Source organism: Culex quinquefasciatus, chromosome 2, assembly GCF_015732765.1.
Source record: "Culex quinquefasciatus strain JHB chromosome 2, VPISU_Cqui_1.0_pri_paternal, whole genome shotgun sequence".
In the NCBI taxonomy this organism is placed as follows: Eukaryota; Metazoa; Arthropoda; class Insecta; order Diptera; family Culicidae; genus Culex; species Culex quinquefasciatus.
The window spans coordinates 45,121,959-45,194,047 of NC_051862.1; the positions used below are offsets into that span (position 1 = coordinate 45,121,959).

At 38.9% G+C, this 72,089-nt stretch overlaps 1 protein-coding gene across 1 annotated transcript; it reads left to right on the top strand.

Moving 5' to 3' along the window:
* Positions 1-5,544: 5,544 nt before the first annotated feature.
* Positions 5,545-46,337, top strand: LOC6047243 (MOXD1 homolog 2). Its single transcript, XM_001864291.2, has 7 exons — positions 5,545-6,138; positions 19,779-20,238; positions 39,431-39,586; positions 40,790-41,068; positions 42,328-42,513; positions 43,981-44,808; positions 45,463-46,337. Exons 2-7 carry the CDS (start codon positions 19,975-19,977, stop codon positions 45,778-45,780), a joined length of 2,031 nt encoding a protein of 676 aa, XP_001864326.2. The 5' UTR covers positions 5,545-6,138; positions 19,779-19,974; the 3' UTR covers positions 45,781-46,337.
* The last annotated feature ends 25,752 nt before the right edge of the window (positions 46,338-72,089 follow it).

The window sequence follows — 72,089 nt, forward strand, 5'->3', positions numbered from 1 at the left end:
ACGCGAAATTTGAATCACTTTTGCTATCCGCAGACTAATACAAGAATGAATAAACAAACTAAAATACACACACGCACACACATCCTCGGACGTGTCCCGTGCAAGTGAGGACCTGGGCCAAAAGGGGGCTTTCTGTGTGCGAGGAGAGCGATTGGACTGGAATGCTTTATTGGGGAATTAATTTGCGATGCCATTTGGCAATCAGTGGCGTATTATCGGTGGAACATGATACTGGACTTAGCAGCAGCAGCCAGCTCAAGTGGTCAGCAGAGTGGCCCAAGCTGCTGGTGCTGTCTGGATAGCGGAGCAGGAATTTATTTAGGTTAGTTGTTATTGGTTTGGTTTATATGCCGCGTTAATTTGTGTTATTGTTATTATTAATCCAAGTAGTTTGGCTTAGTGAGAGAAGTGGACGACCACCAACGATCAAGCATGTGCGTTTGGTTTTGTTTAATTTTGAATGATTTTTTATATAGAAAGGAGCAATATTACAGACTCGATTATTCGAAGTCCTTAGAAAAATTTCACTTCATTTCTCTTGAATGATCTGGGAATTTTCAATCCAAGATGAACTCCAATTGGGCACTGATTGAATATTGTGAAAAAACAATTCAGCAGTTCTTTACAAAAGCCGGAAATTTTATCAAGATTTTATTTCTATTTTTTAAATTGGCTCAATTTTTTGAGGGCTCTCCCTGTGAATAAAGAAACCATTTTGTGTAATTGGTTCACCCATATAAGGGTAATATTGACAGCTGTTCTTAAAAAAGTGATATGTAAATATGTAAATATTCGGAAATCTGTAACTGATGAAGGAATTTTCTGATCGATTTGGTGTCTTCAGCAAAGTTGTAAGTATTGATAAGGACTGTTCCGAAAAAAGTACACGGGATATGTTTTTGCCGCTTTTTTGATTACCATTTTGCAGTAAAATTCAATTTCTAAAAATCCATGTTTCACTTTTTTATTGTTTGATATGTTTTAGGAGACAAAAAAACGCGACTTTTGAGCCATATGGACAAAAATGATGCCACCAAGTTATGATTTTTTGAAAAAATGTGTATTTTAGAAAAAATAGAAATTTCACCCATAATTTCGTCTGACTTCAGTTTGTAATGTAAAATTTGTTTCGAAAAGTACTTTGCATATTTTTGTGATAAAGTGCACCGGTTTCAAGAAATAGCCACTTAAAAATTAATTTTAAAGGAAAAAATCCAGTTTTTTAAATATTGTCCATAATTGTCCTTCTCGAAAATATTTTTTTTTTTTTTGAAAAGTTATCAAAGGACATTTCTTATTAAATCGCCCAATATATATTGAAGATTGGACCTCTGATTGCTGAAATTCAGCGAATATTCATAATTTGATCATTAAGAAATGTTAGTATTTTTTCGTCAATATTATTTTACCCATTTTTACCCAAACATAAAAAACTTGTAATATATTTGCAATGGCCAGGGTCAAACAAAATTAGATTCATGTTATTGTTTTAGCTTCGTATTGATTTTTTGTTGTATTTAAATGAATCTTAATTATCAATTTAATTTTTACGTTTCTTGATAAATGATTGTAAAAATTGCAAGCAATAAGTAGCTTTTTGTTACAATTTAAATTGTGAATTGATAGCTTGCCTACCCAAAACACAAGGTTGTACTGTGAATTTTGTAGGAGTGACATTGGTCGCCTTAAGATTTTTTAAAATGAATAATGAGTAATCATAACTTAAAACTTCAATTAATGTTGTAATATACAAATAATTTTTACTTTTCAGAATTAAAAAAAAACATTTGATATAACAATATTAATTTTCCAACCTTATAACCATATGACCATTATCACATATACTCCCAAGCTCGAGCAAAAGAGTGGATTTACACAAAAAAAGTCCCCCCTTTGTGTCAACCTTGGGAGGTCAGGTGTTATAGTAAGGTAAATCTTTTCCTGTTCCTGGCATTTATAATGCGGATTCAGAGACAGTTTATAAATCAACTCAATGTTAACATGTTAAGGTTTATGTTAACATTCCATATGTTGTCTTTGATAAGGTCCAGTTTGTGACGATACACTACCTTCCCTTTACTAAGCAATCGAATCCGGAAGAGAAAAGATCACCAGTTGTGTTGGTCCGAGCCGGGATTTGAACCCCGATCTACAGCTTACGAGGTGGAAGCGTTACCACTGGGCTACGTGGCTCGGACGGGTCTAGCTCATTTCCCCGAATGACATTTCCCCGAATGCCATTTCCCCGAATGCCATTTCCCCGAATATCATTTCCCCTAATTGGCCATTTCCCCGAATGCCATTTCCCATAATCGGCCATTTCCCCGAAGTGACACATAAGCCAATTGCCGTTTATTTAAATTTAAATTTTCCCGAATTTTCATATCCCCTAATCATCATTTTCGCTAGAGCCTTTTTCCATGACTAACAGTTATTTTCTTTCCCAATTTTACCGAACAAACAGCTTTTTCGGGTATGCTGTTGATTAAATGTGGTAAATTGGGTAGTAACGCCCTGTGTCAATTTTTATGAACAACGGTAAAAAACACGATTAAAAACCATTTCAGATAACGTTTCTTTTTTTTCATTTTGATGCAAAAAAAAAGTTATTGACAAGACAAAATTTTTTCGTTTTTTTTTTCTTTTTCTTGTTTTAAACATCAAATTTGAGTTCTGCAACCCCATTTTAGTCAAATTTGATTGGTTGATTGTCTATTAAATAATAAAAAAAAATGCATTTTTTCAATATTTCAACACCGCCATATTGGCCGCCATCATGGATTCAAAAGTTTTAAATCACTTTAACATAGTTTAGGGGTCATACTTAAGCGTGACAATAAAAAAATTGGCATCGAAAAAAAATTTTTTTTCTTGATTCGAGTATCCGAAATTTCGATTATCCGAAGTGAAATTTTTCCGAGGCCTTCGGATAATCGTGTCTGGACTGTACTAGATTTTTTTTTCTTCAATTAACATTTGTATTCAACCGCATAATTAGATGTTGTTTTTGAGAAATTTGTATTTTTTCGAATTTTGTTCAAGAACCTAAAAATCGAACAAATAGGTACAAAATGCTGGTACAAATTTTATTTAAAGTTTTTGTTGATTATACTTTTTGCCAAATCTCAAACCAGCAATGTGAATAAAATGCTCAGTGTGAACGGGGTTCTGTACTACGAAAATCGCAAGGTAGGTTTTTTGAATCATAAAAAAACAAAACTTCTATTGCATTATTATTATCATGTCTATAAGAAAAAAAGTATTTGTTTAGGGAAAATATAAAAAATAAGTCTGTAATGAATATCTGTATTTGACTGAAAAGTACCAAACATTTCAACACCTGTTCAACCTGTTCTGAATTAAGCCAAAAAGAAAGTTGATCAACCCGAACCCTTCAAGAAATATTAGGGGAACTATACCCTTTCTCACCCTATTTCTAATATCGGCCTATCAGCAATTTGATCATGAATTGCAGCTTTTATAAAGTGTTTTTGACTGTTCCAAAGTAATAAATAGCTCAAATAAAAGTGAGCAAGCAACTCTCCATTGTTGATACATCTGAAAATGTTGATTTAATAGCGGGAAACGGCAAAAGTGATGAGAATCGGTCGAATGGCTTAGAGTGATTAAAATGGGTATATTTCCCCTATATGTAGTTTGATGTGATAAAAATTGCCATCAAAATGTTTCTTATAAAATGCTTTTTCCCCGCGCGCGCTCCTGGGCACCGGGCATTTCCGCTTGACCGCGTTCGGGGAAATGGCATTCAGGGAAATGACTATTCAGGGATATGGCATTCGGGATTGTGGCCCATTCGGGAAAATGGCATTCGGGGATGTGGACGATTAGGGAAAATGGAAAATTCGGGTAAATGGAATTCGGAGAAATGACTATTAGGGGTAGTGTCTTTTTTAGGGGTAGTTGCATTCGGGGAAATGTCCCTTCGGTAATATGAGTTTCGGGGAAATGTCAAAGATTCAAAATTCCAAAATTATGACATGAGCAAAAACAGAACTTGTCATGACAAACATTTTACCAAATAATATAATTTTGATGTATATACAAAAAGAGTTTGCTTATAAACACCACGAATTATCGCGATTTTACAAAAAAAGTTTTGAAATAAATACTTTTTGTGTTTCTCTTTGCTTCGTCGTCCATGTCTGTCGCGGGTGACCATGAACGGCCATGATCGACGACGACCAACTTTTTCAAAACTTTTTTTTCGTAAAATCGCGATAACTCGTGATGTTTGTAAGCATACCCCTTATGTTTGCATATCATTTTTTTTTTTTGTAATTGTCTGATCTACAACTTTGTAGATTATTATTACACTCTAAAAAATAACCCTGCAAAGTTAGAAAAAACACGAAATTTTAAATTGAAAAATTTTGTTCTAATTGAAAAAATGACCTTTCTGGGTCAACGAAGATTCGAAAAGTACATTAAATTTCCCATAAAATGACATGTTCCAAATTTTTTTACAGTCAAGTAACGGAAAATGGGAGAATTTTTAAAACTTTTTTAGTGTTTTTTTCGATGAAAAATTCGTTTTTTAGAGACACGCACTTTAAAGGAATATTTAAAACAGCCTTCTTGTCCCGATACTCTTTAAGAGTGAACCAAACATTGAAAACAGACAAAAATCTTTCACTCCAACCCTGTTCTTTTTGTTCGCCAACTCATAAAATGCTCCCAAAACATTCTACCGCTACAATTTATTCCATGTTCTCAGAACCCCCCAAACACTGCACGACATCTTTCTCAAAGTCCAAAATCATGTCCAAAAAACACCTTCCCAGCCACCAGCACCACTCATTCCACTCCAACGAACCCCCAACAACCTTGAGAGAAACCCATCCGCGCACTTGTTCACCAACCCTCTCCCCTTTTCTTCACGACGATCGTCATCTCTGCACTCCCTGCTGCGAGTCGCAGCCGCGATCAGCCCTCCTGCGCGCCCGACGACAGCCCAAGAATGGCCGACGAAAGCAGCGCTCAACTCGAGAGGACACGATCGCGCTGGCGCGCGATCTCACCAATACCACTTTGATCGAGTTCGGGTTGCCTTCGGCAACGATCGGCTTCCAAAAATTTGGGAGTGGGGGAAGCCGACACGGCGCAGCTCAAGCAGCTTGGCAGGTCGGTTACCCCCTCCACCCAAAAGGAAAAGTGGTGGGAGAACCCACTTCGGCCAGGTTCGTTCCCTTTCGGGCTGTCGAAGTCGTGCGATTTCAGCAGGAATTAAGCCCGGGAAGGGTGGTGTGAGTGAATGGTGACGACGACGGTCCAAGAGGGTTCTTCAGCAGCATGCATGTTGAGTGCGCGATGAAGAGGGTGCAGAAAGTGGTGTGAGTGCAAGACTCGTTTTGTTTATCGACGTGTACCAGGCTTAGCAGCAATTCCATGCACCGATGCGTTCTCGTGTTGTTCTGTTGATATTGATGTGTGTGTGTGGTAGCAGCGTTATGATGATGGAATAATAGTGTGTTTTTTTTCTGTTGCTTTCTCCCCCTCTTTGAACACGGTGTCGGGGTCGTTCGGCCAAATGAGTTTTAGTTTCGTCGTGACATTGCTAGAGTTAAGTCGAGGTTTTGCTGCCGCTCGTCGTTCCGTTTTTTTTTGTGTCTGTGTCTGCCTCTTGTTATTGTACGTTCGCTTTGCGGTGCTGGTTCGCGGTTCGACGGTTGGAATCGCGTGTGCAAGACGTGTTCGTGCATGATCTGTTTGAAGCTGTGGGGCGGTAATTGCGATACTACGGTGTGGATCGAAGTTTGGTGTACGCGCTGCGGAACGCGGAGCTTTCCCGGGCCTGGATGATTGATGGATTTTGGAGCCGGTGGGCCGGTGCCCAGGTGGTGTGACTAAACCGATTACGGATTACGACTACGCAACGGGTGATAAGCAGTGGTTGCACGGGGAAGAAAGATGTGATATCAGTGTTCTGCAAGCCGCAGTGAAGACGAGCTTATCAAAGCAAATAGTTCAAGTGTACCCAGAGTTCGAGTGTTCCAGCTTAGCGAAGAAAGCTTATCAGTGCGCTGGCAAATATTGGCTCAAGACCACGTCGTGCTGAGTTCTGTTGTGTTTACTGGGAAAAAACTTCCCCTCACTACTTTGTTCCAGTCTCTTATCAAGGTTGGTGTTCCAGAAAGTGCCTTTTATGCTAATTCCGTTTTCACGGCAGTGAAAAGAACACATCAAACAAAAAAAAACGAGATCGGAAACAATTTACGGACGTCATAAAAAGAGTCCACTGTGGCGGTGTTGTCTGGTTGGCATTTCCTGTTAGTGTGTAACGTGACGTGATGATGGCCCCGAATCCATAAAAGCGGGGTTGTGGTTTTATGACCCCTTCCTCGACAAACTAGTGTGTTCGTTCGCAGAGGGAACTCTGGAGAGTGCTACTTGAAAAACTGTGAGGAATGCTGCTGACCAGCAGCAGCCCAAGTGTTCGGAAACAATTGAAAGGTTGAGCTGCTCCAACTCCATGTGGGAGCGTAATTGTACTCAATTTTGGTGGAATTCAATTAGATTACGAAGAAATGGGAACCGCCGCGGCCGAAGAATTCCACGGTAAAGCTGTGGAGTTGGAAAAGATGATGAATCATATGAAAATTAGCTGGATGATTCAAGGAGGGGGGGAGCCGTACGAAGCAAACAAACAAAAGTAATAACACAGTTCAATCGCTCGCGAAGCAGCGCGTTGAAGATCTTCAGCTCATCGCGCAGCGATGGAGAGAGATCTAGGAAATCAATTTCGAGTTAACGTTATGAATAATTGTGCTGAGGTTGGGAAACGCACATTCCACAGAAAAAAAGGTTTGGAATGTTCCCCGAAACGTTGGAGGTTAATCGAGGTCCTCCGAAGGTGGTAATTTATGGACATCGAGATCGCTAATTTGCCCGTGGGTGGACCGCGCTGGCTACGCCAGCAGCTGTCGGAGTATAAATTTCGCGCAGCTTCAGACTGTCAGACGGTCTGTCCCGCGCGGTTAAAAATAGAGATATGTATGTTTTCATAATCGCCAAGTGGTCCGCGCGAAGCGCGTAGAGATTTGTTCCAGTTGTCGGCATGTGGTGACACCTTCAGGGAGAAACTGTAAACAAACGGCGCGCGTTAGCGGCCCGCCGACTCCACGCACGTGTTGATAGCTTGATCAGCTACCGCGGTTGAGCCTAATGGACCGATCGACCGTACCTTGAAACCATCAAGGTAGAACATTTCCATTAGCCGTCGTAACGTCCGCGTTGCAAGATTAATTTGAACATCTTCGTTGGTGGCACCGCCATCAACTCGAAATGTGATGTTCCGGGATGAGATATGGATTATAACACCGAGTCGAGCCAAGCTGTTGCGGCAACACCGGAGACGGGCGTCGTAAATATCCGTCGATAATCGTCAGGCCTACGCGCTTTTCGGCGTCGAGCTGACCCCACCGGGAAACAGCTGCAAGCCATTTTTTCCTGGGCCTGGGGAGTAGGTGTCGACCTCGCCACTTAGCTCCAACTAATATCGATCATTAAAAATAGAACGTGGTCCAGCGCACGCGTGTGACAAATCAACATCATCATCTTCATTACGCCCTCTCTCTCGCAGAGTCATCTGCGCTGAAATGAGTTTTGAAGACCGACCTGACAACCCCCCGTTGTGCGAGCTCTCAATTAATTCCGCACGGCGACGTTCGTCCATTCAATTTCGCGTCCAATCTAGGGACGCACGTCCGTCTACCGAAGACGACTTCACAATTTTTTATGGCAATCGTAAAATTCTATAAATTATTCTAGTTGAAGTGCGCCCGCACCCTCCTGCATCCATAATTACGTGCGCGTCATACGGAAAGCGCCCAAACTGTTTTACGAGCCCCGATTGTTTTAGAAACAAACAGTGACCCGCGAAGCCCTAAGGTTCAACTCCGCCGGAAATTGGATTAACTTCGTCACACGGCTAGAAGTTTGGGGCGTTGCCGTGCGGCGATCGCCGGATCTTCAGCGCAGCGTAAATATTTATCTGTTCAAGAAAGTTGAAACCTCCTCACGTGCTCGGTGATCTCATGCCATATGGTTTTCTCAGAGCGCAGCACACAGCTTAAGTTATGATTGTTATTCTAAGCGACCTCCGAACGATGATCGTGCTGTTTGGCAAACCACGCAGGGATATCTGGAGGCCGTAAAGATAATGAAGCACTTCCTTTTGTCGTTGCTGTGCACCACCGACTTAAGCCTCAAGTGGATTCGGATGATGGAAACCAGCAGGCAGAAGCCGGTGCAGCTTCAAAGTGACTCAGTGCGGGGGCTGCCGATGACTGTGTCCTTGATGTTCCCTGCGGACTAATTGAGCGGTTTGGTTGCTCGAGTGGTTCGGGGCCGCACGCAGTCGGTCCAATTTGCTTGCCGCTTTCTTGAGTGTTAGTAATTTACGGACAGCTGACAGATTTGACAATTGACAGTGGTTAGCGCGGTTTGAACATGTGTACTTACCCCGGTCGGTTCTTTGAAGATACTGCAGCAGCTGCGACACTTTTCACGTACTTACCTGAGACTGATCAGTATCGGAACATCGTTGCAGCTTGAGCTGCAACTTGAAGTCCGTACTTGAAGGCTCGGTTTCACAAACTTACCTTAAATCAAAAAGTTGCGTCAACACGATGGCCATTAGCTGCCACTTGAAGTCCGCAATCGAAATCTCAGTTTTGGCTGATTACTCTACTCCGTCCAGCCGTCTACTGCATCATTTTTCAAGCTTCCCAAGCCCACCAAGCTCGCGTATCGCATTACACAACTTCTCACAACAAGTGTCCGCGTCGCGCCGAGATCAGAACGTCAGATTGCGAGGCTTTCGTAATACGCTGCGTTCCAGTTTTTTTCCTCGCTCTCTCGAGCGATCGAGTTCAACAAATCCGGTTCAACGCGATAAATCGCAGTCACTGTGTATAATTTGACTTCAATTCGATTAGACGCCCTTTCGGGGCGCTATAATTAGCACCTTCGAGGTGCTGCCAAGATCGCAAGGTCGTCCTGCTGGCCGCAGCTATTAACTAAATTGACCGGCTGCCGCAGATAGTCTGCGGTTTGGCAACCTCCAGCCGCGGATCGTATTACCGGACAAGTCTCTAATTATCGTCGTTCGCACTTTTTGCTGTGTGATTGATTTCTCGCGCGAGCCGTTCTCACGTCTTGAAAACCCCGCTCGCAAAAACGTCGTACTCAATTAATGAAAACATTTCAACATGCTCTGCCAGGCTATGCAAATGTGAGTGCTGTTAATCGGAACATTTTTGACACCTCGCCTTTCGGCGAAACGGGTTTAATTATTCGCTTCACCACGGCTCTCAGGTGTCGGAAGCTGAGTCGGTTGAGATCGAGATCGTCGGCAACCGCGGTCCTTGTTTGGTATAAATATTTACGTACAGAAAGGAAAGCATGCAAGTGGCACGTCAAACATCATACGCCACGCTGCTGATGGCGAGGACCATTTTTAAGGCTGACAGCTTCTTGCCACCGCAGACACTTGCCCAGAACGGCGGTAATCCAATACCTCCGCAGAACGGGGACTTATAGAAAATTAATGTGTATACCCGGGAGCTTTCCACGCGGATTAACCTTGAAACTTCTAGCAGGCTCTCGTTGAACCTTACGCCATATTTTATTTACCACATTTTTTCGCCCAATTTCTCTCGAGCATCTCAAGCCGGTCCAAAAAACGTATCATATTTCAAAGCACAGCCTCGACCTTCCGAGGCTGCTGCTACCTCTTCTGACCGTCTTTAAACCGACCAGAATAGAGAGCCGGAGAAATCTCGTGAACGTGATCCGGACTTGAGTGCTTTCTCGTCTCGTCGCTTCTTCCCAGTGGATTCTTTCGAGCCGATCGTCTTCTTCGCTTCGGATGCTGTGGGATAGAAGGAATTCGGCATGGAACTGGCGTGGAAGGGAAAAAAAGTTAAAAACTTTACTAATGTAGATCGATGCCGGATAGAGAGAGAGCGAACAAACAAAACTGGTTTTTTGGACGGCCGAAAGGCAGCCCGGAGAGATATTCAGAAAAAGCCTCAAATATTTCCTGATAAATCACCATTTAGTGTCAGCGGGTACAAGAGACGGAAATGTTTTCTGGTTCGGTGACTCACGGCGGCGGCAACATGTGGTTCACGCAGTGAGAGATGGTTCCCTGTTGCAAATGAGTCTTGGGTTACGTGACTAGGACGGGCTGGTCGAGATTAGCTGGGAACATGTGGGTATATGGCTAATGGAAATCGATTTCCTGTTTTCTGGTTTAATTGTTAGTACGTTGACAGTTGACAGCTGACAGTTGACAGAGTGTTAGTGTTAGAAGGTGGAATGTACTTACCCTTGAAGATTCCGGAACCGTTGGAAGTCGCAACCTTACCTGCATGACTTCTACTTACCCGATGATATCCAAAAAGTTACTGATAGTCACTTCCTTACCAGCAACCTGAAGTCCGTATTAGAAAGCCAATTTGTCTCAACCAAAAATTTCACTCCCTCACCTCCCACTTGAAGTCCGTAATCGAAGTGGCGTCACCGACCAGTTTGCGCTATCTCAATCTGTCCAGACGGAACGTTCATGAATGGACGGACCCCGACCGTTGATAAGTGCGACGCCATCGGAAAAATTCTACGCACGCGCAGCTCAATTATCTCGTTCACACCGTCGTCGAAGAAGTGACTCAGCGCACCATGCACTCTTTCTCCGCTAGATAATTATTGAAACCAGTCGTAAATTCTTTATTGCGTCTATTTTCGACGACTGCGTCGTCGCCGTCGCGTTGGCTTTTAAGCCGGTGAATTATTTAATCGCTCTAATAGGATAATTTTGAGGAGACCCCAAAAATAAGCCTAAAGGGGTTTCACGCCAGCGCTCAGGTGCCCCGGCCCGAGATCGGTCGAAACTAATTTAACGATCTGGGATAATTGCTTTTACAATTAAAAAGTGGCTCGCCTCCACCCAGCCAGAGATGAGTTTTCGTGCATTTAATTACCCCACACAAAACATCATCACACGTAAAAAAGAAGAGGGCCCACTGTCTAAACACAACAAAGTCTCGACTTGGAGTTTGGACAGACGAAAAAAAAAACCCAAAAATTAGTTACACCCATTAACGAGGAGGTTGCCGAGTCCGAAAGATAATTAAACTACACACATACCAGAAATCATTTAATCAACGTTCAGTTTTTGGGAGTTCCTCATAACTTCATAAATTTCGAACTCGTTTCGGGGTAAGAAAAAAGACGGTTGGGCTCGGCCCCGATAAATCATCCCGAAGCCCAGGTTACCGCCCAGCAAATTTCCGTGGAAGTCAAATGAAGTTCTCGAGCGTGCAACAGCTCTGACGTTCTTTATGGGATTCTGGTCGTTCGCTCTTCTTCGATTCATTAATATAAATATTTTGGGCTTGGGTGTCTCCTGTCTGATGCCTTCAGGATTTATGGCACCGAGGTCCATTGTGTCTGGTGAGCGTCTAGGGGTCTTACCTAAATTTCTCGGAACGAAACTCAATTTCTGAATGAAACTGCCAACGAGTGACAGAGGGTACATGATTTTTGGCACTCTTTCTGAAATGTTTGTTTGATTTATCATTCTTGCACTTCTCCGCCCTCAATCCCCTGTAAGCCCTCGGACCAAAAAGGACAGCTTTTACTGGGCCCCGGAAAAGAGCAAGAAACGGCGAACGCCTTTGTCTAGCAGATGACAATATTTTGAGGCAGGGCTGGCAGGACTTGGACAACAAAACAAGATCCGTGCGAAATGACACCGAAGGAAATGAGAAAAGGTGTGAAGTTTTATGATCATCTTTGCTTTCATAAGACTTTTTTTGCTAGCGGGACAATGTGTGCAAACAGAAATTTATATTTTACATAAACAAACAGGACGACGAGTCGGGGCTGACATGTTGAGGTTTTTCCCTTGGACCGAACCAAAGTTGGTTCGTCAGCATCCTGCATTCCGCCACTTCGAAGAAGGAAACAATCTCTTCTTCCCGACGTCGTGTTGCTCTCTATAAATAATAGAATGAACGCTGTCAAAACACACAAAAGAATTATGAATACAAAAGGGGCCCCGGAATATTGATGTAAAAAATATTTTATTTCTTGTTTTATTATCCTGGTTCTGCCAAACCCGGTCATTCTTCCAACGCACAAGCTGACCAGATTTTGTGTTTGCGTAGCGCGCCGGGGTCCTCGTTATTCCGGAGTTAATTTTGGTCAAATACCTGAACGCAGGAGAAACTCAATATCCAGAGAGAAAGACGAAGCGCGGAATAAAGCGGGACGGCCACATTTACTAGTTCATTTATGGTCACGCAGATTGGACTCGGTTCCACGCAGAACAAAGGCCTCCTCGCACTGTGTTATCTGCGAGAAGTGATCACCTCTCCGAGGTCCGTCGAAGACGATGCTTTGAATGGGGAATCGATTCCAGCGAATCGATTAGACCTGCCGGCAGCAACGGCAGGTACAGTTTTCGAGAAATTGGACCGACCAAAAGTATCCGTTACATAATTAGGGGCACTGGCCGGCGACGACGACGACCTGCGGTCGTCTCTGCAGTTGACAGGCTGACAGAACTTGACAGATTTGGGATTGAATCCAATTAACATAGCCCGCGCGACGCGGTTGTCACCGCAACAATGTGGGCCGTCCACGTTGAACTAATTGATGGCTAGGCATGGCTCGGTAGAACTTCGGGGTTCTAGTGCTGGTAGCAAACGGATCGATTAAGCGAGCGCTAATGGTCACTGGTCGATTAACGTTTGCGGTCAGCACCTTGGCCATGGGTTGACAAGATTCTATCTGTGACAGAGTTGACAGAACTTACTCCTAATTTGTACTTACCTCATATAGCTGCTTCATACACCTTACACTCTAACTTGTACTTACCAAAAAAGGGCTGCTTCACACATCATTTTTCACGGGGAATTCAACCGGGTATACGAATTCTTACGTCCATAATTGAACGCTCACCGTAATTAATACTTACCACATCAACATTGGAGTCAATGTCCTCAACTGCTCAGCGAATACCAATCAACTCTGAAGTCCGTACTTGAAAGACCCTTCCAAGAAAGTAATTTCTTAACTAATGAAGTCTAGACCGCCTGATTAAACATGCCCAGAATCCCAACGCACACCGTCCACTGACCTGGCACGTGAAGCGCCACTGAACCTGACCACCGCGAGCCTTGTGGCTCAATCAATTTCTCCTCAAGAACCACTGCGTAGGCGTCAGCAACCAGAAAAAATCCGAAAAGGATTTTCCAAAGAGGCATTTCATTACCATTTCAGCGGGTGCGAATCATTCGAGATCTACTTAAGTGGTTTTGCCAACCCCCTAACCGGTAGCGCGTACCTGCCGGCACGTACCAGCTCTTCAACCATTGTTTGAAGCAGCGGTACTGTGAGTCTCACCCGGGGGAGAAATTTGAACCCTTATCGTTCGGTTTTATTGCCTTTCAGGCGCCGGAAACCAGAAACCTCGATCAATACTTTATCGGGGCATCCCCGGCCATTTCAGCCTTGTGGTGTGTGCGGAAATATTTCCTCGTTAATAAGAACGGAGCGTATGTCGGGGTGGCCAGACCACGTGGAAATCTATGTTCGCACATATTTACGCATTCCGGAGTTTCACCGACACGGAATGTGCCGTTTACTGCTGGAGGCCACACCGGAAACCGGGTGCGAGGATTTTGCGTAGATTCAACCGATACCACCCGGCATTACGAGGATTAGCATTGCAAATTCCGACTAAATGGCGGGAAAACGGGAAAGATATGTAATCACTTGATATCCACCTCGCTTTTGAAGTGGTGAAGACTCCCCACAAGGTGTTCGCGAAGGATACACGCGGTAGATAATGGAAATTCAATATCTACGGGAATCTGAGCAATCCCGCGTCAAAGACGCGCCCGATAGCACATACCACACGAAGCAATTACCGGGGCTGCAAATTTATGGCTGGAATTTCGCTAATCTATTTCCCATCAGAGCCCTGATCCGGGAAGCCGGAACGACGAAATGAATTTGCCGGAGCAAACTTTTTAATCCAACTCTCGGCAGACAAAATCTTTTCTTAATTCGGTTCCATTAATTCGACATCCTCGACGACGCGTCACGCGTTCTGCCAAAAAGACCAACTTTGCTCGTTCCAGTCTTGCCCGAAAGCTTCCTCTTATGTGTAGCGCTCGGAAATTTTACAACACACTCACCCAAAAAAAGCACATCAACTTTTGACTCAACAAAATGTACAAATTATCTTTTGGCACCTCTCTGCCTCTGAGAAGCTTTAAAATTTCCACCCCCCTCGAAAAAAAAGCAGCAGCCAGGACGCGTAAAAGTTACGTGAGATTGTAAAATTTTTGATGCGGAAGAAAAGAGTTTCGTGTGTTATTCTTGTGCGCGAAAAAGTTGCTGCTTTTGAAAAGAAACTTTGCTTTTCCGTCCCTCTACAATGAAACGCATGTAACGACGGTGCTGATCACCGTGCGTCATCGCATCCCCGCGGGTTGTTTGTCAGCACCATGGGGATAAGCACATTGTCGCTGTCGTCTTTCGCGTAATCCGGAGTTTTTTGGGGAACGAGTTGAACTTGGGAAGACGTAGCTTAGAGTAACATTAAACTGATTTGAGGCTAAAACTTTCAGAGCGATGCAAACAGGTATCGTTCTGAAGTTTTAGGGGTTGACAGATTTGACAGTTTTTTGACTGATTTAAATAAAGTGTACTTACCGGTTTATTTCTAACACTAAACTACCTGCGATCAAAATTCATCAGTTTAAATATTTTGTTCTTTAACCTTGAAGTCCAAAATAGAAACCTAACAATAACCTAACTTACCTGCAATCAAATTATAACTAGACTCAAAGAAGGTTCTACAATTTTGAAGTCCGTAATTGAGATCAGTTTTTTTTTCTTGTAACCCTGGAAACGAGTTGGGTTTACACTAAACTGATTTAACTTTCAGAGCGATTCAAACAGGTATCATTCTGAAGTTTTAGAGGTTGACAGATTTGACAGACTTCAATTAAGTGTACTTACCGGTTTATTCTAAACACACACTTACCTGCTATCAAAGTAAAACCTTTCAAAAAATTGCTTCCTGAACCTTGAAGTCCGTTACAGAAACTTAACACTATCCTAACACAGTGTCTTGCGAACCTTCGTGGTGAACGGACACTAGAGCTGCGGTATTTTTTACTACCTAAGCTCAGAGTTATTTCAAAACAAAATTCACAGTCTTTTTAAAGACTACCTGAGTTATTTTCCAAAATTCTAAACAGTCTTTTCAAGACTAACCCCGCCTGAAATTTTGTTGTATTTTACAAACGAAGCCATCTTTTTAAGAGAACTTTGCTTGCAAAATGCGTCAAAACAAAGGTAAACGCAAATCTTCTGAAGATTTGGTCGTTACGTCGGTGAAGCGTTTGAACGCTAAACCGGCTAACGGAAGCAGAAAAAGAAAACAGCCTCTTCTGAGGTCTGATTCTGATTCTGAATGTGAGGTCAATCCTCCAATTCCATTGACAAACAGTTTCGGTGTTTTATCCGAAACTGATGACAAGGAACCTTCTCCTCGTACTGAGCCTTCTGCCGTCGAGAAACGAGTAAAGGCTCCGCCAATTGTAGTGACTTCCGTCTCCGATTTGGCCAGCTTTCGAACGCAACTGAAGAATTGCAAGGAAACTTGCAATTTGAAAGTTTCGTTCCAGCTTGGTCGAAGAGGAGAATGTCGCTTGTTGACGGAATCTTTACAAGATCACCAAACTTTTGTTGGTTATTTGAAAAACCACAAACACAATTTCTACACGTATGAGACCAAGAATGCTCGGCCATTCAAGGCGGTCTTGAAAGGTCTCTCCAACGACTTGTCGGTGGATGAGATCAAAAACGAACTTAAGGTGTTGCTTGGCTTTGCCCCATCCCAAGTAATACCGATGAAGAAAAAATCAAACGGGAATATTTCTCGCTTTGGTTTGACTTCACAATTTTATCTGATTCATTTCAACAGAAATGAAATCAACAATTTGAAACTTTTGGACAAAGTTCAGTTTTTGTTCCATGTACGGGTAAAGTGGGAGCATTTTAAGAAACATGGCGGTAATGGCCAGAATCTGACCCAGTGCCGGCGTTGCCAGGCATTCGGTCACGGTACTGATCATTGCGCCATGGTTCCAAAATGCATGGTTTGCGGGGATTCTTCTCACGACAAGGACAATTGTCCCGTGAAAGAAGTCACCCAATTTAAATGTGCAAATTGTGGTGGAAATCACAAATCAAATTTTGGGATTGCCCCATCAGAAAAAGGTTTTGGATTCTCGTGCTAAGCATCAGCCGAAATCCAAACCGAAATTTTCTCAAAGTCAGGTTGTACCTGAAACTTTAAACCAAACGTTTTTGCTATCTCCTCTAATGAGAGAGCTAGAAAAATACTTCTACCATTGAAACAGGCAACGGTATTTCCTATGCTGCCGCTGTTTCAGGTACATCCAAAAATTTCAAATCCTCTGCAATTCTTCCTGAAATTGGCCAGGTACCTCAAATTTCATTTGAAAATTTTTCTGCTGGCAACGCTTTGGGATCTTCTGATCTCGGCGATGTTACGTTTGAAAAAATGACTTTTTTGCAAAACTCACTGTTTGGTTTGATTCAAACAATGAGTAATGCTACATCCATGATGGAAGCAATCCAGATTGGATTAAAATTTGCGAATGATGTTGTTCTTACCCTGAAGTTTAATCATGGATCTAAGTAATTCCATCAATATTATGAATTTTAATGCTCGCTCTTTAAAAGCGAAAGAAAATGAATTTTTCAACTTTTTACGAGTTCATAACGTGCATGTTGCTGTTATAACCGAAACATTTTTAAAAACTGCCACTTATTTGAAAAGTGATCCAGATTATAAAGTTATAACTAATAACCGAATGAATCGAAATGGCGGTGGAGTTGCAATAGTTATCCACCGTAGTATGACTTATAGCACGTTACGTGACTTTAAGTTAAAAGTTATTGAAAGTTTGGGCATTGAACTTGAAACTTCCTTTGGGAAAATTATGATTGCAGCTGCATATTTGCCATTCCAATGCACTGGGGAAAATAAAAATTATTTCAAAGGGGATTTGAATAAACTTACTCGGCATAGATCTCGATTTTTGATCATCGGTGATTTTAATGCCAAACACCAATCTTGGAATAATTCAAAAGTAAATTCCAATGGTAAAATTCTGTTCAGAGATTGCACTTCTGGTCTTTATTCGGTTTTATACCCGAATGGGCCAACTTGCTTCTCTTCTGTTAGAAATCCATCAACAATTGATTTGGTTTTGACAAATCAAAGTCAGTATTGTGGTCCTTTAGTGACTCATGCTGATTTTGATTCTGATCATCTTCCAGTAACTTTTTCACTTTCTCATGAAGCAGTTACCAGACCCAATAGTTCTGTGTTTAATTACCACAAAGCTAATTGGGACAGGTATCAGCATCATATTGAGAATAATTTAAATCATGATTTTGTTTTAGAAACCAAAGCTGATATTGATTCAGCCTTGGAATCTTTAACTAATGCAATTTTGAATGCTAGGAATATTGCTATTCCAAAAGTCCAAGTCAAATTTGATTCTCCCATTATTGATGACGATCTTCAGCTTCTGATTCGTCTGAAAATGTTCGCCGAAGACAGTATCAACGTTCTCGTGATCCTGCACTGAAGCGAATTCAAAAGATTTGCAAAAGGTTATTGACCACAGATTCACTCTCCTGCGAAATGAAAAGTTCGCAAGAGATGTCGAACAAATTAAACCTTATTCCAAACCTTTTTGGAAACTTTCAAAGGTTCTTAAGAAACCTCAAAAACCCATCCCTTCTTTAAAAGATGGTGATAATATTCTATTAACTAATGGGGAAAAAGCTCAAAAACTTGCTCAGCAGTTTGAGAGTGCTCATAATTTCAACTTTAATGTTTTGAGTCCTATTGAAAATCAAATTTCAATAGAATTTCAGAATATTGTTGAACAAGAATTTTCATCAGATGAAGTTTTTAATACGGATCTGAATGAAATAAAATCTATTATCAAAAAATTTAAAAATATGAAAGCCCCTGGTGAGGATGGCATTTTTACATTTTAATTAAAAATTACCAGAAGCAACTTTAAGTTGCTTGGTCAAAATTTTCAACAAATGTTTTGATTTGGCATATTTTCCCAGTAGTTGGAAAAATGCCAAAGTAATTCCGATTTTGAAACCGGATAAAAATCCTGCTGAAGCCTCAAGCTATCGGCCCATTAGTTTGCTTTCATCTATTAGTAAATTATTCGAAAGAATAATTCTTAATAGAATGATGACGCACATTAATGAAAATTCAATTTTCGCTGATGAGCAGTTTGGATTTCGCCTTGGGCATTCAACTACTCATCAGTTGTTGAGAGTTTCAAATTTAATTCGAAGCAACAAATCTGAGGGCTATTCTACTGGCGCTGCTCTTCTAGACATAGAAAAAGCATTTGACAGTGTTTGGCATAAAGGTTTGATTGCGAAATTGAAAAGGTTTAATTTTCCGATTTATATCGTGAAAATTATTCAAAATTATTTGACGGATCGTACTCTGCAGGTATGTTATCAGAATAGCAAATCTGATCAACTACCTGTACGTGCTGGCGTCCCTCAAGGAAGCATTTTGGGTCCAATTTTATACAATATTTTTACTTCTGACTTGCCTGATTTGCCCCCAGGATGTCAGAAATCACTTTTTGCTGATGACACAAGCATCTCCGCCAAAGGCAGAAGCCTTCGTGTCATCACAAGAAGATTACAAAAGCTTGGATATTTTCAATTCTTATTTGAAAGAATGGAAAATTACTCCAAATGCTGCAAAACTCAACTTATTATTTTCCCTCACAAACCAAGGGCTGATTTTCTTAAACCAAAAGTCATCACATTATAAAGATGAATGAGGTAAATTTAAAGTGGGAGGATCAAGTGAAATATCTTGGACTTGGTTTTGACAAAAACCTTACCTACAAGGATCACATTGAAAGTATCCAGGTTAAATGTAACAAATATATTAAATGTTTGTATCCACTTATAAACAGGAATTCTAGACATTGTCTCAAGAATAAACTGTTAATTTATAAACAAATTTTCAGACCTGCCATGCTTTATGCTGTGCCGATCTGGACAAGCTGTTGCTTAACCAGGAAGAAAAAACTTCAGAGGATTCAGAACAAAATTCTGAAAATGATTCTGAAACTTCCTCCCTGGTTCAGCACCAGTGAACTTCATCAATTAGCCGAAGTTGACACTTTGGACGTTATGTCCAATAAGATAATTGATGCATTTCGACAAAAATCATTGCAGTCTTCAGCTGCATTGATCCGCTCTTTATATAGTTTATAAGTTAGTTTTAAGGTATCCCTTTTCCTTTTGTACATGTAGGACCTCCTACATTTGAAATCACTGAATTGCGAAAGCTACAATATTTCATGAATAAATGAAAGTTGCTAGTATTTAAAATTGAGGTGAAAAGTCATCGTTTGTGATTGGACACTCAATAATATTTTAACTGAATGAATGTACATGGAAAAAAAAAAATTTGAATAAATATAAATTAAAAAAAAAAAAAAAAAAAAAAAAAAAAACACTATCCTAACTTACCTGCAATCAAATTATAACTAGACTCATGAAGGTTCTTTAACTTTGAAGTCCGTAATTGAAGTCACTTTTTTAGACAGCTTTTCCTAACGCCAATTTTTCTCTTTTTCCAGCTAACCAGTGCAAACAACAGTGCCTAAATGCCACCGTCAGTATGAGTGCTAAACGGTGAGACCAACCCAATTGGTTCTCCAAAAATTGAGTTATTTCGACGGAGTGAATAGAGAAGGAAAACAAAAAAAATCAAGTGTGATATCAGAAGATCTCGATCTATCAATCAGTGACGAAGTGAAACAAAAAAGTTCTAAAATGAGCTCAACCAAAGTGCCGGCGGCCATTCTGGCCGCAATCCTGCTGCTGGTGGCCACCACCGTCGACGGGGCCCACTGGGACCACGCGGTCGACCTGGACGAAAACTACCGGCTGCTGTGGAGCATCAACAACCAGGACATCACTTTCGAGGTGCAGGCCCGAACGCTCGGCTACGTCGGGCTAGGTTTCTCCACCGACGGGTCGATCTACGGCGCCGACGTCGTGATCGGCTGGGTCGATAACGGACAGGTTCACTTTCAGGTGAGTGACGAGCTAAGACTAACCATTTTTCGGGGGGTGGAGAACCCTAGATAATTATCGGGTTTAGAAAGTTTCTCCCTCGGAGGAAAAAAACAAATGACGACGAGTGGATCGCTAAAGGGGATCCACCCCGAAAATTTGAGGGAGACCGCGTGATGTCGGCGACCCCCCCGTTTACCCAGAGATTGCTCGATCGCGCGCGATCTCGTGGAGATAATTTAGACGTGAAGATTGTTATCGAAATCCCTTAAGGAGACCTCGTTCGCGGTCGCGCTTGTTGGTTGAAGCTAATTCAGACGAGACCCGCCCTCTCTGTGCGTGCACAGCGCAAAACGTGACTTGGGATCAACGTTCTGACAAAGTGGTTCAAGGCTGCTTATGAGCCCATTATGAGTGGCGAGCAAGGGCCAAGATTGCGGTCTCGTTTGGCGCTCTGTTTATAATTTAATTAATGCCTCTCTAACGAAGATTCATAAGCACTCGGCTGATCTGCCCAGATATAAGTGACTTTATTTTGCTCCCGCAATTTCAACGTTTGCTCAGCGGTCTTGATTGGATGTTTGCGATAAAAGTTGGGGTTGGAACTTTTTGTTTTTTGTTTTTTTTTTCGGCAAACATCGCATCTTGATGGCTTTTGACGGTTTACACTGACTAGTTTGACAGAGTTGACAGAAATTGACAGGATGAACTTACCAGAAATCCTCCAAACTTGCTCGAACTTCACATTAAATTTTCAGTACTTACCCCTCAGGAACACCTCAAACTTTGCCCCGATATGCCAGAGGTACCTCAACTTTGAAGTCCGTAATTGAAAGCGCGCCGGCAATCCAGTGTTGATATTGAACACCGTTTGGCACCCCCCTCTGGAGGTACAACATGGTTGTCGCGAATGTGTCGGCAGAAACATGAAATAAATTAGCTCCGACGATCTCCGGATAGCGTACGCCCACGCTAAAATGTCTTCGAACACGTTGTAGCTTGCAAAATGAAGGAATTTTCTCGTTGGGAGATTCGAAAGCGATGGGGAGGGGAAAAGTCAACACTTGTAACGTAACATGGCTTAGATATTTCTTGGTGATGGCGGGGGTTGGAGGAACTCTCCGATGATCGATCCCAAGTTCCACGCGAGGACTGTGGGAGTTTGTCGAACAGCGTGTACCTCGCGTAGATTAGCCATGCATGTTTGTTGCTTTGGCTCGTGTTAATATCGTGTAGAAATGGTGCTGGATTGGCACCGCCACTAATTGCCGACTTTGGAATGTTCGACTACCATCGCTAATGCCAAGTGCAAACATTTGCTGGAACAATAAAAATGCTCCAAAGGAAAACTTCCTGATTGTTGCCTGATGCCTGCTTGGAAAGTTTGTCGAGGTCGAACTTTTATTTACTTTTGCTGATTTCGGTTGTTTCGGGGCAATCGCTTAGTAATGCTGATTTGATTCGTTTTCAAAGTTGCTCTCCATTGCAGGACACAAAGAGAAACCGTCCCAAATCGACTCAAGTGTGTCCCCCAGCTCTGAAAAGAAGGGTCATTTCATGGGTCGGATCATCGATTCGTCGCGCACACACCGCCTTCGTACGCTGCAATTATCGAAAGGAAAAATAAAGAACTGCGACGACTATCATTATAGAGGTCCCCGGTAGCTGCCGGAGGGCCTTCCGAAAAAATTTCGCATTTATTGCTCTGGCCATAAATCAAACAAATTAGAGCCAGAGCAGAATTTGCATTCACTCTCAAGGTCTTCGAGAAAAAAAAATCGAAAGACACACATTTTCGAGTCCATCGCTCTACCTGGAGGCAAGGTTCGCCGAAAAATTTCCGTTTTCCCTACTTTATGATTACCGATGTCGGTAGGCAGGTCAGCCCGACCGAAAAACCCCGAAAACCCTCCTCCCAAATTAGTGCCTCTTCGGATCTCTGTTTATCGGCTTCCTGCTGGATGTGTTTTGGGCTCGCACTCACACAGATCATAAATCGGAAGACCTCGGTAATGTTTGTGCTGGGGATCCGCTTTTCCTCCTTCTTTTTTGCAATAATGTGCATTTCGGGATCTTCCTGGAAGCGTAGGTCTGACCACGGACCGGACTCCCTGAAGAGGAATTTGAATTTTAGAGCTCGGTTGGCAGTAAATTTCAATATTTGCCGCCGTAAATCACCGGGCGGGTCATACGCTGGGAAAGGTAGTGACTCTTCTCTAGTTCTGGGAGGGGGTCATAAATCATTCCCGGTTTGAGTGGCTTTTTGGAGTTAAATTGAGCTGAATGGTTTTTGGAATTGCGAGTTTGTTGCGAGAAATGATTGTCGGAAGACAGTATTTCCTTGAACATTGAGGTATTTGTTCAAAACTCGACATTGAATAATCAATTGAGTTTTGAGCAAAATCTCGAAGATTTGACAGATTGACAGAGTTGACTGAAACACTTACCTATTCGATATTTAGCTGGAACTGCTGCACCGTGAAATTTACTAAACACTGAAACACTTACCTGATATTTACAGAAATTTTAAGCAAGCTTTCTTCTTAAGTACTTCTTGAAGTCCGTAATAGTAATCACAATATACGCTGAAATACTTACCTGAAAATGAACGCAACCACAAGTGGATGCCTTAGCTACTGCTTGAAGTCCGTAATAGTAGCGTCAGCATAAAACCCTCCTTATATCGAGTTGAAGTCCGTATTAGTAATCTCAACTGGTGACACTCGATCAAACCAGTAAGCAGCACCCGATGACAGGAGTAAAATAAGTCAATAAACCTTTCTCCACGGCTTCCGAAAGCCCTCATGTGATTGAAGTCCACGGAGCCCAGTTGCATCTTGATCTGCTCATCACGACAGCCAGCCCACTCACGCTCATAACTCCGGACTTCAACACACGACTTCTTGGTGATGGTGAAACCTCGCGTGCATCTGCAGAATTATGCCAACATTAACACGCTCACCAATCAAACCTGCTCCAGCTCGTAAAGTTTGTGCAGAGGCATTAAAAGCAAACTTACAAATCGCTTTCCCATTAAAACAGAGCCTTCCCAGGGTGAACCATTTCTCATTTATTATTTACCTTTCTCATCAGCTTTTCAACAGTCCCACATGACCGTGAAATGCCCGCCCCTCCCTCATCCAGAACTGCATTTATGATTGCACTCTGCGCTCGCGCAAAAAAAAAGAAGAAGGATGACGCCCGGTAGCCGGAATGTTACCGGCTTTTACGACCAACTCCGCGGTCGTTTTCTTCATATTTATTTTTGCCCAGGCTAATGGTTCCGCGGTCCGATAAGCGCCCAGCTCCGGGACTGAACTAATAAAAACCGGCCAACCGGCTCCGTCCAAAGCGGATTAAGTTTGCGTTTCGCGCTCTCTTTTTCAAGTTTCCGGGAGGCTCAAATAGGACGTCGTGGAAATGTTAAATTCCCCTATTCAAAATAATAATGTTAATGGCAATCATAACCATCGCGAAGCGATGATGACGATAATGCTCCGGTTCGCGAGCGTAGTTTGGGTCACGAAATTCGCAATAACCCCCGGCCGAAATTGCTGGAGGCACTACCGAATTAATTAGAGCGGTCGCGAGAAGTGTCCATCAGTTAGGGGGGCCCACCAACGGCGGCATAATCCTTAAGCTGCCGCCCATTTCTGGTTTGTTTTACACATACGTCAGCCGTAAATCTCCTCCGGATGTGGTGCAATTTCCGGCTCCGACAACTCGGAAGTGGTCCGAGGGGTTTATCGTTGCTGCACACAGTATTTTCATGTAAATTCATTTGAGACACGCTTATCCCCGCTGGATGAGCGGTGTTTTTCGTAGGGCTATCCCTGCGGGAAAGCGAAAAAGATGGAGCCATTTTAGAGATTAAAATATATTAAATTTACGGCGAGAGGAGCCGGGTTGGAGTACCAGGTGGTGCATGATGTAATGGGCAGCTTGTTGGGTTACATGCAAGACTTTGTAAGTCCTGTATGCAACTTACAATTTGCAAGGTGACTGAATTGACAGATTGACAGAACACTTTGAAACACTTACCTCAGTTGGAGTTTCACGCCGATTGTCACTTTGCATACTAAACACTTAAATTTCCCACATGTACTTACCTGAAATTCACTCAAAATTCTTAACTAAGCGTCCCGTACAAGTACCACTTGAAGTCCGTAATTGAGGCATCACTGCATACCCCCCGGAAACCACTTGCTAAAACAATTTAATATCGCCGACACTTACCCCAGAAATGGATAAACAAATCTTGAAGCTCACAGCCCTGCCACCTTTCGGTGGCTCCCCGAACCTCCTGCCGGAAACGGAAAACCAGAGAAACCATCGTCAGACTGCTTAAAAATTCCGTCGTACCGAGAGAGCGTCCTTTGTGTACATTCCGGACAACGTAACGCAGCAAAAAAGCTTGCTATCACAACACACTACCATGTGTACGTGTGTCGTTCTACGGAAGAACACACCTGGCGAATCTCTGCGCGAGGATTTCAGAACTTGCACGACGAAGCGTTCTTCATTGTAAATTCGTCCAAGTCTGGCAGTCATGGCCAGACACCCATCAGAGTGTACGTACTTTCACCCTCTCCCCATAGCCAACGGGGAGGTATTAAAATGAGAAAGGGGTTTTCATATCTCGAGAGCAGACGGTTTATTCCTCGTCGGACGAGATGAACGGTGTACTATGCAAATTGTGGCCAGCCCGCACTCGTTTTGGCTTCTTCCGGCCCGGACGTTCCGTGTGCGGTTTGACTTTTATGACGGTCCTCGGCTCTGTGTGCAGTCTGATTGGCGTTGATCCGCGCGAACTTTTGGTCAGCAAGAAGAAGTCCGAGTCCACACAATCGGGTCCCCGGGAATAATGGACGAAATTCGATTTGCACCTTTTCTGGTCCGGATTGCTACAGGTCTTGCCGAACGATGTGCTACGCTACTCACATGTCGATGTCAATTGAGATCGTCCTCAGTCAGGGGGCATGGTGAGCCATTGTTTTGAAAGAAAACAGGAAGGCAATGCTTATTCTTGCACGTTTCGAAGAATTTTCCAATTTTCACTCGGGAGGGGTCGGAAAAACCGTCCGGACCGATATATCCTCGTTCAGCTCGGCAGACAGACACATATCGTCCGGTTGGCAGCCGGAACGGATCAGCAGCACCAACCCCCACCTGACATTCTGTTGCTGTCAAATTATGATGTCGGAAAACTGTGAACAATGAAGTTTTTCCGGAACCCTTCAGGCTCCGAAAGGATACTCGTTTCGTAACTTTCCAACGTGACGCGCAGCGTCGAAAAACTTGTTGCTTAAGTTATTTCCACTTTGAATGGCTTTCCAATTGAATTCCTTTGTTTCACAGTCCGGACCCCACACACTTTTTGCGTTCACTTGGCGAACTCAATCTAAATGCAAATGGCGCCACCAAAACCATAGAGTTTTTCGACCTTAACGATTATTTGTCTCCAGGGGGAGTTTCGCTCAACCGGGGGGAGGACACTTTTAATTTCTGAAATGCTCTCAGGTGTTGGCGAAAAAATCTAGGTCACGACGCCGTTTACGACGCTCGTCCTTATTAAAAATTCCCCCGGAAAACTCTCAGGTCTGATGGTCGCGCGAAAAACAAAACCGAAAGGCTTAGGACGTGACAGCTGGTGCGCGACAGGATCGTGAAGGATTTTCATAAATATTTGAGAAGCGCGATGTTTGCGACTTTTTATTTCCGAGTCGTTATTGTTTTCATTCTCCGCTGTTTTTTGGCGTCGTTCCGGGGAAGATTATGGTGACGTTAAAGGTGTGTCGTCGCGCGGAAAAATCGGGAATGAGTTGGGTGCGGGAAACGATTTTTTGGTTGACAGATTGACAAAATGACAGGGTTGACAGAATTTACTAAAATGTACTTACCACATTTTATCCGCATCTTCTGCACTTACCTTTACGAAAAAAAATGTCAACACTTACCTTTTTACACTGTTCGAAATCTACTAGTGTCTAACAAGGTACTTCAAATTTGAAGTCCGTACTAGAAAGCTCCATCCATGAATCTGGGTTGTGTGCCGCCTCGCGGAAAAATCATGCATGAGTTGGGTGCGAGAAACGCTGTCAAGGTTGACAGATTGACAAAATGACAGGCTTGACAGAACTTACTAAAATGTACTTACCAGATTTCATCAGCATCTTCACACCAGCACGACTTACCTTTTTGAGCAAAACAAAACTTCAACACTTACCTGAACGCTTTAAACACTGCCTAAAATCTACCAGTTTTTCACAAGGTGCTTCAAACTTTAAGTCCGTACTAGAAATCTTCAACTCGCGTTTCACGCGCCAGCCGGTTGCCTGCTTTCGGGCGTAAGAAAAACAATAAAAATCAAACACTCAGCAAAATCACAAAGAAAAACAAAAAAAAAAAACGCTGCGTCTGGGAAGCCCACAACTCTCTTTTGGGGGATGGTGAAAGGAAAACACAGGCGAAATGGAATAACAAGTTATGCAAATTATAACTCAAACGATGGCGCGTTGTTTACGGGAGTGTCTGTCTCTTTCTGTCGCACACGTGGCGCGGCGCGAAGCGCTCATGACTCCTCCCCATTTTGGCGGCAAACTTCTTGGTCTTAAGGGAGGGGTAAGAACAAGCATTTCGAAAAACACGCGTTTATCCCTCTCACCGGGGACTAACGATCTTGTTAGCATGATTTTCGGCACAAGTTTGACGAAAGCGTTTATCATAATTGATTAAACACACGACCTTCGGGCGCGGAGTCCCTTCGGCCGAGGCGTCCCCATTTCCGAGCAAGGGGTTTAAATTGAATCGAATCGACCGAAATTCAACTCAATTGCCGTTTACGACCGTTGCGTTGGAGTCGCACTCTCGTGGGGTGTGTCAGCGGCATAGGTTTTTGTCCGTGAAGCGAAGAAGCTTGATTGCCGTAATCATGATTTTTATTAGAAGCGATTTAACTTGGGGCACCCCGAACCCCGAAAAAAAAACAAACGCACTCACTGGAAACAATGGATCTTGAAGGGGGACGGTATTTCGAAATAAAACCAGAACACCAGCAAAAGAGTAAATAAATTGAGCCAGATAAGCGCGCGCGCTCCGGTTACATCAATTCTCCGGGGAGAGCGATTCCAGCGCTGTCATCCAACGGTTTTCGCTGGCTGAATTGATTCCAAACACGAGACTAATTTCGGTCCATTTGTCTTGATTTTCCGCGCTAGCAAACACACTCGATGTGCCCTTAATGGTCCATTTTGTAATTGCAGTCGAAGGCGGAATCAGTTAGTCTTCGTCGTCGTCGGAACCAATTGAACAGATCGAACTCGTGTAGGAGCACCAACTTGAAGACGACTTTAACTTTGTCGTGTAGACACACTCTCTCGCAAGAACCGCAGCGTCCCTCAGGTAAACAACAATAGAAGTCGGTTTCGTGTGTCCATAAATTAGACACGAAATCTGATTCCGGGACTAAGCCCGCCGACGTCTGGCCAAGACTTCAGAGTTTGGGAGGGGGAAACACTCAAATAATCCCGAGCTGCTTTCGTTGTAGTCCCGCGCGACATTGTTCAAGACACGTCTTTTCCCGTCTAATGAAGGGATCTAGAGTGGACGCGCAGGGGTTTAGGGATTTCAATTAGGAAATGGATATTTTCGGCGCAGTTGGAGTCAAAAGATTTGAATCGTAATTAATTTACAACTTTTTCCACGCACACGAAACTTACTTCACGGGACAGACGCAATTACGACGGGGGGGGGGGGGTAATAATAATTTGCCACTCACTAGAATGCTCCGACAACAAAGATCTGCGGAAAAGTTCGTCGTCCTGGGGAGCAACTTCTCGTGATTTCCCATTTGTTGACTTGCTCGTCGTACACGACGCCATAATAATCATAACCGGAGCGCGTCTTGTGTGTTACTCTGGTATTCTTCCGAGTAGTTTCTTGCACAGATGAGCAGATGTGAGTTTCTTTTTTTGTGGGGGAAGAAACGCCATTGGGTTAATGTTTCTGTTATGCTGATCCAAGCTGAGTCGCCAAATGGTGATGGCGCTCGTTTGATTCGGCAGTTTTTTTCAATTACACAATCCTTTAGGGATTTGTAAATTGGACAGCGTGGATGTGAGGAGGTCGGAAATCAACCTCATTTTGACAGAGTTGACAAAAATGACAAAAGTTACACGCTAAATTTGTACTTACCAGAATTTCACAGCAACACGTAGCTTACTTACTAAACTTGTACTTACCAAAATTTAACAGCTTGCATTTTCGAAAAACTCACCTTATCTTGCTAGGTATATTATATCCTACGTCCGTAATAGAAAGCATATAAACTAATTTTACTCACCTTGTTCAGAACGTCCATAGACTTTACCAAGTAAAGCAATTCTTACGTCCGTATTTGAAATGTCGTTTTCGTCAGTTACACAATCCTCTAGAGATGTAATTTGGACAGTGAAGATGTGCCGATAGGACTTCTACCTTACCTTGACAGAGTTGACAAAATTGACAGAACTTACACGCTAAATTTGTACTTACCAGAATTTTGCAGCACCACACAACTTACATGCTAAATTTGAACTTACCAGAATTTGACAGCTCACGTGATCGAAAAACTCGTTTCATCTTACTAGGTATAAGAAATCCTACGTTCGTAATAGGAAGCTTATAACCTAATTTTACTTACCATGTCAGAACGTCCATAGACTAAGCGAAGTATACCAATTCTAACGTCCGTACTTGAAAGCTCCATTCACAGTGTATCTCCAAATGGGCCTTCTTATCAGTGCCATTTCCCGCATTCAACCGGCTAGATTACGCTTCCTGTGGCACCTCAACACTTGAGCTTCACCCCATTGCAGCCGTTAAATCTCGTTTAACGCCACACACTAGAGTAAAAAAGTGCCAGCATTCTGTGTCAAGTGCGTTTCACGTGTGTCCGTTGAGCGCTGCTTCACATAAACAGTGGCATTAAAATTAAATGGATAAATTGAAAAATTGAAGAAGAGGATGAATAACGACTGGACTGGAGTTCTCTCTCTTTTGAGTCATCGTGAAAAGGCCACTTGGAGGAAGCTTCAAGTGAGCATCCTCCGCGCAGGGCGTACCTGAGATTTCAATTAAAACAATTTTATTATTAGATTAAGTGGATGTGCGCCTCCAGATGGCTTGGCTTTGCGGTGGGGTTCACACATACCAGCAAAGGCGCCCCTCTTGGCACTCATACACCTGCTGCTGCTGCTGCTCGGGGTGCCCGAAGAATAATTACCTTTAATTAAGATTACTGTATCCGCTTCTTTCGACGGGGATTCCAGTGCCGGCTGCTGCTTCTTCAGAGGTTGGGAAACCGATCAGCACATAGCTCGCATTGCGAGGTACTCGCAGGAACATTAAAGTCAAATACTTACGGAGTCGTGAATCGAAAATTACCTTAAAGCATTCAGGCACCCATCAAGCGATACTTAAATTGATTTCGAAGCCTCGGACGCTTCTCGCAGGATTAAGCTCAACGTACCGATAACTCAACGCCCAAACCACGTTCTCGTTTTCCGAATGAAGTATGTCCCTTTCTCCAGCTTTTTGTCTCCTTCGCTGGTGTGACTCAGAAGACGATGGCACAAGAAAAGGATTAAAGTGTAATTAAGCTTGGAAATACTTTAAATAGCTTTGGACTTTAAAATCCCAACCCGCTGGATATCTCGCTCTCTCCCTTGTGGCACGTGAATTGTTAGGAGCAGGCGGTGATAAAAGAAATCTAACCAGTTCGACTTCCAGTTTTAGAATGCCTCTTTATTTTTGTCATGGACTTAAACTACCCTGCTTAAGTCTAGTTACATAATCATAATGTACTCACGTTACATCTACATAACGTACAGAAAGAGATGGCGAGAGTCAGTCATACAAGTTATTTACCTCGAAGCACTCTTCGGGTGGTAACTTGTAAACAGCCGAATGCTCGGTGCCTGTTTGTTCAACATCTGGTACCCATAAAGAGGGTCAGTGTTAAATATCAACAAGGAAACGAGTATTCTGCTGATGATCGTGTTACTGAATTTGGGTGACAAGTAGGTCGCCCAAGAAGTAGAACATAAATAATTGTTCTGCCTCAACTTTGTAATATGAGTCAGTAAAAACTGGCACAAAACTTGTGTTGACCCACTACACGCCTCTTCTGGGAAAAATTAAAAATTATTCTATAGTGATAATTTTTAATACTATTTGAAAATTAATCTAAGTACTATATGTAAGTATGTGTTGATGTTATAATATATGTAAGTGTAGTGTATTATGTTATAATGGTGTATTGTGGTTTTATATATTTTCTTTTGTTCTGCTTGTTCCTTCAAAAATTTTTTTAGATGAATTTTCGTATTCGATTCTTATGAATAATATCTATTTTATCTTTAATTTTTATTCTTAGATTACTTCCTAAATCTTCTAGAACTTCATATGGTCCTTCAAATTTCTGTTCCAACTTGGAACCAGTTTCATTTTTAATGAGTACTAGATCTTTAGATTTATATAGATTTTTATCGTCATGTCCGGTATTTTTAGCAATTCTCATTTCTTTAAATTTTAACAGACTTTCTCTAGCTTGCTTTTGAGCTGTCTGTAATTTAAATTTAAGAATAGCGGAATAGTCGTCTATGTTGTAGACTGGACTGATTTCCGTTTCATCTTGTATGCTTGAGGGTAAATTGCATAATTTCCCGTATATTAATTCGAATGGAGTTTTTCCAGTTGCGCTGTGTACCGTAGTATTATAAGCGAACTTATAATACGGCACCCAAGCAGACCAATATCCATAAGAATTATTTGTTTGGATTCGTAGAAAATTCCCAAGCACTTTATGCGAATTTTCTAACGCTCCAATTGTTTCATGGTGATATGCTGTTGAATTGAGTTTCTCAATTTTCAGCATATCACAAATTTTTGTGAAAACAGAGGACATGAATTCTGTACCTCTGTCCGTCAATATTTGGTCGGGAACGCCATAATTTAAAATTATTGCTTCAACAAATGCTTTGGCCACTGCATTTGTTGACTTGTCAATAATTGGCGTTGCAGTTATGAATTTTGACAGATCGCACTGGGTAGTCAGTATGTACTGATTCCCGTAGGCGTCTGGTAATAATGGACCAACAATGTCCAAAAATATTTTTCAAAAGCAGTTTTTGCTGTGCTTGTCATTGTCATAGGTACTTTTGTGCGGAAAGACTTATTTTGTTGGCATTTCACACACTTTTTAATAAAATTTGAGATATCCTGGTCCATGGATTTCCAGTAATATCTTTGTTTGATGGTATTTTGTGTTCGTTTTATACCAGCATGCCCTGCAGTTGGCAATATGTGGTAATTATTAATGATGAGTTGTTGCTCATCTTTATTTTCAACATGTTTTATTTCATTTCCTATTACAATGATAGGTGGCATGCCATTTATTTTTAGAGCTTCTATTTGCTCTTTTATTTTTTTATATGTCTGCATATTTTGCACGACTAGGCCTTTTATCGGATTCTTTTCTGTAAACACCACTAGTCGTTTCAATACTCCCCGTAGGTGAGATATTGACGTTTTAGGGTTAATAATCAGAGTTCCATCCTCAATCTTAAATTCATTTTCATTATTTCCAATTTGGATTTGTATGTAATCTGTTGCAACCTCACTTTTATCTTCATTTTTCTCAGCTGATTTAATTTTATTTTTATTTTGTGCTCTTGTACACACAAAATTTATTTGAGGCGTAAGTGCCTGGAGATCTTCAATAGAAATACGTGACAACGCGTCCGCTATCACGTTTTCTGATCCCTTTTGTATATGACATCAAATTTATATTCTTCGAGTGCTAACCGAAATTTGGTTAATCTACTCGAAGGGTCAGTTAATGTGAATAAATAAACTAAAGGACGGTGGTCTGAATAAACATCAAATCTTCTCCCATACAAATATGGTCTGAAATGTCTGATTGCCCAAACCACTCCAAGTAGTTCTTTTCAATTGTGCTGTAATTTATCTCAGCTTTATTCAATGCTTTACTCGCAAATGCAATAGGTCTACCATTTTGGTTGCTTAAAACAGCACCAATAGCTTTTCCTGATGCATCTGTGTGTAAAGTAAATGTGTTTTTATCCGAAAAATCTGGATAATCTAATATTGGTGGAGTAATAAAACAATTTTTCAAATGCTGGAAACTGTTTTCACATTCTTCCGACCACTCAAAATCTACACCCTTTCTTGTTAGTCTATTTAAAGGACTGCAAAGTTTGGCAAAGTTTTGATGTGCTTTCTATAGTAATTAGAAAAAGCTACAAATCTCTTTACTTCATCAGCCGTTTTAGGGCTGCTCCATTTTAATTATTTCAATTTTTGAAGGATCTGGTTTGATACCTTCTTCAGAAACAGTATGACCCAAATAGATCAACTCCTTCTTCAAAAAGTTACATTTCAATGGGTTTAATTTCAAATTAGTTTGTCGTAATCGTTCGAAAACATCAAAAAGATTTCGATTGTGATCTTCAAGTGTTTTGCCAAAGACAATTATATCATCAAGATAAACTAAACACCTTTCCATATTGAGACCAGCCATTGCAACGGTCATCAATCTAGAGAAAATTGAAGGACTATTTTTTAAACCCATAGGTAGACGAGTCATTTGGTACTGTCCCCTATTAGTACAAAATGAAGTACAGGATCTGTCTTCCGGTCTTATCTCACATTGATAATAACCTTGAGTTAGATCCAAATGCGAAAAATATTTTGCTCCTGCTAAAGATTCTATAACTTCCTCAATATTTGGAAGTGGAAATTTATCATCCTGTAAAACGTTGTTTAACTTACGATAATCTATGACTAACCGCCATTTTTACTATCGTCAGTTGATTTCTTAGGAACTAATAACAAAGGACTATTCCATTCTGATACAGTCTCTTCGATTATATTGTCGTTTAGCATCTTATCAACTTGTCTCTGTACCTCATCACGCTGAGATTGAGGTAACTTATATGGACAGGTATACACTGGTTGTGTATCCGGTTTTACTTTCAAAGATGGCTGATAAATTTTTGTAACAGTTATTTTGTCATCTGTTAAACAAAATATATCACTAAATTTCAAACAAAGTTTAGTAATTTCAACTTTATCTTTTTCATTAATTCCATCAAAATTTAATTCTGATAAAAGTTTGTTTGCTCTGTCCACATTATGAGGATAAGCACTACCTATTTTTATCAAATCATAATTTTTAAAAGGTTTGGCCAAAAGTTTCAAGTCATTTACCTTTACGGCTTTATTTTTCAAATTCATCAGTCTAACCGGAATCTTTCCGTTGACTGGAGAAACTAACGCATTAGCTATAAAAACTAAAGGTTCTATTTCTTGATTTAAAATAACTAAATCCTCCTTAAAACTTGTTTCAATAAATGTTACTACTTCCGTTCTTGCGGGTATAACGAAGTTTTCATGGAACAATGGTTCCCGTAAAATCATAGTAGAATTTTCAAAATCTATTACTGCTCCGAACTTTCTTAAAAAAATTCATTCCAACCAATCCTACTATAGAAGGTGATAGGTTTTCAACAATATGAAATGTTATGGGGTATTCATAACCATTATATTCTATAAACAATGATACAGTGCCAAGAGTGTGCGTGACTCCGTTTAAACCACGAACCTTTATGGACTGCGTAGCATTGATTTTTTTCACGAAATTTTTGGGGTAAATAATTTATGTCTAGTAGACAACAAGATGCTCCACTGTCTACTATTAACGAAATTTCCGAGTTATTAATTTTAAATTTTAGGCGTAGGGCTCTTTCGGCATTTGAACTATGCACGAAAAAACTCGCCTACATTAACCTCTTCACGTGGTTGCTGAGGTTGTTGTTGTTGCTGCTGTTGGGGTCGCGGATCTTCCTGAACCACGTTAGCAACTCCTCGATTACCACCTCCTCGGTTATGTTGGTAACCTCGATTTCCTCTGTGGCCTCGATTCGAATTATAACCCTGCTGCGGCTGGTTATAACCTTGCTGGTTGTAACCTTGCTGGTTATAATCGTTTTGATTTTCAAAATTTCTATTATTTTGGAAACCACGGTTCCCTCTAAATTTGCCTTTCTTTCCACGACCACGGCCTCTGAAGCCTGGGTTACTATAACTGGCATAGGTCCACATGACTTCCTCGGGCATGGGCTGCGCATGTATCTCCAGAGCATCCGACAATGCTTTGGTTAAGGTTTCCGGATTTCTTGACCGCATTTGCAATACTCTCGATTGATCCTTAAGACCATTTATAAAAGCTTCTACAGCAATTGGTTCGACTATGGGCCGCGTGGCTGCCTCAGTTGGGAAAAGTTGTGGTTGTTTCGATACCCACGCTGCGGCTAACCTAGCTGCCACTTTTTCGATTTCATTCCCGAAATCGACTAAAGATTTGCCTTTTTGTTTCAACCCCCGTAACTCAGCTGTCACGGCAACTGGGGTTAATTTAATCCCAAATCGGGATCTTAGAGTATTCCGTGCCTCTATAATGGTAGCTATTCCCGTTAACTCACCGCGGGCGGCACCAGTTAAACGGTTGTTCATAAATTGAACAAACACCGCTTCATCGACCGTTGGTTGCCCCGCTCGGAGAACCGTCACGTCGTTGAGCCAGTTTTCCAACTCGGCTGCGTCGCCATCGTATTTACCCACGACGCGAATAGCTAATGACAAATCTAAAGCAGTCGCCATTTTCACTTTTTTATATAAATCATTCAAGGCTATAATAACTTTTACCAAATTCTTAAAAGAAAGTGGTTCAATATTTTTATCGAGCCTCGCTGTTAATTTTGTATATACTTCTCCATATATGTATCGTAAATTTTTTAATAATTTCTCTTGGTCTGACTCTTTACAGAGTTCGATCTCAGTTACTGCTAAATCATATATTTGCTTCGCTTTTTCCAATTTTTCAATTAGCGTTTTATTTTTATATCTCCTTGTCGGAGCCTTTGACAAATTTTTTATAATTTTGGTCAGACTTTCAAAGTACTGATCCATATGATGTGCTTACGTGCTTAGTCGATCCGGGGTATTTTCATTTAGGGCCTGCTTCTCGGGTTGTGATGGAACCGACCGTTCCCACAACCGACGCTTCCCGACGCTTCGATGATTTCTCCTTAGGGTCTGCTTCCGGGCTGTGTCGGTACCGTCCATACCCACAACCAACGCTCCCCTTGCTGATGTGATATTTCGCGGATGATTTCTCCTTAGGGTCTGCTTCCGGGCTGTGACGGTACTGTCCGTACCCACAACCAACGCTCCCCTTCTAGATGATCTGCATCTGCTGCTGATACTGCTGCTGCTGTCGGAGCTGTTGCTGGTGCTGGTTCTGCTGCTGAATCTTTGATCCTGGACGATCGGCCTCGCGCACGATGAGGGTCAGTTCACTGATCAATTTTCCGTCAAGATGTTTGATAACGATACAACCTTTTTTATTCTGTTTTCGGTTTTCAATCGTTCATAGCGAATGACTAACTTGCATAAAATATACAGTAGTCCTAACACGATGATCGTTATACCAGCGTAGGCTAGTATTGAAGTTGCGTTCGCGGTTTTTTCTAGGTGCGCCGTTTGCGCCACGTTCGCATTTACGATGCGAATTATGTCTTCGTGCACCGGGGGTTTTGGAGTTGTGTTCTCATTACCCATTATGCAGAGGAAAAAAATTAAAAAAAAACTCGTTTCACTTGCGGTGTTTTAACTGTGTACTACTACGCGGCGCGAAAACTTCCAGGCACGCATCGATTCACTACGGCGTGGCGTGCAAAATTCTAACTCGGGCTCCTGGCATCTTCTGATCCGCGGCTCCTGGCAGCTTCTGATCCGCGGCTCCTGGCATCTTCTGATCCGCGGCTCCTGGTAGCTTCTGATCCGCGGCTCCTGGCAGGATCGCCATGAATTGTTAGGAGCAGGCGGTGATAAAAGAAATCTAACCAGTTCGACTTCCAGTTTTAGAATGCCTCTTTATTTTTGTCATGGACTTAAACTACCCTGCTTAAGTCTAGTTACATAATCATAATGTACTCACGTTACATCTACATAACGTACAGAAAGAGATGGCGAGAGTCAGTCATACAAGTTATTTACCTCGAAGCACTCTTCGGGTGGTAACTTGTAAACAGCCGAATGCTCGGTGCCTGTTTGTTCAACATCTGGTACCCATAAAGAGGGTCAGTGTTAAATATCAACAAGGAAACGAGTATTCTGCTGATGATCGTGTTACTGAATTTGGGTGACAAGTAGGTCGCCCAAGAAGTAGAACATAAATAATTGTTCTGCCTCAACTTTGTAATATGAGTCAGTAAAAACTGGCACAAAACTTGTGTTGACCCACTACACACGGAATGCGATACCCACTACAGCGGGGACCTAAACAAGACTACGGCTCCACGGAATGTCACCCCGATCATCCAGTCGAGCGTCCAGATGACGGGGAGATAATAAAAATTCTTTCCGAAAAGGGTCGTCTCGGGTCATCGCCGCCACAGCAGCCAACAAGCCGGAAGTTTCTGACTCTAAGCCACAAGGAGAAGCAAACTGTCACTTTTGAGAGCTAAATTTGCCCGACTGATCCGCCGCTTGGCGGCGCTTTTCAAGCGTCCTGGCGGAAGCCACCTTGCTCAAGCTAGACGCGCGCGAGAGATTAATTGGCCAAGTTTGGCCTGCCGCGCACACGGTCATTATCATTATCCGTGGCCGCGGCTGCCGCCGCCGGGTTGTGCTTGCTTATTTGTAGTGGCCGTTGATGAGTGTGGCACTTACGCGAAGCTTTTGCGGTTTTTTGTCGGTAGAGAGAGGGGAGGTGTTTGCGAGCGCAAGTTTTGTGATTAATTTTAGAGTTTCGCTGCCGCAGGCGGGAAGCGATTTGCGAGCGAGCTTTAAGATGATGGTTCGTGGAAATGGGCCGTTAATGGCTTGGTTAGCGGGTCCTGGGTGATTAGCTACCATGGGCAGCGTCTTCAGAACACTGCGAACAGGTAGTGTTCTGGAGAAGCGCTGTTTGACAGGTTGACAGATTGACTGAGCTTTGAGTACTTACCTGGAACTGCACTGTTTCACGACTTCTGCTACACTAACACTAAGGGTACTTACCTGGAGATTGTCGTCAGAGCCCATGAAAGTTAAGGGTTACCTTCAATTTGAAGTCCGTAATAGAAGAGAAGTTCAAAAAATCACTGGTTACATCCACGTTGAAGTCCGCACTAGAAGCGTCAGTCATATTTCACCACAGTCGGTGGAAAAAGCCCAGCTGCGAGTGAAAGCAGCCCGTATTAGCCCCAAAACTCAATTTAATATTTGATTATTAGCTGTAAACACAGTGTGGTGGCCGTAAACACGGCATCTCCCTCAGGGAAAGAAAGAAGTTCAATTTACGACTATCTGCCGGGGCGCCCCTTGCGTGTCGACGGTACCCTGATGGTCACGTAATGGACATCGTCCATCATCGCCTGGCCGACCCAAATCGAAATCCTCCCCACAAGATTTCTGGAGTGAGATTAGCGCCGATGGGGCCACCGATGTGCAAACATCGCCGCCACCACCGCCAGAAAATTGAGAACTCACACTTCCCGACCAGCTATCACGGAGGCAAACAGCCAAAGTTGATAGCCTTGATTGAGCCAAAGCCAATCAATTTCGTGTAGAACCAATTTGCGCTGGGTGCAATAGTGCAAGATTCTCCCCGAAGGGGAGCGGATCCCTTTCTCGATTAGCGAAAATGTGGGAGAAAACAATCGCCATGATTGAAATCAATTTCCTCTTCATTACAAGCTGGACCAATATCCGCCAACGGGGTTGCATCTTGCGCGCGCCAGAGATTGCTTCATAATTGTCCGCCGCAAAGACAATGGGCACTACTTCTTCGAAACCCGCGCGACACCCGGGAATCGATATTTTTCCAATCAATCACCTCGTTTTTTTCTGACGCGAGTCGTCAGCGGTGACATGACTGCTGTCGACGACCCGGCGATGAATAATAAGCGGTTTGTTGAACGGATATCGGTTCGATTTTGTGGACGGGACGGCGGGCCGATGATGGATCGATGGAAATTTAAGGCCCGCGATTACGGGGCGATGGTTTAGGAGGGGGATTAATCATTACAGAACGATACAAACAGGTATTGTTCTGTAAATGAGATGCTCGTTCGGAGAAATGTGAACAGACATTTTTCTGAATGAGTGATTTGACAGAATTGACAGCTTAAACACTACAATTGTACTTACCACTTAAGGGATATCGGCTAACCTGCAACTTGGACTTACCTGCGTCAATAAGTTTGTTGTGACTTGCTGGGAACCTCTATTTTGAAGTCCGTACTAGAAAGGTCAGCCGTAATTAAACTCATACGTTCAAACTGAAGTCCGCATTTGAAATGTCCATCGTAACCTGGTTGACCTTTCGCAGCAGATGCATCATCGTCCGTGTTGAAAACGCACAATTCTCACCCAGTGAAAGGTCTAACCTCAATCAGGCCAACTTTACGACCTGTTCGCAACCGCCGGGGTATTTTTATCGCCCTGCTCCTTCTCCATACTAATTATTAGCATGTGTCACTGTCAGTGCCCCAGCAGTGTGCAAAATCAGAAGCTGCAATCGATCGCGCTGCGCGTGCAAATTAAGCGCGCCAATTTATTATCATTGAGGCAGCTTTTAATTATGTGCATATTTTTTGCTGTCCCAACGACGACGGCCATTCCCTCTCGTTAGCCATCTTCGCTGCCTGAAACAAAGTCGTCGTCTCTCGAGGCAAAAAGCTATAAACTCGAACGTCTAATTAAGACACCATCGATAAAGTGATCGATTTATGTTTCACCAGAAGCCATCAATAGACGAAAAACCGCGTGTTGCGAGCTTGCCAAGCTGCAGCAAAAAGTGTCCAATTTCAACCGGGAATCAAGATTACAGCCGGGGTCTTTGCCATGTTCACGCATATAATTATTTGGCGAACCTCCCACGCTACCGCGCGCCTTTTCGGCAACGACTTCGGTATCTTGATCGGGCTTCCCACAGGTTGGTCGTTGCGTCGGCAAGGTGCGAATTAATTAGCATCCGTAGCTCCGCCCCCTTCCGAAGTGAAGTTGCTGCGTCAACTAATAACTTGCTACCGCTTGACACCGACACTAGTTTAGAAAGTTGAGGGACGTACCAACTAACCATGTTTTTTTTCTCTTTCAATTTCAGGACCGCCACTTCAAGATGAACAGCAACGGGGAACCGCACGTGGACCCGTCACAGGACTACGTCCTCCTTCTCGGCTACGAGAACGCCACGCACACGGTGCTGCGGTTCCGGCGCAAGCTGGACACCTGCGACACCAATCAGGACGTTCCCATCACGGTAAGGCTCACGACTTGCGGTCGTAATTAGGTCTGTGTGTTTCAGCGGTGGGAGATATCTATATCGGTCCGACTAACTTTGGTCAGCGCTTCGCGCGCTGACGACCAAGTTCTGCGAAGAAGTCTCCTCCGGGACTCCTCGCGCACAGCTGGAGTCGGAGTGATGAATTTATGCAAATATCAAAATTGCGCTGTTATGAATGCAAATTTAAATTATAAAACCCCTTGTAGCGCCGAGCAGGCCTCCAGAGATATCGCTCGCTCAAGTGCTTGATTTCGAGCGTGTTCCCTCAGTAAATCGCGCGGTTTCCTGGCTCGGGAGGGGGGAAGATGATAAATCTCTCCAGTGTAAGCAGAGATCAACGGTGGTGGGAGTCCGGACGATGTAAAACGGAAAAGTTTTGAGCAGTTCGAGTGTGCAGGTCATCCGGATAGGGTAGGGTGGTTCCAAGAATATCTCTTCTGTGTTCAGGGCAATACAAACAGGAATTGTTCTGAAAACAAGAAGTTCATTCAGAGAAATGCAAACAGACATTTATCTGAACATTTTTTTGACAGTTTGACAGATTAACAACTAATTTGTACTTACCAGAAGATGAACATCAGCAAACCTGATTTTGTACTTACCTTAGATATCAGATTCCTTCTGCTGACCAGTTTTGGACCTCGATTTTGAAGTCTGTACTTGTGATGTCAATAATAAATCTGACTGAAATTAACTAGAACCACAACCTGCTACTTGTACTTACTTAGTTTCTTTTAACTGACCATGTTTTGGACCTCAATTTTGAAGTCCGTACTTGAAATGTCAAAAAGTAAATCTGTCTCAAGTAAACCAGAACCACCCCGACCAACCTGCAGAACACGAACCAGAGTGTAGAATAAACGCTTCATTGAGCACTCGTCGGTGCTCCGGAAGGATGATGGCCTGTCTATCATCTACTATTTATAGCCTAGTTGTGCCAGCAGTCGTCGTGTCGGCAGCATGCCGATGCTGCAGGAAGGGAGAAGAGATTTAAATAAATTTACATTTGAATAAGCTGATAATTGGAAAGGAATAAGTGCCGACTAGGGAAAAAGCGCCGGAACACACAGACCGTCATCGGATAATGTATTCTAGCACCGCCGCCGCCGCCTAGAACTCCGAACTCACTTGACAATGTATACTCAATTTTCCCATTTTTTTCCCCCAATCACTTTGCAGAACGACACCATCCGGATCATCTACATGTACCACAACCGGGACCCGAAGAACGGCGCCCAGGCCATCGGCACGCTGCCCGACCCGGCCGAGGCGTTCAAGGACTCGGTGCCGATCTTCCTGACGCAGCGCGTCAACCAGGTCCCGATCGAGCTGGACTCGCGGACGCGCACGCTGGAGCTGCGCAATAAAGACGTCGAGATCCCGATGGGCGACGACAACCTGCGGTGGTGCAAGATGTTCAAGCTGGACCAGTTCGTGCGGAAGCAGCACATGATACGGGTAGGTTGGCTTGGCCGCCACAATAAGAGCGGGTTTTTATTTATTCAAATCAGAACACGACGGTCTGGGGGAAGACACGTTACTTCCCCCTGCGGGGGACCGTTTGAAATTCAAACACAATTGTCTGGAAGACTGCTAGCCTCCACCTCGAAGCGTCTTGAACGGTGGGGTTCAAAGTACGAAAACAATAAATTTTATGATCTATCATCAACGACAATGGCGACGAAAGGAGAAAGAGAGCTTGGGTCGTGTTTTTCATTGCACAGTAGTCTGATGCAGCAGAAGCTGAATCAGCATGTTTTTGCACACAGAAAGAGCGTCTCAGTGTGGAGAAAGTCGCCGTAAGGGTGACCCTAGCCCGACTGGGTTGACAGAGTTGAATTCAGCAAACTCAAAGGTTTGTGGTTGACAGATTTGTACTTACCTGATATTGTTTGAAGAATCACCGGCAACCTTTTTCACTTTGTACTTACCTCTTATCAATTTGACCCAGTTAGGATCCAGAAGTACTTTAAAGTTGAAACTCCGTAATTGGAGTGACAAGTTTCAGCTTATATTGAAGTTCAAAATTCAATGTCGTAGACCTTATAAACTATTCACTTAGTACTTACCCCTTTTTCAATTTGGCCCACTTAAGATCCAGAGGTACTTAAAAGTTGAAGTCCGTAATTGAAGTGACGACTTTAAACTCTTCTTAAAATCAAAAATCCAATGCTGAAAACCTTATTTGGAGTGATTCCTCAAACAATTCTTGCCTGGAAGTATCCCAACTCCGCATCCATCAAACGATTAACGATCCGGAAGCACACCCACTCAGCGGTCAATGTGGGGGTCCAACGCTGTTTAAAAATTTAATTTTTACAACTTCATAAAACCAACTCCACATTGGGAAAACTGGCTTCCCTCCGAACCTTTTCCCACCATCAAACCGAACGGGGAGGGCATTTTTCACTGCCCAGCTGGGTGCGTCAAGAAGTGGGGGAAAACTTCCGAACCCCCAAAAACATAAACCTTAATCGTTTTTATTATGTGTTTTTTCTCCAACTTCTTCGAGGTTTAGAAGTTTACGCTACTGCAGCAGCAGCCTTTCTTCACCGTGTTTCACCCTTTCGCGCCATTAATTAAGTCGATTCTCACGAATCTCGAAACAATTAAAAACAATCTTTATTTCCCAGCTCTCCCCGAGTCTTGGCTGGGAGATTCGAACCGAAATTTTTGCATCAACCTCTAACCGATTGTTTCTTTCCTCTTTCTTCCAGTACGAGCCCGTGATCGAGTCCCGCTCGAATCTCCCCTTCATGAAGCACATCATCCTGTACGAGTGCCAAGGATCGACGCCGGAGCTGGAGATCATGTCGCGCGAGTTTGGCCGGTCCTGCATGAAGGCGGAGAAGGAGCTGCTCACCTGCAACTCGATTGTGGCCGCCTGGTCACGTGGATCGGAGGTAAGTGTCGAGAGTGTACTTAACGCGGGGAGGGAGGGAAGACAAATCACGTGTCACCTGACGAATGGTTCGAGACAATGTCCCATTTTTTGTTGCGAGTCGCTGAAGAGATTACCTACTCAGAATTCCAAATAACGCGCAAATGTGCGCGCACCGTTTGAAGAATTTATCATTGTTTTCATCCAGCGCGAGCGGTCGCTTTTTTCACGATTATGAATTCTTCATTATAATGCTTTTATTTCATCTGTGTGTGTGTCGCTTTTTTTCGCGGCATTCGCAGTAGAAAGCATCAATCTGTCAGCCGTCGTCGTCGACGACGACGACCAGTTTGAAGGAATGTGCTACCGGCAGAGCTACTGGAGCGGGACGCGATGGCCGCGGGGCACATACATTCACGAATTTACACAAACACACAGCAAACCTGCGGAGCTTGGGGCGTTCGGCTGTAAAAATATAATGGGCGTCGATGTCGTCGGGCAAAACGCCCCGCAGAAGATGACAGACGTGCGCTGCTTAAAACTGTTTTGGAATAATAATTTTTCTGTTTTGATGCCCATTATGCCCATTGTGTCTGTGCCGGGGTAGAACTCGCGGTATTCAGCTTTTTTTGTGTTGTCACTAGAGTTTGTGGGGTTTCTGTTGCACCATGAAATATAAATGGATTATTCCGATACAGTTTTTCCCGTTGCCGCGGAGCGGCTCCCGAAATGGGTTTTCATTTGGAGACCGCCGCCGGTGACCACGGCCGAAATTAATAATTCACCTGGAGGAGGATTTAATTATTTGGACGCGCGAGCGAGCGCAGCGGAAATCCTTTTAAAATATGAATTCCGGCGACCGCGCACCGCATACCAAATACGTGGGATGGGCTTTTTTCGGTAGCGCAGATCAACGGATCTACAGCGTTCTTTGTTCGGGAGGAGAAAACATCCGTAACATGTGTTGAGCATGGTTTCTCGACTGAATTGGTAAACAGTTGACAGGGTTGACAGTTGACAGAATTGTACTTACCAAACTTGTTGTAATCATCACTGGAACTATCACTTCAGAACCTCAACTTAAACCTAGTTTGTACTTACCTTTTTAAATTCCATTCATGAAATTACCTTCTCTACCATGAATTTGAAGTTCGTAATCGAGATTACCATTACACTATACTTCAGCTCAACAAGTGTTTTGTTCCAGATAGCTCAAATTTGAAGTCCGTTATTGAAATCTCATGTTTTCAAGAGTCATCGTTATTTTGACGTCCGTGATTGTAATCAAAACTTATGATTAAAATCAATTACCATCAAATTTTCTTAAAACATGAATTTTTGGTTACCTTATCATGTTGTCACCATTTTTCCTCATAATTATTGAGAAAGCATTCTTGTTAAGTTCTGGATGAAACTAAGTGATTCGTCTTCCATTACAGTTCTTTTATTTGTACAGTTCTAACATCAAATTCTCTCTTCCCTCAAACAGGGCTTCACCTTCCCGCTGGAAGCCGGCTACCCGCTGGACTCGTACCAGGCCCGTTTCTACATGATGGAAACGCACTACATGGGCTTCCAGAGCAACGCCATCGAAACCCGGCCGCGCATGGACAACTCCGGCCTCCGTCTGTACTACACGACCACGCTGCGAAAGCACGACGCCGGAGTCCTGTCGGTGGGCATCCAACCCAACTGGCGCCACATCATCGCACCGGGCCAGGAGCGGGTCGTTTCCGAAGGGCACTGCATCGAAGAGTGCACCCAGCGAGCCTTCCCCCGTCCGGGAATTAACATCTTTGCCGTTATGATGCAGACCAGTCACATGGGCAAGCAGGTCCGCCTGCGGCAGATCCGGTATCGGGAGGAGCTTCCGCCGGTGGCGCACGACCTGAACGTGGACTCGAACTACCAGGAGTTCCGCCGGTTGCACAGTCCGGTCAAGGCACTGCCCGGCGATCGGTTGATCGCGGAATGCACGTACGACAGTACCTCGCGGAAGACCATCGCACTGGGAGGTTACACCTCCAGGGACGAAACATGCCTGGTCCTCAGCCTGTACTACCCGCGCCAGAAGGAGCTCACCTCGTGCCACTCGATTCCTAGTCTACCGACGGTGCTGCACGCCGTCGGGATCAACGAGCTGGCCCAGGGCGCGAACCCCATCCGGATCGCGTCCCCACCGGAAATCGCCGGCATGACGCTGGAGGAGCGCCTCCTGTCCTACGACTGGCGGGTCAACTTCAACGCGTTCCAGTACGTGATACGGAAGGGCGCCTTCAAGCCACTCTGCTGGAGCGCCCGGAACACCCCCATCCCGGTAGGTATCCAATCTGTTCGACAGATCAAACATGAATAAATTAGTCCGGAAACTTTCCGGAAGCACATTGACCTAATTCGGGGGTTGACCCCTCTCTATCTCACATTGTGTCGGTAACTTTCAACCCCTCATTTTGTTCAATCTCATCGGAAATCGCACAAAATCGCTTCAAGGGGGGCGGATTCAAACTTTTCCTTTTGTTCCCCGAGCTGCCTGCGCTGGAACAGCGCAAAAAACTTGGCCAAAGAGGATTATTTATTATACAATAGTTTGCCAAAGTACTTTATAAATCAATTTTATGCAAATATTGAGGTTTGCTCGTCCCCTCGATCCGACGAGAAACGGGCAATAGTTTTTCCGATGGTAGCGCTTTCCAGGAAAGTTTCTGACGTATGTAAGTCTCTTCAATCAAAGAAGAAGAGAATTGATTAAATTTGACAGAGTTGTACTTACCATAATTACTGGATTTGCAGGAATTTTCCCAAAACACTTACTTTCAATTATTCTTCAAAAATCACAACAAGTTTCACTACACTTCACTTCACCTTATTAAGATAATTGCCTCAGCTACCTCAAACTTCAAGTCCGTAATTGAGATCAACAACCTTTCACAGCATAACTAACCCATCCCTCCCCTCTCTTCCTCCCTTCCAGGGTACCGACAACATGGACGCGTACGCCCCGAACCTCACCCGGATCTGGCGGCCGACGCCAACCTGCGGCGCCCCCGGCCTGCCGGCGTCCAACAGCGTGAACCGGTTCGTCGGCGGAACGGGCTCGCCGGAGTCGAACGTCCCGAGCTGGACGCTGCTGGAGGACCCCGAGAGCAACAACGTCATCGAGGGCGCCGCACGGAGCAAATCGATCCGGAGCTCGTCCGGCGTTGCCGCACCTGGGTCGTCCATCTCGCGGGTGGCCCTGTTCGTGATCTTCATCAACACGGTCAGGTTAGGGTGGTTCCGGCGGCTGTAAGGGCGGAGTGGTTGAACGGAGCAAAGTGTTGTGATATATGTCGGGACGGAGAGACCATAGAAAATACAAGACTGTGCGTGTGTGAGCGTGAAAACGAAGTGAAAGAGAATGAGAGAAAGGTAGCAAAAAGAGGAACGGAGGTTATGTTGTACAGAGAGACGCAGGTAGTTTTGTTCGATTTCTTCTTCCTTTGAACGGGGGAAAGGGAATCGCTAGTCATTTGAGGAACAGATTCTGTTGCATAGTATTTAAAAACGTGTATTTAAAAGAAACACGCAAGCGAAGATAGCGCGTAGAGAAACGAATGATAGGAGAACGTTTAGGCGAAAATTCAGCACGTGAAACGGTCTAGTATTAGAAATCGAAACGTGGACGCCCTTGTGACGGATCAGGGGCGTTCGGTTTGTTTTTGAAACCTATTAGTAAACACATTTGAGCCAGTTGTTAAACGCTGTAAATTTTGTACATAAACACAAATAGAAGATGAAATCGGTGTATTATTTTTGTAAATAAAAATAGGACTAATAATAAATTGATGATAAAATTGGAAAATGAAACAACTATCTTTTCATTTCACTAATCCGAAAGATTTCCCTTAAATAATGCAATAAAATTATGATTTTATAAATATACTTTTTTTTTGTTTTAATATCACAATTTCAAAATTATATACCTAGAGTTTTTTTTCGAAAAGGGGCAAAACATTGATATTTTAAATTAGAGATGACAATTGTTTATCAAACAGATCAAAATCAAATATTTATTACTATGATGGAAATATTTGTGTATTATTTTCATCCCGAACTTGAATGCAGGTTTTGAATATTTCTCTTCATCATTTAAAAAAATCTGGAATTTGCCATTATTCTGACAAAGTGGTAAAATTCCTGTCGTTCTTTCAAATACATGAAATTCTTCTGTCTTTTTGTGAGATAAAAAGTCTCATTTCCAAGTCTGGAACATGATTTCGCAATGTCACGTATTGGAATCCCCACAATTTTAAATGAATAAATCAAAGCTCCGTTTAATTAGATTTTGCAGAACTGTGAATAATGATTAAGTACCATCAACTATTTTGGGAGTATTTCTTTAATTGAACTGAACTGGCAACTGAGCAATTCTCTACGAAATCGGCCGATTTTGACCATTTCTATATTTTTCTTTTTTTTATTTGGTCATCGAAAACTTGTGGGAGGGCCTGTCCAAATCTCCATAAAATTTGAGCAGCTGTTCATATAAAAACTAACTTAATCCACCTGTGTGGTTGATGCCTTCCTCACTTTTTACCAACAATGGGTAATATTAGTGGTTTGGACACATATTTCAGCTATTTTTTTTAGGTCCAGAAAAATAAGTACACAGATATAACTTAAGTTGTCATAACTCGAGACAGGGTTGCCAGATTTACTATTATGTGGACTCGTTGGAAAGGTCTCTTGATTACCTAACCAACGATGGGTCGGATGATGGTTCCGGACATCGTTTACATATATTTGAGTGAGATCCGGCTTCAAAAAAGGACATAAATATCACTTAAATGGTCATAACTCGAGACAGGGTTGCCAGATCTTCGATGTTGTGGACTCGTTGGAAAGGTCTCTTGATTACCTAACCAACGATGGAACGGATGATGGATCCGGACATCGTTTACATACATTTAAGTGAGATCCGGCTTCAAAAAAGTACATAAATATCACTTAAGTGGTCATAACTCGAGACAGGGTTGCCAGATCTTCAATTATGTAGACTCGTTGGAAAGGTCTCTCGATTACCTAACCAAAGATGGGTCGGATGATGGATCCGGACATCGATTATATGCATTTAAGTGAGATCCGGCTTCAAAAAAGTACATTAATATCACTTAAGTGGTCATAACTCGAGACAGGGTAGCCAGATTTTCAATTATGTGGACTCGTTGGGAAGGTCTCTTGATAACCTAACCAATGATGGGTCGGATGATGGATTCGGACATCGTTTACATGCATTTAAGTGAGATCCGGCTTCAAAAAAGTACATAAATATCACTTAAGTGGTTATAACTCGAGACAGGGTTGCCAGATCTTCGATGTTGTGGACTCGTTGGAAAAGTCTCTTGATAATCTAACCAACGATGGGTCGGATGATTGATCTGGACATCGTTTACATACATTTAAGTAAGATCCGGCTTCAAAAAAGTACATAAATATCACTTAAGGGGTCATAACTCGAGACAGGGTTGCCAGATCTTCAATGTTGTGGACTCTTTGGTAAGGTCTCTTGATTATCTAATCAACGATGGGTCGGATGATGGATCCGGACATCGTTTACATGCATTTAAGTGAGATCCGGCTTCAAAAAAGTACATAAATATCACTTAAGTGGTCATAACTCGAGACAGGGTTGCCAGATCTTCAATGTTGTGGACTCGTTGGAAAGGTCTCTTGATTATCTAATCAACGATGGGTCGGATGATGGATCCGGACATCGTTTACATGCATTTAGGTGAGACCCGGCTTCAAAAAAGTACATAAATATCACTTAAGTGGTCATAACTCGAGACAGGGTTGCCAGATCTTCGATGTTGTGGGCTCGTTAGAAAGGTCTCTTGATTACCTAACCAACGATGGGTCGGATGATGGATCCGGACATCGTTTACATGCATATAATTGAGATCCGGATATATGTGAAAATACATTTTTATACATAACTTTTGAGCTACTTATCGAAACTTCAAACAATTCAATAGCGATGTATGGGACCCTAAACCAAGTCGAATGCAACTGGTTCGATCAAAATCGGTTCAGCCAGTGCTGAGAAAACTTGGCAAGATTTTTGAACACATACATACATACACACACACACACAGACATTTGTTCAGTTTTCGATTCTGAGTCGATATGTATAAATGAAGGTGGGTCTCCGAGCTTTTGATAAAAAGTTCATTTTTAGAGCAGGATTATAACCTTACCTCAGTGAGGAAGGCAAAATGGTACGTAAATATTCGAAAATCTGTAACTTATCAAGGATTTTTTTATTGATTTGGTATTTTCCGCATAGTTGTAAGTATTGATGAAGAATATTTTGAAAAAATGGCACACGGAAAAAATGGTGATTTTTTAATTTTCTTTTTTTTTTACAAAAAAAAAAACCATTTCCCAAAATCCGTAAATATTTTCAGAATTGGAGTCAAAAGGCCGGAATTTATGGAAAACAAAAATTACTTTCGAATGACTTTATTTTGAAAACGGTGCACTTATTAAAAAAAAAAATATTGTTCAGTACTTTTCGACTGCAAATTCAATTCAACATCATAAAATGAGGTCAACAAATTTTAAGTACGCGATTTAATTTTTTTAAACAAAAATCAGTATTGGGTAATTCTCCGCCAACTCACACAGCAGTTGCCCTGACCCCTCTTCAATTTGCGTGAAACTTTGTCCTAAGGGGTAACTTTTGTCCCTGATCACGAATCTGAGGTCCGTTTTTTGATATCTCGTGACGGAGGGGCGGTACGACCCCTTCCATTTTTGAACATGTGAAAAAGAGGTGTTTTTCAATAATTTGCAGCCTGAAACGGTGATGAGATAGAAATTTGGTGTCAAAGGGACTTTTATGTAAAATAAGACGCCCAATTTGATGGCGTACTCAGAATTCCGAAAAAACGTATTTTTCATCGAAAAAACACTGAAAAAGTTTTTAAAATTCTCCCATTTTCCGTTGCTTGACTGTAAAATTTTTTGGAACATGTCATTTTATGGGAAAATTAATGTACTTTTCGAATCTACATTGACTCACAAGTGTCATTTTTTTATTTAGAACAAAATTTTTCATTTTAAAATTTCGTGTTTTTTCTAACATTGCAGGGTTATTTTCTAGAGTGTATTAATGTTCTACAAAGTGGTAGAGCAGACAATTACAAAAAAAATGATATGTAGACATAAGGGGTTTGCTTAAAAACATCACGAGTTATCGCGATTTTACGAAAAAAAAGTTTTGAAAAAGTTGGTCGTCATCGATCATGGCCGTTCATGGTCACCCGCGACAGACACGGACGACGAAACAAAGAGAAACGAAAAAAGTAACTTTTTCAAAACTTTTTTTCGTAAAATCGCGATAACTCGTGATGTTTTTAAGCAAACCCCTTATGTCTACATATCATTTTTTTTTGTAATTGTCTGCTCTACAACTTTGTAGAACATTGTTACACTCTTAAAAATAACCCTGCAAAAACACGAAATTTTAAAATGAAAAATTTTGATCAAAATGAAGAAATGACCCTTCTGAGTCAATGTAGATTCGAAAAGTACATTAAATTTCCCATAAAATGGCATGTTCCAAAAATGTTTACAGTCGAGTAATGGAAAATGGGAGAATTTTTAAAACTTTTTTAGTTTTTTTTTCGATGAAAAATACCTTTTTTTCGGAATTCTGAGTACGCCATCAAATCGGGCGTCTAATTTTACATAAAAGTCCCTTTGACACCAAATTTCTATCTCATCACCGTTTCAGGCTGCAAATTATTGAAAACACCTCTTTTTTCGCATGTTCAAAAATGGAAGGGGTCGTACCGCCCCTCCGTCACGAGATATAAAAAAAGGACCTCGGAATCGTGATCAGGGACAAAAGTTACCCCTTAGGACAAAGTTTCACGCAAATCGAAGAGGGGTCGGGGCAACTTTTCCCGATTTCGTGCGAGTTGGTAGAGAATTACCCTTACATAATTTGAAAAAATCATTTTCTGGCAATAAAAATAGGATCATGTAGTTTCATAAATATTGGCACAAATAAACGGATGTTTGAATGTGACTTAAAAACCTTTTCTTAGTTAATACTTTTCTATGGCTCAAAAGTTGCAGGTTTTAGTTTCTTAAAACAAAAAAAAAAGAATTTTGGTAATTTATTTTTTTCATCAATACTACAACTTTTCAATCAGAGAATTCCTTTAAAAGCTACAGATTTGTGTATGGTCAACTGTCAAAATTGTATGGAGGCTTGTATGGGTGAATCAATGATTCAACATATCTTTTTTAGTCATAAGCAAGTCCTTTTAAATGTTTGAGCCAATTAGCATGAGGACTTTAAATTGAATTCGATATCTGGTAATTTATTTAAGATCCTGTTGTCCGGTCAAATTCAATCACATACACATTTGATCAGCTTTTGATATTTAGTCGAGATTAAGTCAATGAGCTTTCTATGAAAAATATTTTAATTTTAGAAACGCTGGGATAACGTTTCACAGATCTTGAATTAGTTATACAATTTGATCTACATTTATGTTTTACTAACAAAAAATGTCGCACAAGAAAAAAAATCAAACACAAAATTGATGAAGTAAGTTCGCTCGCTGCTCCGCACACTCCTTCTCGTTAAAAAAAAAAACATCGTTCAAAATTAATCCACTTTAATTGAAATTTATTCAATTTCCATTCCCCTATTCAAGTAGAAGGTGAACCATCAGAACACAAACATTCCCCGAGGTCCAGCTGCGTTTGAAAAATCGAAGGTGGTGGGTAAAAACAATTTCCCCACTGGCAGCGCGTTTACTCAACAAATTTGCGCCGGGAAAAAAACGATTGATTTTCCACTTGCGGTGGAGCCTCTTGGCGAGAAAAAAATTTTCCTCGGTCGATTGAAAACATTGCGATCCCAGCTGGCAAATGTAATGTATGTGCTGGCAGCCGGCATTTTTGCTCAAATTTTGTCACTCTGAAGCGAAGGAAAGAAACCAGCTGAAGATTTGAATTTTCACTTCCGCCCTGTCAGAAGCGATTTTTCCCGGGCTCTGGCTGTTTGCCGAGTGATGCAATTTTCCGACCAAATAAATACACCAGAGAGCGAGTTTATTCGTGGAATCTTGGGCGCTCAACTCGTCCCGGAGTGCGCCTGAGTGCTAACGATGAGCGAAGTGGAGTTTTCCCTGAGATCCTGGGATTTTTTTTGTTGATGGAGTGGGAAAATGGAGGGAAAACTAAAATGTACCATTTGGAAAAGGACCGGCACACAAAAAAAAAACTGCCAACCGTTGGCGAAAACTTGGGCCAACTGGAAAATGCTGGGAAAACGAATGAAAAATCGTGAAAACATCGCACAAGTCAAATAATGTTTCGATATTTGTTTAGCTGAGCGGATTAAGGTTTGAGGAGGGAAAAACTATTGCTTCTCTTTCCTCCAACCATTTTAAGGAGGGAGTTTTCCTCGCCGATGAAAAAGAGTCTCCTGCGCGCTTCTTGGCGAAAAAAAAAAGAAAACAACGAATCGGGCATCAGTTTGTTTGGAGGGAAATCGGGAATAATCAAAACTGATTCAATTTGCAATTTTCAAACTGGTGGATGCTTTTTCTTCTCGCTGCCGACGACGACAACTTGTGTAGTTTGGTCGTGTTCGGGAGCTTACTTTCGAGAGTTTATTTTGTGTTGTTCCAAGTTTTGAGGGGGGAAAATGCGGAGGAAAAAAGCGTAGAAAAAACGGCAAGCAATCGCGACTTGGATTTGTTGCCATTAAAATCGAATTCCAATCTGTTGACAGTTCCATTCAAATGGCGGAGCGAAGTTCCGTCGTGTTCGTTTTGGTGGAGGTTTTGTAAGCCGATTCTGAGAAGTTGGAAGGAAGGAAATGTTATTGATTGCTTTTTGGTAGATTAATGGCTACTTTTGGAAATGTTTGCTAAGTAGAAAATGATAAACTTTCCAGACGACAAAGGATGGATACGCTTACAATGGCAATTGTTACAAAAATGCTAAGTATACTAAATTACTTTTGCTACTACTGAAAAAATAAAAAAAAAAACAATTCTCAAAAAAGATTTTTATTATTTCTAAGGGGTACCTAGTAATTTTGCATTCCTGTGAGTCTACTCAGACATTATTTATGGCCCTAATCGTATAATTTCTTATGGTGAATGCAGGGACCATTTTCCCTGAAGCACGCAAAGTGATTAGAATCAAGTTTTTGATATTGAAATCATTGTTTTGATGAATTCTCTTTTGGGAAATGAACTTAGTATACAAATCACTTCAGAAAGGTGTAATTATTTGGGGTTTGTTGTACCGTCAGTGGGGGGTACATTGGGACAAAGTGATTTTTTAGGGATTTTTCTATTTTTCAGGTTCTTTTCATTAAAACTAAATTCTGTTAAAAGGGTTGTCTAGGGGACACCTAAGATGAATTAGCTGAAAAAACCTCGTTCCTAGAGTAAATCCTGTCATTTTGGCAGCTATCTAATGGTGATGTTTTTGGTCAAAAATGACCTCTAGAAAAATTAACTTTTTAATATTTTTTGTTGAATTTCTCGAAAAGTACCCAAATGTTTGAAATCTCTACTTCAAATATTGTAGCTCGTCAATACGATTTCTGATACGAGTTCTTCAAATTTCATCATTTTTTTTGGAAAATTATATAAAAACAATTCTACGTTAACAGGTTTTCGATGATTTTTAAATTGATTTTGTTATTAAGAAATTACAAGAGGTGTGAAATTTGTTGACCCATAGACACCCTCTACTGCGCATTGATTTTTTTTTCAAGATATTTCAAAACGAGTCCAAAAATGGTTGAATTTTTAATGCAGTAAAATGCATTTTCAGGATTTATCATTCCTTTTCTGGGACGGGGAATATCATTACTTATAATCTTAGTCTTTTATCTTTAAATTGCTCATCGTGTCAATTTTCAATAAATTTTCATTCTATTCTAAGCATTTGTTAGATTACGTCCTTGGTGGTTTTTTTCGGGAGTGATCGTATAAACAAGTTTAGGTCAAAAGTGGGAGGAAACCAGGTAAAAATATTGTAAAATAAAGCTTTGATAAAGTTGAACACTCAATTAAGTAAAACAAATTAAAATGAAGTTTAATAACCCAACATTAGGGTGACAAGGAAAATGGAAAATATCGAAAAATCTCAGGAGACACCCTTTGGCTCGATTGTTCAGGCAAATATAAGTAACTATGCCAACTTTTCGCCAAATCGGTTTAGGTTTGGGGGTCGTTTATTATAGTTGAATTTTATTTTGGAAAAATCGCGAATATGTATTGGAAAAAAACATCGCTTCAGGATTTTGGCAGCACTTGGCCCAGATCTCAACCAAATTTGTTCAATTGTTAGATTCTTGTAGGACAGTGGTTCTCAACCTTTTTTGATCAATTCCACTCTTATAATACTGTCAAGACCTTAATTCCGCACTTCAATTTTTAATTTAGTATCAATTCACAAAAGTCAAGATAATTAATGTACAATGATTGAATTTTTCAGTACAGAATAGAAAACTCTTGAAAATGTATTTTTTTGAATACAAAATACATGAACTAAAATGGATAATATACAAGATTCCATGGTTCATTGTTTTCAATTCAATTCAATTCGGTTTTATTGGTGAATAATCAAGATACAATGAGTTATTTTGAAGTGCATAACAGAGTTTTGGAGTTCCTTACAGCTGTGTGTTGCATCATAATCCATTTAGGAACAATTATTTCTTTAACTAAGGCCTAGTGTAAGAGTAAGAGTAAGAAAAAACTATTAAAAAAAACTTACGGAAAATGGTTCATTGTTAATTTACGAAAATTGGAATGTCATTTTATAGTGTAGTGTTTTTGAACTACAACCCGGGCAGACGGTAATAACAAAATTAATAATATTTCAATAACAAATCCTGTTAAAATAATAAAAAGTGTTATTATTTTATCCTGAAGTTCAACTTCAAGAAGAAAAAATAATAACAGTTTCTGATAAAATAACAAAATTTGGTATTGAAGTGATAATACATTGAAAATGTTTAATAACACGCTAATAAGAGGTTATTGTTATACATTTCAAAAACTCTCCTAATAACAAAGTTTGTTATTCGTTCGGTATACTGACTTAGAAATAAAATTACCTTAAATCGCACAAATGGAAAAGTTTCTAAGTGTCCATAACACAATCTGTTATTATTTTTTCTTTTGTTAAATATGTTTAAATCTTTGGGATAATTTTGTCTAATTTCGTCGGGGTCATTATTTTGGCCATGAAATGGGGTCCTTAAGCTAAAATTATTCTAAAAAGTTGAAATTTTGAAAGTTGATTTTTTTAATTATTTGATATAACCCCTAAAGGACTTAGCTAAAATTGGCTAGAACTATGGGATAATTTTGACCAATTTCGTCGGGATCATTATTTTGGCCATGAAGTGGGGTCCTTAAGCTAAAATTATTCTGAAAAGTTGAAATTTTGAAAGTAGATTTTTTTAATTATTTGATATACCCCCTAAAAAGTTGAAATTTTGAAAGTTGATTTTTTTAATAATTTGATATACCCCCTAAAGGACTTTGTTCAAAATGGTTAAAACTATGGGATAATTTTGACCAATTTCGTCGGGGTCATTATTTTGGCCATGAAATGGGGTCCTTAAGCTAAAATTATTCTGAAAAAATGAAATTTTGAAAGTTGATTTTTTTTAATTATTTCATATACCCCCTAAGGGACTTTGCTAAATTTTGCTAGAACTATGGGATAATTTTGACCAATTTCGTCAGGATCATTATTTTGGCCATGAAACGGGGTCCTTAAGCTAATATTATTCTGAAAAGTTGAAATTTTGAAAGTTGATTTTTTTTCATTATTTGATATACTCCCTAAGGGGTTTTACTAAAATTGGTTAGAACTATGAAATAATTTTGAACAATTTTATCGGGGTCATTTATTTCACCATGAAATGGGGTTTTAAGCTAAAATTAATCCGATAAAATTAACTTTTGAGAGTTGATTTTTTTAAATTTTGTTATATTCCCTAACGGAATTGATTTATTTATTGAGAATTTTTGAAGTGTGAATAACAAAAACTGTTATTATTTTCACAGAGCAAGGAAGTCGGAGCTGACGTTGAAGTTCGAGCTGGAGTGAGACCTCGGAGACTGCATCGGATTCAGCAAATTTTCAGCAACTTTTACTTGGAGTCGGAATCTGTGAAGTCGGGTATTTTGGAGAGCTGAAGTCGTCGTTGACGTCATATCCTGCATCCAGAGTCGGAGTTGTCTTCAAAGTATGGATTCAAAGTCGCTTGGAGGTACCCGACTCTGCAGCCCTGACTAGTACAGAGGAGTTATGGCAACTGCAGGTTTATTTGCAAATTACAAATAAACCAAAACAATAACTTTTTTTGTTATGGAGACATACCAGTTCAATAACATTTTTTGTTATTATGCTGCTCCACCTCTCCGCACAAAATAACAAATCTTGTTATTCCTTCATGATTCTTTCTGTGTTATTGGTTTGTTATTGCAATAACAACATAATAACAGTTTAAGTTATTCTTCGAACAAATCTTTGTTATTGATTTTTGTTATTTTAACAACTAATCCGATCATCCCAATAACATATTTCGATCTTCTCACAATATCAAAAACTGACCTTCCCAAGTTATTTCCGTCTGCTCGGGAAGACTTAAAAAGAATAATTTACATTTCATTCATTGATCTGTTTGTATTTAAACTACTGCAAAACAGGGGAGATTTGATAGCCGGGGTGACTTTCATTAGTTTGAGGGTTTTCCACAAAATTAAGAGTACAAATAAAAACGCACGGAATGGTATGGAATCATACTAACCGCGGTAGAGAAGTGAGTAAAGTACATCTAAAAGAACTTTCTTTAAAAATATGAAAAGTTCAAAAAGTTAGATAACTATAATTCAAGCAAAATTGATGAATAGCATTATTTTAATCTTTTCAAAGTGTGATGATCTCAATTAACCATTATTTTGAACCGAAAAACGGAATTCATTTTCGGATTCTTTAGACAATTCTCCACAAGGAGAAAGTAAAATAAGTTTTTTAATAACAAATATCATTTGTTTTTTGATACATTATTCATAAAATTTTCTAAATTTATAGGCATTTTTAATTAAAAAAATATTTGAAATTTTAATAATTTTGATTCGTGCTTCGAATTTAGTTGAAAATGCGATTTCAATCGATATTTTTATAGACAAAACATGTCTTAACGAGTTAAAGGCAAAATTCTGAGTGCTTGAAAAAAAAAACAAATATTTTATTATACATGTTGTTAAAATCCTTAGAAACTTAGTATACAAAACATAAACTTTTTTTTCTTAAAAAATATATCAGTTAGCTAAGTGATGGTACATTTGACGTAAAAATATAATTTGAACACTTTAAATCTGATTTTATCAAGAAAAACTATGACTATCAACGTCGCTCCGGAATTGAAATTTAGAATTTTTAATGTAACTATTGATTTTTAAAAACACAATCAAAATAACTTTTTTTTTTTAAAATAGGGTATGGACTTTGTGTGGCCTACTTCTGAACATGTTTTAAAATTAATGATCTTGAGGAAAACCTTCCCAGTTGGAAAATATTCCTAAAATATTTTTTTAAATCCTTTTAATATCACCCCAGTTTACGACACTCATGTCTAAAATTAAGCCAAATAAGTTATTTCAGCCATTCCACGTCAAACAGGAAGTCCCCAAATCAAAAGTGCTCCGATTTGGCTCAAATTTGGAGTGGGGGTTCTTTGGCCCAAATAGTTAGACCCGTATTTTTTTGTTTGGCGATTAGGGTGGTCCTATCCGAAATAGGGTGATCCAAAAAATTGCGTTTTTCGTCGATTTTCGCAAAAACACATTTTTCAAAAAATCATATCTCCGGAACGGCTGAACCAATTTTGGAGCGCTACAATTCGAAAGAAAGGTTATTAGTTGGGCTTTTAAGGAAAAATATGTTGAGGTCCAAAAAAACTAGCTGAATATTTGAAAAGTTCATATGAAAATTTAATTTGCCGATTTCAAGGTCTCGGGACCAAAGAGCCTATGTCTGAAAATATTTTTCCCTGATTCCTTGTAATATTTTACTTAACATATCAAAAAATTGCGAATATCCATTAACACGTTTCGGAGATATGATTTTTTGAACATAAAACTGAGTTTTTCGACGCGCCGCGCGCAAAAACTGAAAAATGACGAAAACGGGTAAAAATCAACTTTTTTCACCAAAACTGTGATAACTCAAAAATTTCAGCGATGACCTATACATGTTTAGGTACCAAAATTTTCATAATTGAAAGACGCAACTTTTGGTACCCTAACATGTATAGGTCATTGCTGAAATTTTCAAGTTATCGCAGTTTTGGTGAAAAAAGTTGATTTTTACCCGTTTTCGTCATTTTTCAGTTTTTGCGCGCGGCGCGTCGAAAAACCCAGTTTTTATGTTCAAAAAATCATATCTCCGAAACGTGTTAATGGATATTCGCAATTTTTTGATATGTTAAGTAAAATATTACAAGGAATCAGGGAAAAATATTTTCAGAAGTGTTTGGTGCGGTCGAACGTTCACTACACGTCATCGCGTTGTTCGGGAAAAAATCGCGTTTATTTGGTTGAAAATTAAGTTTCAGCCAAGCCAAACTAGTGTCATTCGATTCATGACGATGGCATCTATGCAGAGATGATAAAGTTTAGTTGAAAAAATGTGTTTTTATAGTGATTTTCGATAAAATTATTTTCGATCATGCTCGTGGTGTTTGACGTTTCGAAGAAATTAAAGAAGAGAGTGATAGAGAGAGAGCGTTGGAGTGTGTTGGTGTCTCTTGGCAAGAGCGAAGAGCTGAGAATGGCACTCATTGAGTGCATATTTGGTTGGACGATGACACCGCAGGCTGGAAATTTGCATGAGTTAAAATAAGGCGTTTCGTTGTTGTTTAGAATATGTCCAAATATGTTCTTGGTTTTTGTACTGCACCGATCATTCGGTTTCGTAATTTTCCCGTCCCATCTTGATTCTGGGAACGTGTGCGGTAAAAAGAGCCAAAATGTCAAAACGAACGAATGTCACAAGCGTCACTTTGACCAGTGTGTTTACCGTCGATTTGCAGACTTTTTTGTAATCGTGGCAGACTTCTGCTGTTTAGGGGAGATGAGTGTAATAATAGTCTTGGAAATTTGGTTTGGTTGATTGGACGACGGTGTATACGAAACGGGTTGAAAAACGTGAAAAATAGCCAAATTAGCGTGATCGAAGGGTGTAGCTGTTGGGCTCATTTTCCGGTGACGCAAGATAGCACTGGAAACGTCGCTTCATCTCATCTTTGAGTCCAGAGAGGAACGGCTCAAATAGGAAAAGCAGCATCATCGAGGAACTTGGTGAGGACTTTCCAATTACATTATATTCTATTTTATATTATATTTGTATTATATGTTATTGTATAACCGCACACTAGACACATCATACACAACATGCAATCATAAATCGGAGCGTTTGGTACGGTATGTCCACGCATCCTTCCTCCCCTGTAGATTCTCTGAAATGTGATCCGTTCTCAGAATCCTCTCTGCGGTAAACACAACGTAGTAGGGCTGGCCGCTTTAATTTTTGTAATACATTTTCGAGTGTTCTCGGATGTACTTCAATTATTAATATTGACAAGAAAAGTGCTTGCGGCGTAATCTAATCACAAGACTTTCCAGCATGCTTTCATCGGACTGGCTACACGGATAGAAATCCTGTCCGCGAAATCGACAACATTGTTGTCGATTCGTTCTAAGATTCGTTTCGGAATGTTTTCGACCAGTCGTCCGGTAACAATTGCAACGAAATCGATAAAAAATGTTGTTGATTTCGTCAACATCAATTTCACGGTTAGAATGCGCCTAAATGTATGCAATTTGCAAAGTATCGATATAGCGACGATATTTTGCTTTTCAAATTGGCCGTTATAGTTCAAAACTGTTTCGGAATAGTAATTCATATCAGAAAACTATTTATTTGCTTAAAATTTCTTTTAATTTTCAAAAAAGTTTCGCACAAAGGTGTACACTCGATTTAGGTATAATGTGGATTAAAATCTAAAAGACTAATGGTAAATTCCGTCAGTTTTGGGCCAGCACAGGCGGACGGTCTAATGTCCAAATTGATGCCGGAACGTGGCATGTCAGCATCGCTGCGTAGTCGGGTTGACGAACTCCTTTGGCGAGAACAGAATCACTTCTGGACCGACGAAGCGGAGCCCTTAAGTATTCGCGCAGTGTAAGCAGGTGGTGTGTAGTCATGATGAGCTGGCATCCAAAAATCCGCTGGCATTTCTGATGTTCAAAGAGCTGAATGGATTAGGAGAGAGATTAGTGAATGTACAAAGGAGTTTGAGCTTTAGAATCTTACCCGCTGCCTTTTTAGATCAGCACTTGGAGCGAATCAGATGCGATGTACTCATCGGGCGAAGTCGGTGCGCAGCATCAGCGTAAAGAAGTCCGGTTAGTCAGACATGAGCGAACGGCAGGCGCCTTGACAATCGGCATTTTGGAAGTTACTGCTTGGAGTCGCCGAATAGATGGAGGACTCCGACCTGTAGAAAGTGGTGGTTAGCCTGATGAAACATGAATATATCTTAAGACTACTTACTCCCAGCAGACTATGGGACACAGCTGGATTGGGATACACGTCGGGGTCCCAGTAGCTTTTCCTCGCCACCAAGAGCAGACCGTTGACTACTTCCAACGCCGACGACGTCGCCGCAATCAACCAACAACATGGTTGCGGTCTCTGGACAACGACAACGGGTAATGGTCATCGAATTAGACCACATGGAATGACACGAGCTGCATGCACCAAGCAAATCTCACGATCGTCTAGCAACCCCTGCAGAAGAAAGGAATAAGTAAAAATCTTAAAATCTAAAAATCTAAAAATCTAAAAATCTAAAAATCTAAAAATCTAAAAATCTAAAAATCTAAAAATCTAAAAATCTAAAAATCTAAAAATCTAAAAATCTAAAAATCTAAAAATCTAAAAATCTAAAAATCTAAAAATCTAAAAATCTAAAAATCTAAAAATCTAAAAATCTAGAAATCTAAAAATCTAAAAATCTAAAAATCTAAAAATCTAAAAATCTAAAAATCTAAAAATCTAAAAATCTGAAAATCTAAAAATCTAAAAATCTAACAATCTAAAAATCTAAAAATCTAAAAATCTAAAAAACTAAAAATCTAAAAATCTAAAAATCTAAAAATCTAAAAATCTAAAAATCTAAAAATCTAAAAATCTAAAAATCTAAAAATCTAAAAATCTAAAAATCTAAAAATCTCAAAATCTCAAAATCTAAAAATCTAAAAATCTAAAAATCTAAAAATCTAAAAATCTAAAAATCTAAAAATCTAAAAATCTAAAAATCTAAAAATCTAAAAATCTAAAAATCTAAAAATCTAAAAATCTAAAAATCTAAAAATCTAAAAATCTAAAAATCTAAAAATCTAAAAATCTAAAAATCTAAAAATCTAAAAATCTAAAAATCTAAAAATCTTAAAATCTTAAAATTTTAAAATCTTAAAATCTTAAAATCTTTAAATCTAAAAATCTAAAAATCTAAAAATCTAAAAATCTAAAAATCTAAAAATCTAAAAATCTAAAAATCTAAAAATCTTAAAATCTTAAAATCTAAAAATCTAAAAATCCAGGGTTGTTACGGACGGCGCGGATCGCGCGGATGGCGCGGATGGCGCGTATCGCGCGGATCTGGCGCGGATTTGCTGGCTAATTTTGCTCAGGCGCGGATTTCGCGCGGATATCAATTTGATAAACAAAATAATTGAGAACGATAGAATTTCTTTCAAATTACAAAGAAAAATATTATTAGGAATTAAATAAATTAATTCTTTTTCGTTGAGTGCGAAAATATCAGTTTCTAAGAAGTTGTTAATGAAGAAAATTTTGTTCTAAAAATTATTGATTGTTTTTTTTCTTAATATGAAACTTCTAAATAATCTTCAAGAAGCGATTTTTTTAATGTATTGAGATTTGTTATATAAATTCAACATAACATTACAACTCATTATTTTTAAAACATCTGCCTTACAATTCAAATAAATATCAAATTTTATTAAAATCAAAAGAACAAAATTCGAAAAATTACAGAATTTTACAAATTTGAAGCTGTGAAACTTTTTAGATTTTCTATGTTTTTCAATATAAAAATTTAAATTTTTGGTTTATTAAAAAAAAACAAAAATTCTGTTGCCACTCTGATTTAGGTAGAATTGATTCTACTCCCAATGGAGCACCCACAGTCGAGCAGTTTTTGACATTTCGCTCCATAAAAAATACATTGTAGTAAAAAGTAAAAACTGCTCGAATGGAACATTTCCCCATTTGAAATTTCAGAATTTACATATTCAAATAATAAAAAAATTAGAATTCATAATTTGAAATTGTCAAAACATACAGACTTAAAAAACGTAAAAAAGTACGAATTATTAAATTGAAAAATTACGAAAATGCTACAATTGATTTTTGTTATTTTTTAATTTTTAAGGAAAGTTCTTAAGTTATCAAATTATAAATTTTTTAAATTATTAGATAATTAAATTATTTGATTATAAAATTGTTAAATTTTTAAATTATTTGATTATTATATTATTATATTATCAAATTATTAAATTATTAATTTTCTTAATTATTAAATTATTAATTTTCTTAATTATTAAATTATTAATTTTCTTAATTATTAAATTATTAAATTATTAAATTATTAAATTGTTAAATTATTAAATTATTAAATTAATAAATTATTAAATTATTAAATTATTAAATTATTAAATTATTAAATTATTAAATTATTAAATTATTAAATTATTAAATTATTAAATTATTAAATTATTAAATTATTAAATTATTAAATTATTAAATTATTAAATTATTAAATTATTAAATTATTAAATTATTAAATTATTAAATTATTAAATTATTAAATTATTAAATTATTAAATTATTAAATTATTAAATTATTAAATTATTAAATTATTAAATTATTAAATTATTAAATTATTAAATTATTAAATTATTAAATTATTAAATTATTAAATTATTAAATTATTAAATTATTAAATTATTAAATTATTAAATTATTAAATTATTAAATTATTAAATTATTAAATTATTAAATTATTAAATTATTAAATTATTAAATTATTAAATTATTAAATTATTAAATTATTAAATTATTAAATTATTAAATTATTAAATTATTAAATTATTAAATTATTAAATTATTAAATTATTAAATTATTAAATTATTAAATTATTAAATTATTAAATTATTAAATTATTAAATTATTAAATTATTAAATTATTAAATTATTAAATTATTAAATTATTAAATTATTAAATTATTAAATTATTAAATTATTAAATTATTAAATTATTAAATTATTAAATTATTAAATTATTAAATTATTAAATTATTAAATTATTAAATTATTAAATTATTAAATTATTAAATTATTAAATTATTAAATTATTAAATTATTAAATTATTAAATTATTAAATTATTAAATTATTAAATTATTAAATTATTTAATTATTAAATTATTAAATTATTAAATTAATAAATTATTAAATTATTAAATTATTAAATTATTAAATTATTAAATTATTAAATTATTAAATTATTAAATTATTAAATTATTAAATTATTAAATTATTAAATTATTATATTATTAAATTATAAAATTATTAAATTATTAAATTATTAAATTATTAAATTATTAAATTATTAAATTATTAAATTATTAAATTATTAAATTATTAAATTATTAAATTATTAAATTATTAAATTATTAAATTATTAAATTATTAAATTATTAAATTATTAAATTATTAAATTATTAAATTATTAAATTATTAAATTATTAAATTATTAAATTATTAAATTATTAAATTATTAAATTATTAAATTATTAAATTATTAAATTATTAAATTATTAAATTATTAAATTATTAAATTATTAAATTATTAAATTATTAAATTATTAAATTATTAAATTATTAAATTATTAAATTATTAAATTATTAAATTATTAAATTATTAAATTATTAAATTATTAAATTATTAAATTATTAAATTATTAAATTATTAAATTATTAAATTATTAAATTATTAAATTATTAAATTATTAAATTATTAAATTATTATATTATTAAATTATTAAATTATTTAATTATTAAATTATTAAATTATTAAATTATTAAATTATTAAATTATTAAATTATTAAATTATTAAATTATTAAATTATTAAATTATTAAATTATTAAATTATTAAATTATTAAATTATTAAATTATTAAATTATTAAATTATTAAATTATTAAATTATTAAATTATTAAATTATTAAATTATTAAATTATTAAATTATTAAATTATTAAATTATTAAATTATAAAATTATAAAATTATAAAATTATTAAATTATTAAATTATTAAATTATTTAATTAATAAATTATTTTTTTGCCATTTTCTTAGTTTGGATCATTTTCGGATTCATATTTTAGTTTAGAGAAATTTAGAGAAGAAAATAATAGAAATTTCGTGTTTCGATTTTCCAGAGTAAAGTTTTGGCGAGAATTATCAAGCACTAAATACCTAGATTTTATAATTTGGTGATTTATTTTATGGCTTTAATTTTTAAAAATTTCGAATTTAATTATTTTTCTGAATTTGTTTTTAAAGCAACGATATTTAAAGTGTTGTAAAAAATGCTAATATTGTTTCAGAAATGGCAAAAAAGATTCCATTTGGTACAGGTGCGATATGAATCCACAACTGATCAACGGTACTGATCCAAATGCCTTCTGTATTATTCTTTTTTCGTTTAAAATTTCATTCATTATGTTACTCTCTTCTATGTTTGTCGCGATTTTTTTATATGGCGCGGATTTCGCGCGGATTGGGTTTTGGGGTCGGCGCGGATCTGGCGCGGATTTTTTCTCGACTTTTCCGTAACAACCCTGAAAATCTTAAAATCTAAAAATCTAAAAATCTAAAAATCTAAAAATCTAAAAATCTAAAAATCTAAAAATCTAAAAATCTAAAAATCTAAAAATCTAAAAATCTAAAAATCTAAAAATCTAAAAATCTAAAAATCTAAAAATCTAAAAATCTAAAAATCTAAAAATCTAAAAATCTGAAAATCTAAAACTCTAAAAATCTAAAAATCTAAAAATCTGAAAATCTAAAAATCTTAAAATTTAAAAATCTATTATTGTTTTTAACTCTTAAATTTTTTTAAGTTCTTTCAACTTTTAAAATTCTTTAATTTTTTAAATTCGTTAAATTCTTTAAATTCTTTAAATTCTTTAAATTCTTTAAATTCTTTAAATTCTTTAAATCTTTTAAATTCTTTAAATTCTTTAAATTCTTTAAATTCTTTAAATTCTTTAAATTCTTTAAATTCTTTAAATTCTTTAAATTCTTTAAATTCTTTAAATTCTTTAAATTCTTTAATTTTTTTAAATTCTTTAAATTCTTTAAATTCTTTAAATTCTTTAAATTCTTTAATTTTTTTAAATTCTTTAAATTCTTTAAATTCTTTAAATTCTTTAAATTCTTTAAATTCTTTAAATTCTTTAAATTCTTTAAATTCTTTAAATTCTTTAAATTCTTTAAATTCTTTAAATTCTTTAAATTCTTTAAATTCTTTAAATTCTTTAAATTCTTTAAATTCTTTAAATTCTTTAAATTCTTTAAATTCTTTAAATTCTTTAATTTCTTTAAATTCTTTAAATTCTTTGAATTCTTTAAATTCTTTAAATTCTTTATTCTTTAATTTTTTTTCGATATTTTAAGTTTTTTGGATGAACCAGTTTAGCTAAATCGGTTCAGTTTTGAAACAGATCGACTATTCATGAAATTTTGAGAAGTTAGATGTAATCATTATGTTTCTGATGAAAAGTCATGTTTTTTGTTCTCTTTCTGGAGTAAGTATATAGAACAATATAAATTTACCACCCTTTTAGTAAAACTTTGTTGAAAATGTACTCTTTTTTATATTTTTAACGCTAAGTTTAGATAAAAAACTTTCGAAAACACTATTAAACTTTGAGTTTTGGTCATGTTTTGCATGAGATATAAATTTTACAAATTTACTTTAACACATTTTGCTATGATATTTTTTTCGTTCAGCCCCTCTCCCCCGTGCCCCGCCCAAAATACACTAATTTGCATATTTTCTCCATCAAGTAGACATCCTGACGATTCCAAAGCACTATAAAACATTAAAGTTGCAATTATGCCTATTTCCCAAGCCTGCGAAAATTTACTTTAACGCATTTTGCAGCCTTCGGGTTGAACAGGGTTTTTTTTCCTTCGGGTTCGGACTGTTAAGTTGTCCCGAAGGTAAGAATTGTTGGTGGTGGCCAATGTGGTTCACTCTATAAAACTCACTTGACTGATTCGGGCTGTTCCGGCTGAAACTTACCAAACTAACCCATCCAAAACTGCGACCAAAGAAAAACACTGACAAAGCTCTTCATCACCGCACCGGGACTGTTTCGTATTCGAAAGCTTGGACGAGGAACCGGTCGCGTCTGCCGAATTCGCCAATAAAAAAACGACCACCGTAATCAAAACTCCGGAAACGTTGACGACATTGGAGATACTAAGCCACGGTATTAGCAAAACGGCCCGGAAACCCGGCGCTACGCGACTAAGTGGCCAAAAAGTTTGTTTTGATCTGTTTCCCAAAAAAAAAAAACAAAGTCCCGAAACGTCATCACTGTTTATCGTGGTGGTCGATATTTTGTAAAGCAGAAAACGGCGGGCGCCGAAATGTAGGCAACAAAATCGCCGATTTCGTCGACATTGTAGACATTATCGAAAACTTTGTTTTCAAAATCGAAAACATTCAATGTTTTCGATTTTATCGCCAAATGTTTCCAAACACACGGACAGGATTTCTATCCGTGTACGTTTGTGTTAGATTAGATTAGATTAGAGAAGGAATCAGGGAAAAATATTTTCAGACATAGGCTCTTTGGTCCCGACACCTTGAAATCGGCAAATGAAATTTTCATATGACCTGTTCAAATATTCAGCTAGTTTTTTTGACCTCAACATATTTTTCCTTAAAAGCCCAACTAATAACCTTTCTTTCGAATTGTGGCGCTCCAAAATTGGTTCAGCCGTTCCGGAGATATGATTTTTTGAAAAATGTGGTTTTTGCGAAAATCGACGAAAAACGCAATTTTTTTGGATCACCCTATTTCGGATAGGACCACCCTAATCGCCAAACAAAAAAATACGGGTCTAATTATTTGGGCCAAAGAACCCCCACTCCAAATTTGAGCCAAATCGGAGCACTTTTGATTTGGAGGCTTCCTGTTTGACGTGGAATGGCTGATTTAACATATAACTGATAATTTTTAAAGGAGATAGATTGAAAAATCTCTAAAATAAAAATGGATATATAATATGTTGGTTTTTGAATGTTTGCATTGTATAAAATTTAGACCACAACTCAAATCAATTTGTAAGATCTTGTTAAAATATTTTGGCAAGTAGTTGTTTTAATTCGAAAATAAAAAAAAGAAGAAAAAAAAACAGAATTTGAAATTCTTAAAATAATTTTGCATACACATTGGTTGGCAATTTGTCTTCAGTTAATTTCAATTACCTATTCATAATCTCAATTACTCATCTTAGCATCATAAGCATCAAAGAATTATCCTTAAAAGTGAACCTCTCTTCCTTATCGCACACAGTAATGGGAAAATATATTTCTCGGCCAGTAACTTTTTCCTTTTCTTTTTTCTGTAGTCTGACCATCGATATCCTCGCGTCCATTTTCCAGCAGATTTTATTTTTACTCCCATCGTTCAACCATCCAGTGGATGTTAATTCTCCCCCACCAGCATGCAAAGTGGTGTGTACAAAGTGACCAGAAGAGTTTTACCAACAGCTGATGGTGGTGGGCGAGTGGGAAAAAGTTTGAGCAAAGGATATAAAAATAAATTAAAAAGAGATTTCCGCAAACTTTTTTCCCCTTCTTTTCAATTTAATTTTATTGCCGCAGTGTCGGCGGTTGGCCTGCTCCACAGCTCATTTTGTAAAAGCTGGTACTCGATCAAGATATGGCGGCTTAAATCTTGTTTGTTTGTGGTGAGATGGAGATTGTATAATGAACGGGAGGTTGTCGTGATCAATAGTGATTTTAATGTTGAATCAAACCTTAACCAAATGGATTGGCTCATGACGTCGATAAGCAAGAAAAATGTTAGGTGTAAAGCGATTTTCACACTTTTCACTGCCATTGTCGATTTTTCATGTGACTTTCCCAGCAGCAACCTTCCATTGACAGACCAAGCTCCCGCTGACTTTTAGTACACTTACAGTTACCTTAACGGGGGGAAAAAGAAACGATTTTCGTCCGCATGATCTGGAAATGGATGTCTTTGCTATGCAAATGCTGATGGCGCGTGAAGAATAAATGAGCTTTCTTATCGGAAAAAGGGGATTTTTCTTCATGGCTTTTCCTTTTGAGAGTGGGATATTTTTTCCGACAATACCGGCATTTGGGTGGTAGATGTTTCGTGCGTTTAATGACTGGAAACGGGGAAATTTTCGATACGGTGATAGCCGTTTGAAAAATGATGAAAATTGAGAAAATTTGTGTGCATCACATGATGTATGATTTCTTGGATTTTATTTTCCACAAAAAAGTCAAATCAAGTTTTTGTCAGTTGAATCAAGTTGTTTCATGCACCATTCAACAACTTTCCCCCTCTACGCCACGATGCAACTGAATGCTCTGTAATTCCACAGAATGCATTTCCCAACGCTCGTTACGAGCATGCTCTGATGTTGCTGGCGCTTCCACCGCCAGCGGCCATCGGCCATGTTTTCATCATGACAACATGCTTCACCGAAAAACTTTTGCTTACCAAAGTTCGGACTTTGGTTCAGGACCCCTCGGGACACTTTCTGGACGAACCTATATGTGTGTGTCGAGTTTCGATGTTTATTCTTCGGCGAACCGTTGATGATGATTCCAGCTGTTTTGAGAGCACATCTCAAAAAGTTCGAGCACAGAGCAGGGCATTCATCGAAGTTTGGATTCAAATGCTTTGCGATTTTGGTCGACGAAATTGCTGAGCATAAATCACCTGGCCCTCGGCGGAAACAACGTCACACGCACACACCACCACCACGTGTCAGAAACTTGAAAACTTGAACGCCAAGATTCTCGTGGCGAAGCTCGTTAGTGAGGGGGTGGGGATGTCCATTTTGTTGAAAATGTCTGTAATTATTTCTTAAATTTTGAATTTACTAGTGATTGAGTTAATTCACGTTTTTTTCGATTAGGTATATCACATACTTTTTAGAGCAGGGCTACGGAGTCGAGTCTTATTCCAAATGACTCCGACTCCGGCTTTCAGTTCCAACTGACTCCGACACCAGCCTACCAACTCTAGCCGACTCCGACTCCAGCATTTATTAGATTGTTGATTACGGCTCCGACTCTGACTCGAACACCTACGCAGTATTAAGAATATCTCAAAATTTGTATTAATTACATCACTCACATGTTCAGTTCACAATTTCGCGAATACTGTAAACCGGGGTAAGATTTAAGTTCGGGTAGCATTGATAGGTTGAACTTTTATTTTACAAAATGATAAATACGAATTAAATACAAACAAAATGGTATGGAATCATACTATGCTTGGTAGACAAATGTTCGGAGTATCTCAAGAAGTTGTTTCCAACAAATTTTGAAATTTTTCAAACGTTAATTACAGATAATTATGAATACATTGAAAATTAGGACTATTTAAAAAATCTCAAAGTGTCATGTATTTCTCAATTAAAATAAGTTCAAACTCCAAAACGGACTGCAGTATCGGATTCTTAGCCAGCATAAATTATCTAAAGAAATATTAAATTGTTCATTTTTTTAATGAAACACTAAAAGAAAAGTAGCCTTCATGATCGATTTGAAATAGTAGTTTATGCAACAAGTTGCAAAAAGAGGATTTTTTCAGCACGAGTGTACATTTATCCAACGAGGTTCACCGAATTGGATAAATACGAAGAGTGCTGAAATAATCAAGTTTTGCAACGAGTTCCATACAATTTTTTTTACAATTCCAAAAAAAACACACACTGAGTGAAAATTTAAGTCAAATTTTCATGTATTTTGTCAATAAATCGTTTAAACCAAAAAAATGTTGAAAAGTGTTACTTTTCGAAACAAGTGCTGAAAAGTTCAACTTTTCAGCACCCATTTGAGTGCTGAAAAGTAGAAATTTTCAGCATTTATTTTGAAAAGTGTTGCTATTCGATTCTGTTATTTTTGGTACAGAAAAGTAGGCTATTTCGTCGTTCAAGAATGACAGGAAAAGTGAGTAGTTTCACGACGGAATTGCAAAAAAAAAGTTGCCTTGATTTATGGTATCTATTATTTAAAGATTTATTCAAAAGTTAAAAAAAAAAAACAAAACTTAAAGATTTTTGCAGAGAAATTGGAAACATTAAGGTAATCGATATATTTAAGATATCGTCATCAAGGGCAAAAAAAAAAAAGCAGAAATGTGTATGACCCAATCTCAACCCCCACACCCAATGTCAACCTGATGACGGTATTCAATGAGGATTTCAAAATCAGTTGCAACTATTTTTGATACGAATTGTAAGTTTCAAATATTTTTTCAACGCGAAACTTTGATATTTTTGAAAATAAAATTGATAAAAAATGATAAAAAATGAACATGTTAATACTTTAATAGTAGAGCAATTCTCTACGAAATTGGTGTTTTTTTTTGAATTTTAATTTTTGTATTTTTTAATCCGAATGAAATTTATTTGGTGCCTTCGGTATGCCCAAAGTAGCCAGTTTGCATAATTAGTTTGTCCATATAATTTTCCATACAAATTTGGCATTTGAAATTTCAAAAATCTGTATCTTCTGAAGGAATTTTTTGATCGATTTGGTGTCTTCAACAAAGTTGTAGGTATAGATAAGGACTACACTGAAAAAAATGATGCATTGTAAATAAAAAATTTTTGTCACTAAAACTTGATTTGCAAAAAAAAAACACTATTTTAATTTTTTTTATATGTTTTAGAGGACATGTTTAATTTTCCAAAAATTTTAATATTTTTTGAATAAAAAAAAGTTTTTTCTTAAATTATTTCAAGAAAATTAAAAAAATAAGAATATAACGTTTTTCAAAGCTCTTTTAACTTCTGGAATGGTTTGGTTTTCAATTGATTTTTTTTAAATGTTCATAATCATTTTAAGAATCAAATATAAACAATAAGTTTTATAAGTCCTTTTACAATGTTACTTCTAGAATTTCAGATCTTCAATATTAAAAAAGTGAGTGTACTTTTTTTAGCAAGATTTGATGTAATTTGGACAAATTTGAATTGGTGCAGGCAAAATGAGGCAGTCAATAATACATTGAATATTTTTTTGAGTTTTAACTGCAGAACCAAAATTATTTACTATTTTATGAGTTATGACACCACAAACATGGGTAATAGAGGATTAACAGGTTGTCATTTGGTGATCATAGTGAGACATCACAATTTGAGGTATTCAATCAAATTAAAAATGTTTCACAATTATAATGGCATCTGATAAATTTCTTGAACCAATTCGGGATTCAAAAAGTAATTGTAAAATATATAAAAGTTCTGCGAACCGATCTGTATTATAACAAATGTTGAACAGTATATAAGTTTATAAATTTGCTAAATTTTAGATAACTCTGACTCCGTGTATATCAGAAATTTTTATCCCTGCTCCGACACCAACTCATAAAGTTTAGCTGACTCCGACTCCAGCTATTAGAGTTTTGACGACTCAGACTCCAACTCTGACTCCAGATCCCCAAAAAGACCTGACACCACCGACTCCGATTCCACAGTCCTGATTTTGAGCACCTCTACATTTTGAGTATTCCCCGGGTAGTACCATCCCTTCTTCCAAACTGTTGTTCAAACTTTCAACAATTGAGCTGCTGACGAAACGTCTTCGCTCGTAATGCTGGCCGTGGGACCAGTTGGCGGCCACAAGGGGTCAAATTGCAACCATTCAAATTTTCCCAACCCGTTCCGGTGCGGTGGGGTTCCGCATGGAAAACTTAGCTTTGAAAATTGCACACATCGGAAATAATTTGAATGTTTCGTGTAACTTTTGAAATGTGCTCCAACTTTGCTCAGGATACTTAGCGAGTGGATTCGCTAAAGAGATTTCCTTAGTCGATTTGACGTTTTTGCCAACTGCTCCCCAGTAGATTGTTTTTTTCACCAAAAATCTTTGCTGGTTTGGAATAACAAAACACACTGGAGTTAATTTTCCAAAAACATTATTCAGTCTGAGAGTTCAAAATACTCCCAGAAAAACAACCCGTTCTGTCGTTGAATCTTCGCCGAAGGGAACATTTGTAAAACCAATATTTTCTGTTATTGCACACGAAATTCCCCATTACAATTGTCTGGCTGTGAAAAGCTCCACCGAATGCAACGTCGCCGACGACGCAATTCAGCAGTCGTGGTTTTTCA

Excerpts from the sequence above, each read along its gene's own strand:
- LOC6047243 (XM_001864291.2), top strand. The coding sequence starts at position 19,975 with ATGAGCTCAACCAAAGTGCCGGCGGCCATTCTGGCCGCAATCCTGCTG. Across the intron at positions 39,587-40,789 it reads ATCAGGACGTTCCCATCACG|AACGACACCATCCGGATCAT; the intron begins GTAAGGCTCACG and ends ATCACTTTGCAG. Across the intron at positions 41,069-42,327 it reads GGAAGCAGCACATGATACGG|TACGAGCCCGTGATCGAGTC; the intron begins GTAGGTTGGCTT and ends TCTTTCTTCCAG.